We start from the raw sequence: 72,089 nt of genomic DNA on the forward strand, positions 1-72,089 counted from the left end.
GGAGATCCAAGGAAGAATTTTTGATAGATATAGAGCATCTGAAAGAATTAGGGAAGAGTGCATTTATTGTAGTGAAAAGTTAGGTCTATGGTGAATAAAAGGTGACTTTTCCTTTTCATTTCTCACTTTGTGATCAAAGAGAAGAAGTATAGGAGCTCTATGAAGAAGGCGATCAAGAGAAATTTGGTGCTAGCGATTTCCTAAGAGATTTGACGAGTAAACCTAATCCGGCGTCAAAGGTATTTATCAGTGAAAACCCCTCTTTCGGTTGAAGTTTGAAATTTGAATCTTTAAGAATGGTTGCATCTAGTGTCGCAACCCCTCTAGTTGTCAATATCACTAAGCGTTCTCATCCCAACTTCAAAAATTATCCATTCATTTCAATGGAGGACGATCTGAAGAGTGCTTTTTCATCTGTACGCCACAGAGTCTTGCACATTGAAGATATAAGGGTTTACACTCATGGTCCGATTAAAGAATTGGGAAGCTCCCAATTGTTAAATCTTTTCAACAACCGATTATCTAATCAAAGTTCCATGTTGAAACCTGGATTTCAAGAATTGGAAAGCAAGGGTTTTGTTCAATTTGTTAAATTCTCATTTCCCGATGGCATATGAACAAGAGTGGATTCGGTATATTTTGAGTCATGTTCATGATTAATTCATGTGGTTGGATGGGCCGCATAAGATCACTAAAGGTGTGATTCAGGCAGTAATAGGGTTGTGTGCATCCAGTCCATTGCCATCTCGGAAAATAGTGAAGAATGACATCGTAACCAATGCAACTAGATCAAAGTTTGATAAATGCGCAATGACTATTGATGACATCCGGTTTGTGTCCATGGTGATAGGCTACAAGATTTATTACTCTAGTTGAATGAACTCTATATCTGGTACTGCAGTGTACCTTGCATATGAGATGCTAAGAGAGAACAAGAAATATGACCTTTGCAAGTTCCTCCGAAGTGAGCTCATCAAGAATTTGAAGAAAATCGAAGAAAACAAGAAGCACCCCTTTAAATATGGTACCCTACTTCTATGCATATTCTTCTATTTTAAGAATGAGATTTTGGTAGTTGGTCTGGTATAGTGGGCATTTGACAGGCATGTGGGAATGCAGATTTGAGAGTATCTCTACAGCTCTAGTGATTCCAAATCCCAAAACAAGAATCTGTAGGGATATTTTAAGAACTTTTAGGAGGAAATGCATAAAAGGGAGAGAATTCCAAAAGCTATTGTGGAGAAATATGTTGACACCATATGTTTCATGGTTGATACCAATCAGTGTTTGATGGAAGCTCGAATTGCATGGATTTAATAAATGGGATATGAGGTTGATGAACAAATTTTGGAACTGTATGCGCAATATTTGTCGAGCCAACCGGTGGACTCTAATGAAGAAAGGTTTGGAACCTACAAAGAGAAGAGCCTAAAACTTCATTAGCAATTTAAGAGACCAATCATTTAGAAGAAGGTTCAGAAAGAGGTTGAAGCTTTTGCACAAATCCTGGGGATATCAAAAGAGGTCATCCAGAAAGTAAGAGAAGAAAACATTACCTCTGAAGGGTAATCAGTAAAAGTGAAGAAGGAACCGAGAACAATCTCTAAGCCTAAAGCTAGAACCAGAAGTATTGCTCCTATCTCTCAATCTCCCAAGCCAAAATCATCAATTAAGCCATTTGGTGGAGTGCAGAAGAAGCAATCAGTCATATTTGTGGTGGTTGATGAAAAAGAAACTGAATCAAATGAGACTATAAGAGAAGTAAAGGGAAAATCTCTTAAGACCACCAAGGTCTCTAAGGAGAAGCCATCCAACAGAACCATATCCATCAAGAAACCTAAGTCTGAGCTTGATGAGGCATTAAAGTTAGGAAAACTTCAAGGTAATTACACTATTGTGCCCCCTACTACATTAGATAAGATTGTTAATTCAGTTGTCAAAGATGGTAATTTGAAACCACTATCTGAGTGGTATGGAAATTTTGATGAGAGTGGAAAGAGGTCATTAGAAGAAGTCATAGTTGAATATATGAATGTATATAGTAAAGATTTGATAGAGTTATCATCTGTAATTCTGAAGATTTTGTATGACATTTTGGATGCTCGGAGACTGACAATAAATAAAGAAGATGAGAAATTAAAGGAATATGTATTAGTCAATGTGTGTGCAGTTATTACTAAGGAGGAGATAGATAGGTTACTTGGTTTAGCCAAGGATAAGTTTTGAAGTAAGCACAGAGTTAATAAGATCATGTCCGGTAAGATTGATGAAGTTGTTGAGGAAATAGAGAAAATATAGAGAGAAGTTTTGCAAGAAAATCAATATGAAGTCAATCTGGGAAAGGATCAAGTTGACACCCATTCAGAAATTGAGTAGCCCATGGTGGATACACCTTCAATTCCATAAGTACATTCAATTGAGCAGACAGTGGGTAATAATTTTATTTTGGAAGTTCAATCAACAGATCATGTAGAAGCCAATGATTTGGGAGAAAGTAGAATGGAGAATGATGCAGGTGTGGGTAAAGCTGATATAGCAAATAAAGTAGAGATCCCTTTGGCACCTAAAAAGGAATCTATTGTAGAGGAAGATGTGGAGAAGACAAGGTTAAGGTTGAATTCAAAACTGAGACTGTGAAAGGTAAGCAGGTCATTGATGACCCAGAGTTTATACAAGGACCTATCAATCTAGCTTAGCTATCTCCCATTCAGAAACTTCAGTTGGCATCTTTTTCTCAAGACAAAGCTACTGAAGATCTTTTAAAATATCACACTGAAGATAGTTTGTTAATGAACAAGGCAATCATTACTTTGGAGAAGTTAATGCCCTCATTCCAAAAGGATACATCTGATACTTCATTAGGGCAATGGAAAAGTCTAATTGATTCTATTAATTCTAATTTTAAATCTTTTGAGAAATCTACAAAGGTTAAGCTTGGGAATGGATTTTAAGCTAAAAGTATCTACACCTTGAAGAAAATGATATCAAAGGACAAACCCACATTGAGTAATTGTGTGAAAAGCATGCAGGATGCAATAACCATAGGTGGAAACTTGTATAAATCATGCTTATCCCTAAACAAGTTCATTGTGGATATTGAGAAGAAGTCTTAGGAGTACAAGGATCGGTTGGAAAGCATGTCTAAGTCAGTTGATCCATTGTCAAATTCTTTGAGCCAACATAAAAATCAGGTAATTTCTTTGCTTGAGAATATTCAAAGTCTGAGCTATGATCAGGAAAGGATAATTGGCAGAGTTGGAGAACTTAGGAGTCATATTGTCCCTAAGTTGGATTTAATGTTGAATGCTCTTTAAGATGCTCAGAGTGCTCTCAAGATAGGTGATCCAGATGATCTCAAGACTGCAAAAGCACAGTCTTATCTTCTCAGTGGATTTATAACAGTTTTTGAGAATCTACAAAAGGGTTGGGATAGTCACTTGGACTCTTTGAAGAATCTATATGTAGATATTTTCTAGTTTTTGTGAAGACTATACAACATTTCTGGCCTCAATTCTTGATTTCTAGTATCTTACCTTTGTCATTGATGACAAAGGGGGAGTGTATAGGAGTGCAAAATATTGATCTAAGGGGGAGTTCCTTAATTCTTTGATTCTTTGGAATCCGGTGATTACATTTTTAGTTGTAGTGTATATATTTTAGTTTTGATCTGACACTTAATCATTTTTCACTAAGTGTTGCCATCAATGCCCAAGGGGGAGATTGTTGGTAAGAGACACTACAGGTATGTTGTGATGTTGTCATTGATGGCAACTCATATCAGTCTTGGCATCTGCACTTCATGATTTCATCATTCAAGAAGATTGGGTAAAGATTGCTTGAGTCTGGTAAGGTCCGATAAGATGAACAGTGTATCTGACAGAGTACATTATTTTGGTTGGTGGGCTATTGTGGTTGAGTATTTTTCTTTGTGGATCCAGGAGATGTATTATGGATATGCAATTTACCTTATTCCAAGTTTATAGCCTCTGGTGATAAGTTTTGTGTAAGTTAGTAGATTTGGTAATCATTTTTTTGGCTAGAACAGTGGTTATCAATTGTAACGTGTGATAATTTAGTTTCCACATCTTGCAGATTGATTTTTGCAGTTGTTTGCATGTTCTAGGTTGATGAGCCAACCTTTCGAAAGCATGTGGATATTTTGTTTTGGTCTGCTTAATTTTTTTTGGATTAGATTGAGCCAACTTGTGTACACGTTTCATCTTTTGTTACGTGTTCTTGAAGCCGACTTGGTGGTGACCAAAATTGGTGATGCAGATATATAAGACATGTTTATTTGATCGTTTTGGTATTTAATGATTATGTGGGATATGTGTATGAGAGATTGTGCACAGTTTCACATGTGCAAGGTGAAGATTGGTGCTCCGATATGTTATAGAATATCAAAGCAGAGCAGTATTGCAAAGCAGAGTAAGAATATATTTTGTGCTTAACTGAAACTATATCCAAGCATTTGTTGATGCTAATTCATAGTTCAAATCTTCATTATAATCTCTTAAAAATATTTGTAAGGCAATGAGCCTTTTGGGTTGTAGCCCTTTCTTGTAATTTGAGCAGTGAGCTCTAGGCAATGTGACTGAATGCATGTGCATTCCCCTATGTAATATTTTTGTACTTTTAGTAGAGTATATTAATATTATGGATTAGAATCCCACTATGGTTTTTCCCTAAACCGGGTTTCAATGTAAAAATCTTGGTGTTATGGTGTTATTGATCTTTGATTTGTGTTTCTACACTTTAATTTCTTTCGTATGCATTAAGTGGTTTAATGAACAGATTTTTAAAGTTAAAAATTGCAGAACACTAATTCACCACGCCCCCCCCCCCCCCCCCTCTCAGTGTTCCTTGATTCCAACAAATAAAATATGCTTTCTTTGCATTTTTTTATTGTTAATCTGTTGTTGCGGGCTCTTGTACTTGTCTGTATTGTAATGTTATGATCTAAAATAATTGAAAATGGATAAAGGAATGAATTAAATTTGTTTGGGTTTTGATTTCAAGTGTTTTCATAAAGTTTGGAGCATTTATTACAAATTTAGTGAAGGTGGGTTTGTGTGGGAAGATTTAAGGGTTTTGTGAATATAAATTATGAAACTAATCCATTATGCCTATTGTATCTCTTGTAATTGAGTGGAATGGGCCCAAGATAGTAATACATGAGTGTTTAAATGATTTGGTGGGCAGGGAAGGTCATTTGAGGGTCTGGGTTGATGCCATAGTTGACAATTTCATGTATTTTTGAGTTGAAAATAGTGGTGTAGGGTGAGTGTTTGATGAAATAGTGTAACCAAGGCCTAGATAATGGTTTGGGAAGCATGTGCAGGCCTAATAGAATATTTTTGAGCTATTGATAGATTTTGGAAAGGTGTGGATATAGTATTTCCAATAAACCCTCATTGTATGCAAATCTAGAAGGACAAAAAAGTGAGATTGGTGTGTTGGGTGAGTTTGTGAGAGTACCTACTGATAAAAGTTATGGATTTTATTTATTTGAACCCTTCCTAGGCTATTGGAGTAAATAATTTGGTTTGGGAGAGTGTTTATAGGGTAGGTACTTTGTAAAAATTACCTAATTGAGTCTTAGTGCAGCGAAAAAACCTCAATTTTGATAGACCTATTTCAAAAAACTATATGCCCATTTTTAGATATTATTTATAACTCTCAAAAGGGTTCCTGAAATTGCTTTCATTTGGTGGAGAAATGGCCTGAACAAGGAGAGATTTTCACCAATCCTAATTGGGAGGGCTAATTAGGCCTAGGTTATACTGTAACAAGCCAATTTTGGGACACGTGTTCCAAAGCAACTATATCATCATTTTACATATGTTTTGTAACTCCCAAAAGGGCATCTAAAACCCTATTTTTCTTGTGGAGATCTATTTTGGACCAAAAGTTATGATCAAAATATCAGTAATGGAGGGCTACAAGGCCAAGATTGAAGAATTGTGAAAAGACACTAAGTTGGAGCCATAAAGGTGAAAAAATAATTCAAAGGTAATTGAATTGTGATTATTAATGGTTTTCCTCCTTCCTCTACATCACTATTTTGGCAGCATCTTTTGTGGGAAATTGGAGAAGTGTTTCTATTGCTAATATTGATACCCCTTATACCCATTTCTTATTCGCGGATGATACGTTGTTGTTTGGTCAAGGTTCTATTAGGGAATCAAAAGTTATTAAAGTTGTTATTGATTAATATGCTAGTTCTTTTGGCCAATTAGTTAATGTAGACAAACCAAAAATCTTCTTTATGAATGTCTCCCCCCTTGTGTAGAACAAGTCAAATAGATTTTGGGGTTTTTTTTGTTGGGTTTGTCCCATACAAGTACTTAGGCACTCCATTTTTTCAAGAAGTGAGAAACATCAGTTTTGGGAGAGGATTGTTTCTTTGATCTCTAGTAAAAAATTTATTTGGAAACATAGGTGGTTATCTTTTGTGGGTAAGATTTTGATGATTAAATCAGTGCTTAGTGCAATCCCAATCTACCTTATGTCTGTCTTGAGGCTTCCTAAGAAATTATCTCTCTTTGTTGAAAATATTGCGTTCTTTTCTATGGGATGATAATTTGACTTGTAAAGATAGGATTCCCCTTCTAGCTTGCAGTAAGGTCTAATTGCCTACATGTTGTGGGGGTGTGGGTATTCATGATATGGATTGTCAAAACAGGACATTGGGTTCTAAACTCATTTGGAAGTTATGTCAAAATCCCAATTCAAAATGGGGTAAACTTATGTTTTCTAAGTATTTGAATAGGGTAGAGTGGGAAAGGATTTTTACTGCATCATCTTTGCCTTAGGGATCCAAGATTTGGAATTTTTTGGCTTCATGTCGAGATGTGATATTGCCCCATCTGTCTTGGTTAGTTCATAATGGTCGTAAGGCTCATTTTTGGGATGATGTTTGGAATGGGCATTCTCCCTTGTGTCGTGATAGGAAATGGGAGGGCTTGTAGGTAAGGTTGAAAGCTTTATGGGGTCCCTTTGTAGCTAACTATTTTTTGGTGGACTCTTTGAGTCCTATTCCTAAAACTAGATGGAAATCAATTGATTTCCTTCCTTTTTCGTAGGAATTGAAGAATGCTTATTATCAAGAATTGTCTAAAAAGATGATTGTTTTCTCTGGGATGGAGGATGAGTTGATTTGGATTAAAGCCAAGAGTGGGTATTATTTTGTTAAGGAGGGGTATGCTTCACTGTTTTATACTTTTTCCCTTCGTAGGTTTCCTTTAAAGTTATTTTGGGGTCCTTCTTTTCTCCCTAAGGTTTATGCTTTTTCTTGGTTGGCTTATTAGGATAGAGTTTTAACGAGGTCTCAGTTGGATAGATTGGGTATTAGAGATATGAAATTTCCATAGTCCATGCTAAATCCATCCTACAACTCTATCATCTTGATGATGAATCATAGAGTGTGATTTGAAACGTTGATGAAAAACCATTCTACATAGCTGAATCCAGAAGCAGAATATATGAGATTAGGTATTACTACAATTTTTCCTTGTTCTATGTGTGGTTATTTCATGGAATCTTCTAACCACTTTGTTTTGCATTGTCCTTTCATAATGGATTGTTGTTATTGGCTTATCTCTAAGTTGGGTTGGTCTGCTCCTATTTATGCTTCATTGCATTCATAGTTTTTGAGTCGGCCTATACTGTGCTCATGTTCTATGTAGGCTTTCTTATGGGAGGCCAATCCTTCTCTAGTGGTGTGGAATTTATGGTTGGAGAGAAATAATGAAATTTTTAAACAAAAATCTTCCTCTATTGTGGATATTATTTCTAGGATTGAGAAATACATTTCTGAGGTGGTGTTGAGCTATTTGTATAAGAACTATCTCATCTCAAAACCTTTTCTTCTTGGGATGATAGAATGCTTTGAAGTTGGAATTTGTTACATCCCTTGCCTCAACATGGTTCTATTAACACAAGATCAAATAAGTTATTGAGGGCACATGCCAAATGGTCCCCTCCGCCTTCTAGTAAATTTAAATTAAATTTTGATGGTACATCTCGAGGTAAACTCAGGTGAATTAGAGATTAGGGTAGTAATATCTGATTCCTCTAGTAAAGTTTTTTTGGCTACATGTAAAATGGTATCAGTTGGGTCTAATAATAAGGCTGATTTGGAAGCTTTAAGCTTGGGATTGGATTTGGCTATCTTCCTTAAAATTGATAACATTCTCATAGAAGGTGATTCCATGTTGGTTTTTCATGCTTTGGTTAACAAACAATTGTATTGTTGGCAATTGTTGTATCTTCTAAATAACATTTTGTTGCAGCTTAATCATTTTCATTCTTATCAATTCTCTCATTGTTTTTGTGAAGCTAACTTGGTTGCAGATTTTTTGGCCAATAAAGCTATTAATGAGAAGGCGGATTAGCCTCCATTGATTGCATAGATGATATTTGATGTGCTACTTATTTAGTGGCTTTGCCACTTTTATAAAAAAAAAATCTTTTTTCCTAAATTTTTTATTTCATTATTTAAAAAATTACATAATTATTATGATGAGAAGAAATAAATAGAAAAAATAATACCATAATAAATAAATAGAAATATTCAAATAAATAAAAAAGATGAAACTTATAGAAATATTTGTATAAAAATAAGAAACAAATAAAGATATAACTATGTTTTTTTTACATACTTAGATAAAATTATAGGTTTAAAATATTCATAATTTAAAAACACATTATATTTAAATATTGTAATTATTATTTTTCATAATCATTATTAAAAAAAAATTTTTTATCTATGATAAGAAAAAATGCATAGAGAAGATGCACCAATGAAGAGAAATACACGAGAGTATCATAATAAGTGAATAGAAATATAGAGAGAAATATTCAAATAAATGAAAAAGGAAGAAACTTAGAGAAATATTTGTATGAAAATAAGAAACAAATAAAGATATAACTAATATTTTTTTTACATAATTAGATAAAATTAGATAAAATTACAAGTTCAAAATATCCTTAACTTAGAAACACAATAAATTTAAACATGGATTATATAACTTATAAGTTTAGATACAAAATAATTAAACATCAAGAACTTACTCATTATAATCTTAAATGTTACAAAATAAGTCCTCAAAATTAAATCTAAAATACTTAGAAACACAAACTCTACATTCAAATTAAAATGTTTAGCATATTTTTTACTTTAAAATTTGCAACTATTTTATCATTACATTTTTTTCTTAGAATATTTGAATAATAAAATAAATCAATTGATAAGGGAGCACTCAGTCTACTCAAAATGAAATAATCCAAGTCTAATAACATGTTTTTAAGAATAGACTTATTTAGCATATCTATATTAATATATTAATATTTCAATACAATTTGTTAGACTAAATCTTGTGTTCTAACAATTCATAAAAGTTCTAAATTTTCTACTAAAATTCCATATTTCTTCTATTCATTTGATTATTTTGATTTACTATCCATTTGTCTATATTACATTAAATTTTTGTTTTCCCTATTAATTTAAATTAGACATTTTCTACTAAAATTTTACATTTTCTACTAAAATTTTACATTTTCTTTAAGCATCTAATTATTTTGACTTAACTTTTTAAATATTATAACTTTTAGGCTTACAAAGTCATCAACAATAGTAGTATTATTGTATTACCAAAATGCTTAAATTATTATTTTTGTACTTGTAGAACCAACACAAGAAGATTGGTAGCTTTTGATGACACACACAAACAAACAACTTACATTAAGTGAGAAGGAACAATTTGACAACTCTATGCACTTGTTTTATACTAATGATTTAGTAAGATTGCATAATAGAAGAATGTTGAAATTGTTGAATTGTCCAATTGCAATAAGTATTGTGACAAGCACACAAAGAAAAATATATAATACAACTAATGATGAACAAATCGAAAATACAACTACTACTTTGCAAAGGCCAACACATCATGCTCACAACCAACATATGGACACACACAAGACTTGTAAATGGGGCTCTTGGCAAAGTTATTGACATCGTTTACATCCCAAGATGCAAATCACCAAATGTTCCAACGTACATTGTAGCAAGGATCAGTAATTACAATTGGCCACCATGGAAGCAAGATGACCCCAAAAGTATACTGATAATACTTGTATCATTGGGAAACCACAAGCAATACTTGTCACAATGAAATGGGGTATTGCCATTAACAAATCCCAAGATCTCACACTACATAAAGCAACGATTGTTAGTGGGAAAATAGGAAGATAGGGACTAACATTTACAACTATATCCAAAGTCAAATCACTAAATGACCTTCACATTCAACCTACATTCTCCTTTGAGTGATACTCTAAAATCCAAAACAATCCATACACAATTATAAGGAAAAAAGAGGAAGCTCGATTATAGCAACTGTCTCTCTAAAAAATAAGGTGTGCAACTCTCAATCCCATTTCCCTCACACTTCAATATTTAAAGAAGCATCAATTTCTATTTTACAATTTTTTGTTTTGTATAAAACTACTCCAAGCCATGACAAACTCATATACAAAGAGGTGATATTAAGTATGAAGCATAGATACCAGCCGATGACATCAACTACACTCTACTCAATTATTGGTCTATGCAGAATGTTGTCGAATGCAGGAGCCCAAAATGAAGATCTACGAATCTTTTTGAACTCTAATATATCATGACAAGAGTTGATAGTTTGGACAATCACATTCGACGAACATATCTTGATAGACAACATAATTAAAATTGCAATTTATGTATGGACATATTGGTGTAATGTGAGGGCCAAAGACAATTCAAAGAAATTAATTGATTTAATCCTACTTTTTTGGCAACACTATCACACAAAGATTGTCTTATGTTGTTGAAGTATTCACCAGTGAGGAGGGACCTCAAAGAGATCAATCCGGACCAGTCGGCAAGAGTAAACACAATGGAAACACAAAGATATGATGGAGGCAATGAAGAAAAGATTGACTTATTGCATGACATTAGATTACATCCAATCAGTAACAACTAGGTTACAACATACCGACTCACAGGCCTGGTAGAGTAGGTCACAACCAGGACCTCGAATTGAAAGATCTATCTTCTATGCACAGTCTAGCTACCTAATTCTATCCTTGATTACATTCTAATGCAAAATTACAAATATATATCGATCCAATGGATCCAGTCGGCCTAAAAGGGATCAAAACCCATAGAAAAGACCTAACGTGCAAAATAACAAGGTCGGCCTCCGCCAAGAGATTCCTCTGGAAAATCCAAAGGATGAAACATGGATCATGGGAAAAGGTTAGCCACATGCCAAGGAGAATAGAAATCAATGCACAAGGCTCCACAAGCTTCGGAATGGGTTCCAGTAGATCACTAGAATAGGTCCAGGCAACCGGTAATAGGAAACTATCATGGAAACTAGTAGCGATATCTTGCTAGAAAATTATCTAAATGCGATACGATCTAGAAGCAAGAAAGATGATCAAGTCTTCAAGAAGAATCCAACTCCATAGGATCCGGTGAGCCAAAACTGGGACACATAGAAAGGAAAACTAAATCTGCAAACAGGAAACAAAATAGAAAGGAAAATGTTTTTTGGTTGATGCAAGATTGCAATGAATCGGGGATGCTCCTACATTAGACATTCAGGGTTATTGAAAAAGTGAGCCTCTCACTTTGTCAGGGTCAGAGGAAAACTAAGGCGGTCTACCTCTACTTGAGAAAACCAAGATGAATCTTCAACTGGTCTGTCCTTCCACTTCACAAGATATTCCTTATACTCACTGCTCTAGGTACTACATCGGCCCAATCCTATTGTCCAAAATCTCTTAAATCTGATCCAGTTTCTTCTAGGGCAATTGTTTCTCCAAGTCTGCAACACTGTCCTCATTGAATTTTGGTTCACGGTACTCATGAAGATCTACAATGTTGAATATAGGTGAAATGCTTAGACTATTCGGAAATTCCACTTCATATGCATTTCTAGAACTGAACTTCCTCAAAATCCCGCAAGGTCCAAACTTCTTCATCTGCAACTTATTATAAGTTCCAACCGAGAATCTCTCTTTTCTTAGATATACCCTCAATTCGTCGCCAACTTCAAATTCCTTATGTCTCCTCTTCTCATCCACCTTCTCCTTATACTTGATGTTCATGTCTTCAAAATGTTGCTTAACCTGAATATGCAATGCTGCCATGTGATCTACAAAGTCTTATGCTTCTGAACTTCTCTGATGTTTGCTACTAATGTCTCTCAATTATGATATACCTCTAGGATGCACTCTAGTAATAATCTCAAAATGTTCTTTTTTGGTACTTCTATTCACTGAATTGTTGTAGGCAAACTCTACTTGTGCAAGGATTAAATCCCAACTTCCGATTTTATCTCCCACTAAACATCTCAACAAATTTCCCTAACTCTGGTTAACAAATTTTGTTTGTCCATTAGTCCATGGATGAAAAGTAGAATTGAACTTAAAATCTGTCTTCAGCTTCTTCCAAAGTGTCCTCCAAAAATAGCCAACAAACTTAGTATCTCTACCTGAAACTATGCTCTTAGGCAATCCATGCAATCTCACTACTTCCTTGAAAAATAGGCCTACTACATGCAATGCATCTGATGTCTTCTTACAAGGTATGAAATGAGCCATCTTTGAAAATATATCCACTACCAAAAGTATAGAATCATTCCCTCTTGGTGTCTTAGGCAATCCAAGTACAAAATCCATGCTTATATCCTCCCAAGGTCTTATCAATACTTTCAAAGGTTTATACAATCCCACATTCTGACTAGTACCTTTTGCAACTTGACAAACTCTACAACTATGCACATATCTCTTAACATCCTTATGAATTTGGGGCCAAAAGTACTGCTCACCACCAATGCAATTATTTTGTCAATGCCAAAATTTCCAACTAAACCTCCATTGTGTTTCTCCTTTATCAAATTATCCCTCATAGAACTCTTAGGTATGCACAATTGAAATCCTCTGAATAACATCCCATTCTGAATAAAATAATCCAACCATTTTCTTTTGCCTACCATAACCGGTTCTCTACATGCTTTCCAAGGTTATGCAAAATCTGGGTCATCATCATACAAGATCTTCAAAACCTAATATTGTCACTCTCATCTCTGTCAGAAAATTCCTTCTCCTACTCAATGCATCATAAAATTTGTTAGATTTCCCACTTCTATGCTTCAACGCAAAGGTGTAACTCTGCAAGAATTCTACCCATCATATACGTCTCTGATTCAACTTCCTCTGACTATTCAAATACTGCAAAGTTTGATGATCTATATCCAACACAAACTCCTTAGGTAATAAGTAGTGTCTCCATTTCTTCAAGGCTTGAACTATGGCTTAAAACTCTTGATCATACACTGAATATCTCCTCTGGGCATCATTCAATTTCTCACTAAAATAGGCTACTGCTCTTCCTTCTTGACTCAAGACTGCTCCTATTGTATTCCGCTTGCATCACAATCCACTTGAAATACTTTATTGAAATCTGGTAAAGCTAACACAGGCTGCTCAGTCACTTTCTACTTCAACAATTCAAAACTTCTATTTTCTCTGGTGGTCCACTTGAATTCCTTCTGATCTCCTCTCATGGTCTTAGTCATAGGGTTACAAATTGAACTGAAATTTTTGATAAACTTCCAATAAAAACTAGCCAATCCATGAAATGATCTTACTTCTCCAATGTTGTCTGGTGTAGGCCATTATACAATTACTTTCAATTTCTCAGGGTCCATCTTCAAACCATCCTCAGATATCACAAATCCCAAATAGACTAACTCACCCTTCATGAAAGTACACTTCTTGATATTGATCAGCAACTTCTCTTCTCTCAATCTCTACAAAGCTTGTCTTAACTGCAACAAATGCTCCTATTTTGTCTTACTGAAAATCAGAATGTCATCCAAATACACAATAACAAACTTACCCAAAGATTTCTTTAATACCTCGTTCATCAACCTCATGAAAGTACTCAGTGCATTAGTCAATCCAAAAGGCATCACCAACCATTCATACAGTCCTTCATTTGTCTTAAATGTTGTCTTCCACTCATCACCTTCTATGATCTTGATCTGATGATATCCACTCTTCAAATCTATCTTTGTAAATTATTTTGCTCCACTCAAACAGTCCATTATGTCATCCATCCTAGGCAAAGGAAATTGGTATTTCACTGTAACCTTGTTAATTTCTCTTGAATTGGTACACATCCTCCATTCTCAATTCTTTTCAGGTGATAATATTGTTGGTACTGCACAAGGGCTCAGACTCTCCCTAATCAAACCTTTCTTCAACAGCTCCTGCACTTGTCTATTCAGTTATTCATTCTCTATCGGTGTCAACCGATGTGCAGCTTCTTTGGGAACCAAGTCCATGCAATGACTAATACTTCTCACAGGTGGTGATCCATCAGGTACATTATCTAAAATGATGTCCTCATATTATGTCAGCAAATATTTTATCTCTTTTAGGTGTTCTCCTTCTAGCTCCGATCTCTCAGTCTTCTTAGGAATTAAGGAAAAACACACATTCTCATATCTTAATCCATCCATGAATTTCCTTCCATCTACTAAACAGATTCTAGCATTCGTACAAACTTCATTCTTCAAAGGTTCCTCCAAAGGCAATAAGGTTTGCTTCATCCCATTGGCCACAATAGTTTATGTATTCTTCCTCCCATCATGTTCTTCCTGTCTATCAAACTGTCAAGGTCTACCCAACAAAAGATGACAAATATCCATGGGCATAATATCACACAAGACTTCATCATGATAATTCCCAATTTTCAATTTCACCAAACATTGTTCACTTACTAACAACTTATGTTCACCTTGAATCCATGCTATCTGATAAGGCTTAGGGCATTTCCATATCTCCAATTTCAACTTATTCACCATCTCTTCTGAAACAAGATTATTTGAACTACCACTATCAATAAAAACTTTACAACACTTACCAGATACTTTACATCTAGTCTTGAACAAATTCTTCCTCTGCAAGGGTTCTTCATCTCCTCCGGTATGGCACAAAGCTCTCCTCATCATCAATAGTTCTCCATCTTTCGATTTATTGGCTAATCTGGTGGGGTTTTATTCCACCACTATTTCTCTTCCGGTAGTTTATGTCTTCTTACATTCGAATGCATGATGTCCTTCTCCTCCACACTTAAAGAAGGTTCCTCTAAATGTCCTCTTGTCTTGTCTTCCAAAGTTCTCATTTTGGTAACCATTTGGTTCTCTCCTCCGATAGAAATTTGTATCATCCTTCTGGTATGAATTACCTTCTTTTCTCACTTCCTTGTCCTTGTTCTGATCTGTATTGGTTCCTCTTCCTTTGGTATATCCTCTTCCTCCTTGAAATCTTCCTTTAGTAAACCTTCCATCTCTACCTCTTTGTCTTTGCTCATGTCTTTTGTTTAACTTCTCTTTTGCCTTTAGGGCATACTGGTAAGCCTCTTCAACACTCTTCAATTTGATCATAGTCAATTCATCTTATATAGACATCCGCAATCCATTCAAATATCTTGCAACTTGTTCAACTTCATCATCAACATGTTTGGATCTGATATTCAACTTGTAAAATGCTTTGGTGTACTCCTTCACACTAGATTCCTTCTGTCTCAAATTTTGTAACTTAAAGAATAAATCCACTTGATAATTTGCCGGGACAAACTTTGATTTCAACTTAGCAATCATCTGATCCCATGTCTTAATCTTCTCTTTACCCCTTCTTTGTCTATCAACTTGCAAATGCTCCCACCAAAGAGATGCGTGACCTTTCAACCGAGTACATGCATATTTCACCTTCCTCTCTTCTGTAGTGTTTTTAAAATCAAAATACTTCTCCATCTCCAAGATCCAATCCATCAATTCATCTGAATCTAGCTTCCCATCATATTCCAGTGGGGTAAAATGAGGTTTAGTGTTCACCCTACTCAAAACCCTTAAAAACCTTTCTTCATCTAGACCAACCACCGGTAGGTTCGCTTGTTTTGCCGAGGCTTCTTCTCCTTCATCTTCACTTACATCTTCAATGTGTCGGCCTCTTCTTTGGGATGTCTCCATGACTTTCTAACCGGGCTGCTATTCCTTGCAACATCTCCATCACGGCAGGGTCTGCATTCCCATGTAGTCCACCATTCCTAGTTCCTCTTTGCACCATCATTCACACTAGTCCTCTGCCATTGCAAGTCGGATCTGCAATCTGCCACCCTACAACAAAATTTTAGGACACGCAACCTCCAGAATAAAACTTCACTCTAATACCACTTGAAGCAGTCACCGGTGAGGAGGCACCTTAAAGAGATCAATCTGGATCGATCAGCAAGAGTAAACACAATGGAAACACAAAGATATAATGGTGGAAATGCATAACAGATTGATTTATTGCATGAGATTAGATTACATCCAACCAGTAACAATCGGGTTACAACATACTAGCTCACACGCCTGGTAGAGTAGGTCACAACCGAAACCTTGAATTGAAATATCTATCTTGTATGCACAGTCTAGCTACCTGATTCTATCCTTGATTACATTCTAATGCGTAATTACAAGTATATATCGATCCAAAGGATCTAGTCGACCCAAAAGGGATCAAAACCCGAAGAACAAGACCTAACGTGCAAAATAACAAGGTCGGCCTCTACCAAGAGATTCCTCAAGAAAATCCAAAGGATGAAATGTAGATCACGGGAAAAAGTTAGCCACACGCCAAGGAACATCGAAATCAATGCCCAAGGCTTCGCAAGCTTCATAATGGGTTCTAGTAGATCACCAAAATAGGTCCAAGCAACTAGTACCAAAGGAACAACCGGTAATAGGAAACTGACATGGAAACCGGTAGCGATATCTTGTCGAAAAATTATCTAAATGCAATGCGATCTAGAAGCAAGAAAGATGGTCAAGTCTTCAAGTAGAATCCAAATCCACAGGATCCAGTGAGCCAAAACTGAGACACATAGAAAGGAAAACTGAAACTGCAAACAGGAAACAAAATAGAAAGGAAAATGTTTTTTGGCTGATGCAAGATTGAAATGAACCGAGGATGCTCCTACATCAGTTGTACAGATACTACAAAGTTCCTAGGGACACCAGTCACTATCATTATGAATGACCATCTTCTTCAATATGACATAGAAAGGTTTCTCAATAATAGATTAAAGCGAAGCATTTGTTCGACATCTTGGAGCAAAAAAGCCAAACAAATTTTGGAGAACAAGATAAAGGATGAAGATGCCTACCTATCTTTGGAGTGAATAATATAAAATTTTGTATGTTAAATGAATTGCAACAATTGTATAGAAGATGTATCAGCAACTAGCAACAAATATACTCAATGTAATTGATCTCTTAAGTTAATCATCTTCATACATTATAAAAATATTTTGCACAACTCATCGATTTAAATTAAATTGCATTCGTTCATATTCAATTTTTTCTACATTTCAAGATCAATTCACTTATATTGTAAATAATTACTCCTAACAAAGGTAATTTTTATTTCTTGTGATTTTTTCTACCCTTCAATATATTACCCAAATATATCCTTCTATCAACATAACCATTGCACCTTGTTTGGTGCAAGTGCTTGTTAATTAGTACTAAGGATAATGCTTTGTATAATGGGGATTAAATTATTCCCTTAAACCTATAGTGTGTATTGGATTATGATTAGTCATCTTGTGACTACCTTAACTCTTAAATAAGTTGTATATAATCATTATGTATGTAATGTATGTATATATACATATATGTATATGTATATGTAAATGTAAATGTATATATGTATATATGTATATATGTGCATATGTATTGTGTATGTGTACGTGTATGTGTACATGTACGTGTATGTGTACGTGTACGTGTATGTGTACGTGTACGTGTACGTGTACGTGTATGTGTATGGGTATGTGTATGTGTATGTGTATGTGCATGTGCATGTGTATATATATGTATGTGTGCATGTGTGTGTGTGTGTGTGTGTGTTATCATCATGTTGAGTATTGAGTTTTTATTGAATAATATTGAAGGTATCCCTATAAAGTGGATTAGGAGGTTGCACTCTTGAAGTCACATATAATTATCAAGTGTTGTAGAATATTTACTATTATATTCTTCTATTATACAACTGGTTTTATTACAAACTATATTAGAGAATAATTTAGACTATGAAGTGCATTATAAATAGTTAATAAATATCTTCCAATTACCAAATCATTTACTCACTCTAATTAGGAGAGACGTCCCAATTCTAGTATTTATTTTCTTCTATCTACATATTTTCAATTAGTTACATTTCACAAGTGTCACTAGATGTGTTGCTCATTGTGTTAGATGTGCTAGTATTATTTGAAATATTGTACAACCCTCTTATTCAACATGTGGACCTCTTGATTGTCAAGAAATTATTTCTTTTTTTTTAACGTTATCACTATTTCTTCCTTTATATCTATGCTTAAATCATTTTCATAAAATTTACCAACATATTTTTCAATGATGTCAAATTTTAGAGGCAACTTTTTGTCCCTACCATATTTTCAACTACAAATACTACACCTAAATTTTATGGTTGATTCATGTCTATTTTTATCCTCCACCAATTCAATGAATGCATATTGGACACCCAATCAATCTAAGAAAAAATGATATATCCCACTAACATTACATTTTTTGTTTGGCATTTATTTTCCCTGTTTATGTAAGAAGCTTATTTTTTGATAAATTTTTGAGGTAGGTATATTAATATTGTTATTAAACCAATACTCAAGGACTCCTTTGCAACATCATCTCTACTACATGTACCTCATTGTCTGAAATATAATATTATATTTCTACATTTTAATGAGTTCCCTTTACCACTTCCAAGAACCTAGAGATTGCTCAACCTTTGTAATGAATCAAAAAATATAAAAAATACGATTATTTTTAAGGTCATTATGAAAGATTAGACATTAACGATTTTAGTATGTGAAACTACACTAAAAACATCAATAAAAGGAATCATAGATCCCTATGGCTTAGAATATCACTACTCAATATCACATGTAAAAATAGAACCAAATAGATAAATGAATATGTTGAATTTTATTTCATAATAATAAACAAATTATCACCTACCACTCACTATCTCAGTAATGCATGCAATTGTCTATGGCTCAACAATAGATTTCAAAAATCTATATTTGATAAAGGTTTCACATTCATTGTGATTTCAAAAAAAAATTATCTAACAAATCTTTAGATATCTTCATCTTTACTTATGAAATATACTTGATATAAAATAAAGATTGTCCAAATATTCCAACAAAATCCACTCAAACATTTAATCAATAATTCATTTAAAAAATAACTAAAAAAATCTACTTCAAATCAAAAGTTACAATCATTAGAGGAATGATATCAATATACCCATTGTGCCATGACTAATAAGTATGAATGTACATAGCACTTCCTCATTATCTTTTCTTGTAAAATTAATGTCTCCCTAGAGATTCCACTGATGTAACTATGTCATTATCATGTGGGATTGTTTAATTACAAATGCTCATAATAATATATAGATAATAATTACTCAAACAACTAGTTACATTATCATGTGTGATTGTTGTCCAAATGATCATAATAATTACTCAAACATCTCCCCATAATAAGTTTGAATAATAGATCCAGAATAATTACTCAAACATCTCCTCATAATATTCGTTTAGCCCTTATGCTAAGTTTTAGTAAGATAGACAATAATTATGATAATAAATAATTTCAAAGACAATTAGTTTAAGAAGTCTATATTTGTGGTTTGCATGTACTTTTTGGAAAATATTTTTATTTTATTTCTTTTTCTAGTTGGATAAATAAAATTAATAGTTTATAATTAATTTTTTTTAAACAATTATAAAGTTATAATCAGTATTAATTAGGAATAATCTTATAATATGAAATTTATATATTATATGTAAAATATGTATTTATATTGATAATAATGTGATATTATAATTCTTGTCGGTAAGATTCAAATTCTTATTAAGATGTTATTATTGAATCTTCATGTTAAAGATGATATCCTCCATTATAACCTTATTCATAATTTTGATGAAAAAAAGGTTTACCTTCAAATTTTCAAAATAAAAATAAAAATAATATAACTAAAAATCAAAATAAATATTCATTAAATTATAAATAACAATATATAAAAATACTACAATCTATATAGAGACATCTATTTTCCATACAAAACAACATTTGATCAAAAACACAAAATTTGCAAATCACAACGAATTTTTATGCGATTTTTACTAGTTCAGTCCTCTTAATCTGCCTTCTCAATACTGTAAAAATGCAAAAAAAATGCTGAAAAGCAGTTATGTTATGCAAATTTGTGTTTTTGATTAGGTTTCATTTTGTATGAAAAATAGGGATTGCCCAATTTATATCCAACAAATATTAAATAATTATAAATTAATAAAAATTGCAATCCATATTAATAAAAATATACACAATAATATCAAACTTGTGAGAATCAAACAATAATTACAAACAAAAAAACCAACTAAACTTACAATCATACTAACCAAAATCAGTCACAATTGTAAAGTAACTGGTGGTATAAGATAGAATATTATTTTACTATAAGTAAACAAAAATGATTTTGTTCTATTTTAAGGTCGAATAATATTAATTTATGTTCTTTATAGAGATAAATTAGAATTTATTTTGTTATCTTCTAATTTGTACACTTTTAGATTTAATTTTATTTATGATATTTCTATCAAGATTCAACTTTGTAGTAGATTTAAATTTATTTAGTTTTGTTTCCTAATATTTAGGATCTCTTGTGGATGAGATGTCTAGCAAAAAGGTAAGTTATTAAAAACAATAATAAATGAGATTCAAAAGATGAAACAAAGTTCTTATCATGGTTAGTTAATATTTAATGTTTGAATTATATTAAATTTTAAAGTAAAATAATTAAGTAAATATATTTAGATAATTATTTTATAATAATTAGTATTAATAATAATTTAAAGCAATATGTTAAAATAAATGTAGAATTTAAATATAGTAGATATGTAGTAGCATAAGGTGATTTATCAATATGGAGAAAAATTGGTAATTATTAAATAAATAATGAGATTGAAAAACTCATTGTTTCTTTATTTAGGTCACTTCTAAATAAGTGATTTGCAAATTTGTTACAAATTGTGGATCTAAACTATCGTTTGTAGATTTAATCTTTGCTAGATTTAGATGTTTTGTTTTTGGCTCACCTAAATGTCTAACGTCTATTTAGTCTATTTTTTATGAATACATGTGTTATTTTGATTAATTATAAAATAATATATTTTGTTTGTCTAAAAATGTTTATGAACACTTTTGAGGAGTTTGCATGAATCATCTTCGATGAATTGATATGTGTGCCACTAACTTCCCATTGAAATGGCATGGGTCTTGATAATCCATAACCTTAAGGGTCAAATGGATTGATTTCACAATAGTATGTCTCGCTTGTGGGACAACCTATTTTTGCCCTAAAATTGTGTATTTTTAGAAAAATACATAATCTATGTCTAGATCAAAATTGATTGGATAACCTCTAGGCTTAGATCAAACCCTGAATAGATTCTCCTTCACACCTATCAAAATGCTAATAAAATGGTAATTTAGCTTCACATATTCATTAGATTGTATCTCCTTAAATTCTTGACTATTTGTTTTGTAACATAAATAAATAAAAATCTTTTAAAAAATCAATTTTGGATGTCCTACTTGAACTAAAAAGTGGGACATACTATTGTAGGATCACCCATTGATGATAAAAAGATCAACATCGAGAATAAAAGTCATCAAGACCTCACATTCATTATTATATCAAAAATCTATGTCTAGCTAATCTTTACATATCAAGACCTCATGTTTATTTATATATCAAAAATCTATTGTCTAACTAATCTTTACATATCTCAATCTTTACTTACAAACGATATGCATAAAAAGAATAATACGTATATCACACTTAGAAAAAAATAATAAAAAATATTTAAAACCAATTTCAATTAAAAATAATTCAATAATCTTTTGAAACTCACCTAAATAATCCAAATATAAAAATATAAAAATAAGAATTATACAAATATTGTAATAATTCCACTCTAAAAATCACTATATAAAACAAAGAAATCTACATCAAACTTAATGTCTCCCTAGATATTTTAGGGATGTGTAGTATGAATTTTACCAATACAAATGCTCCTTTCAAACATCTCAAAATGACCTCCATTATTCTTATGCTAATTTTTAGTAATATAGCCAATAATTTTGATAATATATAGGTATTAAAAATATTTGACATAATCTACTTCCCTAAGCTTTGTCTTTTTCTTATTTTGAAGTGCATGTACTTTGAGGAAGACGTTTTTTATTGCAATTCTTATACTAAGAAGATTAAGTATATTATAGTTATAGAATGAATTTGCTAAATTTTAGTAATACAATCAATAATTTTGATAATAGATAGTTTTAAAAAATATTTGGGATAATATACTTCCCCAAGCTTTGTCTTTTTCCTGTTTTGGTATGCATGTACTTTGAGAAAGACGTTTTTTTATTGCAATCCTTATACTAAAAAGATTAAGTATATTATAGTTATATAATGAACTTGAAAATAAAAATAACAGTTATTAAATGAGTAGTATAGTTTATAGTTGGGTAGTTATAAAATAGATATAAATAAGAAGAGTAGATGAGAATATAATCAATATTAATTAATAATATTAATAATAATATCAAATTTATATATTATAAAAGATATTTTTAATTTTTTTGAGTATACAATTATATAATATAATAAAAAATAAAAACATATAATTATTAAATTAAAGATAATGTCAAATGATTGTAGTTCAATTAGTTGACCATAATTCATGAGGGTGATGGTATGTTGAACCTTGATTACATCATCCACCAATTTTAAAATTCAAGAGGTATGATATAAGAGATGAGGTAGGCATTGTGTTCCAAATAATTTTGATGGATTAGTATCGGTATAAGCCCATGTTCCCATATCAAATAACAAAACAAACCGATGAATAACATAAAATTCTCTAACCCCCAGTTTAACGGGGCTAGGAAAGATTGAATCTTCCTCTTAATCCCCAGATGGGGGTGACTTGGACTATTCTAAAAGATAGATGGATCAAGGTCAACTTCGATGGAACATCGAGAGGGAACTCGAAACCTAGAGGGCCTAGATGTGTAGCACAATACCATAGCAAAAACATTCTTGTTGAAAGATCAGAGAATTTGGGGAAGTAACTAATAACCTTGCAAAATTTAGAGCAACTTTACTTGGCCTAAAACTAGGAAAGATACTAAACACGGGCTAGTTGCATCTCGAGGGAAACTCCTTGATCACTATCAACACCATCAATCAAAATGCGACTCCAAACTAGAGGATGAATAGGTTGTTAAAGCCAATACGATATCTCATTAAAAGATTTGTAGCCTTCAAGTTGACACATACTTATTGAAAAGGAAATGACCTGACCAATGAATTGGTCAAACAAGTAGTTGAGCGAGATCTGTAGATGAGGTAGAAAAAGAATTCAAACATGATGGTGATGTAAGGAAGGTGGGACCTGATCGAAGGATATAAATCATTAGTCCCCACGCTGGTGAGAAGAGAGGATAGGGAATGCCTCTTTGCATGTGAGCCAAGGAGCAGTGACTGTGATGGCATTACTATTTTTTAGGAGAATGATCTCAAAGGAAGGTTTCCTAAGAGATCACTAATGAGGTGGTTCTATCATAAGCAGTTTGTGTGCTCCAACTATCATCACTAGGAACAGAGAGAAAGCAAATGCATGTGAGGTCGTAATTAATCATTAATCACCTATCTCATTAGCAAATATAAGTGGATTTGAGAAATCAAGACCGAATGAAGGCATTATCATTGTAAGAATTTGTCAAAAATAGCCAAGACCAAGAGCTCAATGAATATCACAATAAGAGAGACAAATATTGATAAGAATAAATTGTATTCTAATCAAGATACAAATACCATGAACTAGATTAACAAAAATTACATACAATGAAGATGAGCCTACTTATAAAGGCAAGGCCATATATATATGTGTGTGTGTGTGTGTGTGTGTGTGTGTGTGTGTGTGAGCACACAATCATGAAATGTGGCTCAATGAGAAACAAGGGTAGGTGAGGGTAGGTAGGAGAAATGATAAAGTATTCCACATGAGGTGGATCACCCATTGAAGGTGGATTGTAACAACAAGATCAAACCACAAAAGGTGTAATTTCTCCTACAAGCAACTTCCCTATGTGCACACTTCCCTAAGTGTCTCATATCCAAACTACTATGAAATGCATTACCTTAAGTCAACTCAAGTAAAGTGTAATTATGAGACATAATTTACACCAACACCCCCCCTTAAGTGCAACTTAGGGGAATGTAGACTCAAGCTAACAATGCAAGATGGGTCTCGACTACTAGGCCATGTTAGGTACCCATGTACAATTGCAATGCAATCTCTCAAAAATTGAGAAAGAGAGAAAACCACGTGGGAAAAAACTCCCCCCCAAAAGAGAGATGAAAATGTACAAAAGAACTCTCAAAGAAAAATGACAAGCACAAAACCCCATGTGACAAAAAAATGCCCCCCGTAAGAGAGAAGAAGAGAGACCAAGTAGCCCCCCCTCAATGTAGAATATGTACCAATGGTAGAAGCTTGAAACTAAATGAAGAAGATTCTCCATGATTGGCAAACAATGTTCCTCCCCATAGGAAGAAACAAAACCAAAAGTGTCCATGAAGTCTCCCCAATCATGAAGGGAAGATGTAGGGAAAAAACTCAAGACCTATGGAGTATCTGAAAACTGCTCAAGTGTCCCCATGTTGATGCTAAAAGTTGCCCCCTCCAAATCAAGTGTACTAGACCACACTACTGAAAAGGCAATCCAAGATCTAGTGGATAAGAATGTAGAACATGATCCAAAGACTCACATGTCTCCTCTAAGGATAAAGAGACCTCCTCCAAGTGTTGTGCATAAGTATCCAATATCATTTCAACCTCAAAAGAATGATCATGTAGAGAATGAACAAGAGGTTCAGAGTGTTCCCTCACAATAATTGAAGAAGGATTATCTCCATCAAAGAGAAGATGAATATCATCAATGATGTCTCCCAAATCTGAAATGTAGGACTCCACAAACAAACCTACAATGTTTGTCAAGTATTCATCCCAAGGAACTATAGCTGGAAGACAAGGTATATCTTGCTGCACTAAATAAGAAGAAGGCAAAATTGTAGCATTATCATGTATAATAGGAGATTTGTTATCAATAGGAGGAGATGAAATTCTAATCTCAAGAATGGGATCACATGTGAGAATACCCAAGTTCAAGTACCCAAAGTTCTCCTTGATATCAAAAACAACACAAGAAGCGTGATCATCATGCGAAGAATCAAACTCATCAATAGGATCAAAATGTGAAAAGGAGTACAACTGAGATGCATGGTCCACCACCCTAGTTGAAATGACAGCTATACTTTCCAAGTCTCTAATGATAACTGAATCAGGTGTGAACTCCACAGTCTTTCTTGTTACCCCATGAGTGATATGATAGATGGAAAGAATATTGTTTGTCAAATGAGGTACACACAACACATCATTGAAGGAGTTATCCCCAATGGAAATATATCCTTTCCCAATCACATTCATATAGGTATGATTGACCATCAAAATCGATGGCATGTTACAAGACTCAAATGAAGAGAACATAGACTACAAAGATGCCATATGATGAGAAGCTCTTGAATCAAGAAGCCATCTCCTTGAATTGTGACTTGTAGTAGCACAAAGAGCTTTTCCTTTACTTGTCCTAAAAGAGTGATCCTTTCCTTTATCAAATTCCCTTTCTTTGGATGAAGAAGCCAAAGTAGACATTCTAGAAGGCAAATTGATTCTATTCTTCTCAAGAAGATATTTCAATTCATCAATATCCTTCTTGTAACAATGGTGTTCATCATGTCTTGACTTCTTGCAATACACACAAAAAAGATTCTCCTTATATGATTTCCCCTTAGGTGAGGATTTAGAATTACCATGTTGTGGAGAGGATGATTGTTCTCTATCTTGTTGTGGCTTTGTCTTAGACTGCGGTTCTTGCCTTTTCCTTGATTGCTTTGATTCCCTTTATTAGCCACCAAAGCTTGGGACTTTGAAGACTTGAGAATCCCCATCTTGTTCAACTTTGATTTCTCATATATTGAAACATCTTCGTGAAGGCATCAAATGATGGTGAAGTGTATGAGACACCTTGAGTGAACCGATGGGTGTGAAAGCTATAAACAAAGGCTACATACTCTGATGGAAGCTTATCCAACAAGTTGTAAACCAATTGAGCATCCTTCTTGTCAATGCCACAATCCTTAAGCTTTGCTCTTAGCTCATTTTCCTTTGTGAAATAATCTTGGATTGTATCAAAAAATTTGGGATCCAATAATGTGATTTCATTGTCAAGCTTGTAGCCCCTAATCTCATCTACTTGACCATACCATTTCTCATAGATATCCCAAGCCTCTTTAACTGTAGTACACTTCTCAATGTAAAAAATGAGGTCATCTAATACATACTTTCTCAAAGTTCCAAGAGCCATAGAATTTTTAGTGAGCCATTCCAATTTATCATTAGGATCAGCTTTAGGATAGGTTGGTGTTGTAATTATTCTATTTATGTAATGAATGAGTCCTTTTTCCATTAGCTTACACCATGCTTTAATTTTCCATAATGCATAATTATGTAGAGTTAAAAGTAGAAATTTAGGAGAACCCATAGAAACAAAATGAAAGAGCACAAGATAGAGAGAGGCACAATCACACAAGACACCCCCCTAAATTCACTCAATCAAAGAACCCCCACCAAAATGATGATTTGGCACTTTATATGTAGTGTGTGTACAATGGGCCACTTGCAAACAAGGGCAAAGTGGACTTCTGATTTCAAAATACAAATACCTCAAATAGGTTATATGACTCAAACCAATACTACAAGAGATCTAAACCAAAATCCAAGCAAATTATAAGTACCAAATAAGCTAGAAAAGGCCAAATACTAAAAGCACAATTACCACTCAAAATTATGAAAATATGATAGCACCATGTAAAACTACATGAAAAAATTATGCACTTTCAAAAAAAAATGGCACCCAAAAAGGAGGTTGTATGAGCCCGAACGAAGCTTGAGAAGTTGCAGAAACAAGGATTAAATAGGTACAGTTTTGAAAAACTAAAAATTCTAAAAAATATATCTACCAAAATTAGATAATAACCATGCCATTGCAAAGAGCATGAAAAATTAGCCCAAATAAAAAAAATGCACTAAAAAAGGCCTCAAAATGGCTAAGTTATGGGCCTCCAAAGTTGGCCTACAAAATCAAAAAGCTCATTGGAGAGGGGTTAAAAAAATTCAAAAAAGAGCTGACATCGTGCTAACATCATCATTTTATGGGATTAAATTTGACACCCGTTTGACCATCATGGCAAAAAACCCTCTTGCCTACATGACTTTTGTATGCTGATGTGGCTCATACAGATGAACCCGAATATGACATGTGTCAGTACAAAAGTCTGATGTATCAAGCTAACTATGTGTACCAATCTGCTAACATGGCAAGATGATGTGGCGCTTTGTATAGTAACTATGCATCCACATGGTAGTACGGTCTAGCAACGTGGTGGGTGACCATACACAAATGTGGTGTTGATGCAAGGGTCTGCATGGACGAATGTTAATACACCATGTTTCTTCGACAATCAAAAGGAATAGCCATGTTGGTGCAAGGGCACCATAAGGACACAATGAGGGATCATGAAGGCTCATGATGTATCATGAGTCATTTAGTCATTTTTTCATTTAATAAGGTCCTCAAGACCAATTTGAATGGTTTTGCATTGGTTTGGACCCATTTGTAGGGCCATTGATCCTGTTAGGCATATATAAGCCAACTTGGTCAACTTTGATCAATGGTTCAGTAGGATTCTAGGGATGGGATGGGTAGGATAGGTCTTTTATGTTGTTTTTCATTGTAAGGAACCATTTTGAGGCATTCATGTCATGTTTGGAGGCCTAATGCCCAAAATACTCAATTTTGTAAAAGTTGTCAAATGTTGACAACTAGTCTAGGAGGAGAAAATTGTCTTCAACAGTCCTTTTGGTTTGAAATATGGTTGTAGGTAGTTGTGTTGGTTAACGTAAGGTTATATATACCTCTGGTGGTCGAATATTTGGAGCTATTGAAGTTTTGGAGTTGAATACAATTGAAATACACAAATTTTCCTGTCAATTTCATTGTTTCTGATCTATGTACTTGCTTGTACGAATTCATCTACAAAACAAAAGGCACATGGTTGTGTAGGGAAATGAATTATATTTAATTTTCCTTTTTTCTTGTTAATTTTTATTAATTTTGCAGGGAGATCCAATAGTTTTTCTGAAACTAGTCACCAAACCCTCACCTACCTAGGGTTTTGGATTCAAATGCCAATATCTTGACTTTCCATCTTTGGAGGCTTCCTGCCTTTGGTGTAAAGTTAGGACCATGTATTTACTCTAGTAATATGGTGGTTTTGGATAGGAAGATAATTGCATATGAGAGATATGGCCAATAAAAGACCAGGCATCTCTATGTGACTAGTCCCAGTTGAAAGAAAATTGGATTGTTGTAGGTTGTATGGGTGGACTAGATGCAATAAAAGGGTGGATTCAGTGTTTTTGAAGGTGGATATACCTGTTCCAAGTGTTGTTTTGATGAAACCAAGTCTTTATTAAGGGGTTTCTTTGTAAAAGTGACCTAATTGGCACATTAGGTCCATGAGAACAGTCAAAATCATTGACCATACCTTGAGAGATAAGGAGCCCATTCTGACATATGTTATATAGTGGCCAATAGGGTATTCCAAACTGCAATTTTTTTGGAGGGTTATTTGGAAGAATCTCAAATTATAGGCTGAAAACCTCAAAAATAGGGCTACTAGCTAACTAGGTCATTTCAAGGTAAGCCACCCTTGGAAGTGTATTGACCACATAAAGGTGATTTAATTGTGTTTTCTTAGGCCAATAGGGTCATAATAGGGTTGTTTAAAGGTTCTAGTCCATCCCATGCAAGTATGTGGGATTGTGTCCTCATAGACCAAGGAAGTGGTCAATGAGAAGAAGTCCAAAAGGACATTTGATGTGAGAAGTTCTAAGAGGAAAGTTTGTGATACATTGAATGATTAATCTGGAGGGGTAGTTGTTTGAAGACAAGAGTAATTTTATAGGTTTTTGGGTAGTGGGGTGAATAACCACTAGTTCCCTATGGAGTCTACATCACATGTGGGCAAATCATGTGTTCCTAGGCTGGCACGGTCGGGGAATGAAATTATGCCACTCATCCTCATTGGTGTTGATTGCACATTGCGATGGTAGAGTGGAGAGAATAGAATGTTTCCATGTAGCTCAAAGATGTTTCTTCAATGAGCAATGAAGCACCAAGTGTCACTAGGGCATTGGTGGCAGTGTAACAGAGGGCTCGCAGTGGCAGAAGAAAGAGTCATTGGTAGGTGCTGTCATCGGGTGGAGCGGTGGCTGGTGAGCAGGGGGCCGCCAGAAGAGGTGGCCGGTGGTGCAGGAGATGGAGATGCACAAGAGGCGATCACAGAAAATAAATTGGCTAGCATTGATGGAGTGGTGGGGCAGCTAGAGACAGGAGTTGTTGGCTGAGCAAAGTGGTCAGCGAGGAGGTAATTGTTACTACTTATCAAGTTGCCATTAGTTTTATGTTCAAAGTTATTTTATATACTCTAGTCTGTTATCTCTACCAAAATATTCAATCGGTATGCACAGTCCAGTCGGTTATAGAAGAAAGTAGTCAAGAGCCCAGTATGCATCGAGCTGTCTATCAAGTATCATTCCATGTCTATCGAGCAGCAAAGATGACACACCGAGTTGATATACACTGAGTGAAATGTGTTACCGGATTCATTGAACCTGGACATACATATGGAAATGTATTACAAGATCAAGGAACATAGAACTGTTATCACATTGGAAATTGCACTTAAAGATTGTGTATGATTTCGAGGTCATCTAACCAATGAAATATTTTGCACGGTTATTCATTCGATAAAACATGTTTGTAAGATTGAAGCAATGAATTAGATCACCGATATAAGAGATCTATTTATACAGCATGGATTGAGATTAGATATATACATGTAGCACGATAGAAAGGAAGATATAAAAATATATGAAGCAAGACATGTGAAAGCACTAAGTGTTATGACTGTTACAGAGACACAAAGGTCACCAAGAAGGATTTCAGAGAACAGTCAAAGAACAGAGTAAACATAAGGGTTTATTGAGTTACTATATGGGTTACCGAGGTATGATATAAGCAAGGTAATCTTATTCTGAGCACATAGAATCTGCTATAACATTCCAGATGTAAAGTTGCAGATATTTGTAAAGATTTTATTGAAAATTTTGAAGTTGTAAGAGAAACCTTTAACAAGGTAAAAGACTCTAATCAAGTCTATAAATTGTAAAGCCTCTAACCAAGTGCAGCATTTAGATTAAGTGTTGTAAAATCCTTTAGCAAGGTAGATCTAACAGATCTTGATACTCCTAACAAGGTAAGCTATCAGAAATAGCTAAACATGTAGCTCTAACTAAGCAACCTTTATTATTGCAGTAGTGAAGTTGTGGGTGCCATCCCCACTGCAGTTTTTCTCTCTAACCAAGAGTTTCTGCATAACCAAAATATATGTGTTATGGAGTGAATCATGTATGATTGTTACTTATTTGTTTTAGCATTATATTATGTTACTGCACTATTTAGTTTATGCATAACAGTAAAGATATTGTTAAGAAAAGGATTTGAAGTACTAATTCACCCCTCCCCTCTCAATACATTAGCTTTCCATATTGGGCCTAACAATTGGTATCAGAGATTCAAGCTTGGAAAAGGGTTTAACTGCCTAAAGAGAAAGATCTTATCAATGGAAGGCTATAAACAATCTTGGAGGATTGTGTATCTGCAAGAAGAGCTAGATCATGCTAATCAAGTGATTGCAGACATGCAAAGGAAAATGCAAAAATCTCTGAAAGTGAGAAGAAGATTATCTGATGATTTGTAGGACTCTCAAGAGTTAGTGGAACAAATTGAGACATCATCTGAAAATAGTATATCTAAAGAGACTGAAGAAATGATTGGAGTATTGAAAGAAAAGAACAAAGCACTGATTGATCAACTAAAAGAAATGAAAAGAGAACATGAACATTTCAGCACACAGATGACTGAAAATCTTGATGCATTGAGGACAGCCAAGGATAAAGTAAGAGATCTAGAAAGAGAGAAACAACAACTTGAAGTCTTAGTATCTGATAAGAATGATGAAATCACAAGGTTGACTGGAATTCAACAAAACCTATCAGATCAACTAGGTTATGCACATCATGAAGCAAATCTAAAAGATGGTGAGAATCAAGCATTGAAACTTGAAGTATCAAGGTTGACCAATGAACTTGAACACAGAGAATAAATCCAAAGAAACACTGAAGAAGAGTTATGAAGCATCAAAGATGTTGGATGAGCAACTGAATACAAGAAGACCCAACAAAGATGTAGGACTCGGTTACAAAGGAAAAGACTCTACCGACAAGGGAATCCATACTACCGAGAGAGGAGAATCATCAAAGCAAGCTGGAATCAAGAAGAACATCAAAAGAAAGAAGCCTATTTGCAACTACTGTGGAAATCAAGGTCACACTGCCAACATGTGCCAAATTAGAAAAGGTAAGCAACCGAATGTCACTAAATCCAATGGTTATTGTTACAATTGCAATAAATATGGTCACACATCTAATCAATGTAGGACAAAGTCTGTTAACAATTATCAGAAGGAAAAATTCAAAGGGTTTTGTAAAAACTGCAATAGATATGGACATAGTACCGAGAAGTGTTGGTATAAGCAAAAGAACTATATGTGGTGTGCTCACTGAGCAAATACTGGAAGCTACCGAACTCACAGAGATCTTAACCGACAATATGCTGCAGTACCATGGGATTACAATACAAGGATAGGGTGTGAATGTTGTGGAAGATATGGACATATAAGTGCCAACTGCTTTATAAGGTTTGGGATGATCAATCGAAGATCATGGATAAATCTTGGTATGGCATGTTTTCATTGTCACAAAGTGGGACACTTGGCTAGAGATTGCAGAGATCAACCTAGAAAAGACACTGAAGAAATAAAAGAAAAATTAAAGATCATTTGGAAAAAGAAGGAAATAGTGTCAAATGAAGAAAGCACCTTACCTACCGAGTTAGGTGCTCCTATTCCAAATTAATCGGTAAAGGTATGAAGGGACTGCATTCTCTCAAGGTTAAATCTTAACTATTCCTATTTTATTATGTACTTAATTCAAAATCTACATGGTTAAGATGTAGTAGTAAGTTTGAAATTCTATCAAAGTCTTTTGGAGCACTATACAGGAAACCTGTCAAGTTGGTGAATACAAGAAGCTTGTCAAGTCGGTAAATGAAGGAAGTTTGGTTACTCGGTTAAAGCACAAAAAAAGAGGAAAGAAAGTTTAGTGGAACTGAGTGCATTTAATGTTTTTTACCTAACTTGCACAGAGCCCGATAAGGTATATTGTGTACTTAAAACATTTACGCGGTCATTTTTACTTACCAAGTTTTCAAGAGAGAAAAGCAAAGTGAATCTAAGGCGATCAAACCTCCTACAAAGCAAAATTCAAGGTATTTACATTAATCTCAATGCATTGTTAAGTTGGTTTACCGATCTTATCAAGTTATTATTATCTGCTAAGTGTGAAGCGTTAGTCGTTTGAAAATCCTCAAACCCTAAGGATCTTTTGTTAGTTTTTATCTAAAATCTACAAATGGCACCTAAGATCCAAGATCCCGTTGTTGTTAAGAATATTGAGAAGCCCTCACTAAAATACTCATTAACTCCCAAAGTTGCATCTGAACTAGATGACAAAACCGCATTTTCACTCATCCTGGATAGAGTGTTATTAGTCGAGGATGTGAGATTCTTCACCAAATGTCATGTTGAAGAACTCGGTCATGTTGAAATCAAAGACACATATGATGAATTGTGCACCGATGGTAAATTGGATAGCAAGTATGAGCACATTAAGATCAATGGATTAACTGAAGCCCTAACCTATCCCCGTGTGTTCAAACCCCAGTGGGTCAAGTTTGTTCTGAGCAGAGTTCATGATGACTTCATGTGGCTAGAAGAGAAACCATTTAAGATTACCAAGGAAATCATTCATTTGATCACCAGTTACCCTATTTATGATCATGCCCGAGCTCAAAAGATGATATCACAGAAGGAATTGATCAGTTTAACCAGAGTGGAATCAAATTGCAGAGGACTGAAATTGAACAATGTCACTGATGCAGAACTAAAATTTGCCATTAGAGTAATAGGTTACTATTTCTTCCAATCAGCAAGGGAAAACAGTGTACCCTGTGCAGCAGTAGACCTAGCATACAAAATTGTGAAAAAGGGAATGAAAATTGATCTATGTGAGGTGTTGCTGAAAAATCTGTTTGAGAATCTGAACACCATCAGGAAGCCGAAGAAGAACAACTCGGCTAATACACTAAAGTTTGGATCACTACTTGTATGCATGTTTTTCTATTTTGAAAAATTCTTTCCATCAGTCGTTAAAGTTGTTTGGGAACTACACCGACCAATCACCCATTAGATCAATGAATTCATCAAGAAGCTAGGTGATAATTTTAATGATATGATGGATGATTACTTCAGTAAGTTTCAAGAGAAAATGCATAACAGGTACCAGATTCCATCCAAGCTAGTGGAGAAATACAAAGATGACATATGTTTTGAAGTAGACATTGATTACTGTTATGTGAATGTTGTGGAACCAAGAACTCAATCTTTGTCACCTATGGGTTACAAGATTGATTTTGACATCACACAACAGCAAATTGATGCATTTCTCACACTACCAAGGCATGCTACCAAGCTGAGGTATGGAACCTATGAAGAAGTGAAGGAAAAAGTAAAAATGAGCATTGTAGTACCCAAAGCTACAAGAAAGGCAACAAAGATGATAAAGGCATTATCAGAAAAATTCACAGAAGATTCTTCCTCCACACCTGTCAAAGGCACTATAGCCATTACCGAAGAGGAATCTGAAGCCCAAGAGGTAGCTATAACACTGAGCACCGAATTGCCTAAGGGAAAAGTGTTGAAAAGAAAGAAACAGGATTCATCAAAGGCCTCACCAACTCCTCCAGCAAAGTGACCTAACACAAGAGCAGCTGCAGCTTCACCGAGTAAGAAAACAAAGAGTGTTACTGTTCCCAAGGTAACAAAAACTTACAAGAAATCTACTCAGAGACTCATTTTGGCAAAAGAGTCTAGTGACACCGAATCTGAGGATGCAAGCAAATTTCAGATTGTCAAGAGCAAGAGGGTAAATGTACATAGTGTTGAAATTTTTGTACTAATCTGAAGGAATATGGTGGATTTGGAGGATTCATATATGTTAAGTATGAATCCAGAAATGAAGATGAAAAGAGACAAATAGAAGAAGTTGTCATCTGCACACTTCTGAAATTTTGATTGGTCCCATTAGAAGTCTCTAATTCTCTTCCAAAAGAATTATATGCACATATTGATAATAGGTGGCAATATGCCCTAGACTCGGAGAAATAGATCAGAGAAAGAAGTCTGGTACATCTCTTTCCTGACATGTCAGTAGCTGAAATAAAAGAACATCTGACAACTTACCACACAAAGTTCCTCATCAAACAAAAAGCCTTGAAACTAATGAATGGGTTGTATATTGAAGTGGAAAATGAGACAAAAGAAAAGTGACAGGAAATCTTTAGAAACAAGGATGCCGGTGAGCAAGCTGAAGTTGAAATAGTTGATGTCACCGAGCAAGATCCTGATGTCACCGAGAAAGATCCTGATGTTATCGAGCAAGACCCTGCTGACACCATTCAAATAGATGAAGATATCATGGATACAGAGGCACCTGAATAGGAAATGATAGAAGGCAATGCATATGCAAAACTTGTATCTAGTGAATCAGTCTTGGAACAAGTTCAGCCTTATCCACCGGTCAATCAACCTGTCTCAACCGAAGCCCTTCAGGATACGGATAAAGGCATCGAAGGTCACAAGTCTACAGGAGGAGAAGGTACTACTCAAGAACAAACTTCTCAAGCACCTTCTAGCATTGAAAATGTTGCAACTGAGACACCAAGTACCGAGATACCAAAGGACACTACAAAGGCTAAATAAACTGACCAAAGTGTTGCCTCTACCGAGCAACCTACCAAGGGTCATCAAGCCTCACAAGCCATTGTCTTAGTTCAATCGATGAAAGGTAAAGAAAAGAAGATGAAAAAGCATAGTTTCAAAGTAGATTTGTCAAAACCAATAGTGTTGCCCAATGTTAATATATCCAAATTAAAGGGGCAAGCACTCATTGATTTCGGTGAACTATGCAAAGCAAAGGCCGAACAAGAGAAGCAAATGGCTATTCAAAAGAAAAATAAAGTACTTCAGAAGGTGAAAGCACTCTTAATAGATATGCTACCTGAAGCTACAATAACCAAAGATGTAGCCATCCACATTCAACTGGATGAACTCCTAACCAAGATAGAGACATCTAGAGTAGATGCATCCAAATATTTGAGCAAGCTAAAAGACAAGGAGCTCACTGCAAAAATGATAGAAGAGGTACAAAAAGCTATAGCTATTGGCAAAGTCAAACTTGTCAAATTTATTACTGAGTTGACCCCTCAACTCAAGCACATTCTTTATTTATTTCAGAAACTCTATACATTTTCTTTATTCATTAAAGACATCAAAAATAAAACAGAAGCAATCGAGAAAGAGATCACCGATCTCTCAAATAAGTTGACCACAGAGCCTAATTCAGTTGAGAATTTCTATACAAAGTTACAACAACTCATAGCTCAACAATTGGACCTAAGAAATGAAGAACACAAGATCAGGATGGACATAATGACACTTCAGACATTATTCCTTCCTCATCTTTCATCTGTCCAAGAACAGATCAACCGAGCCACATACTTATCTACTACACAAGAGGGAAGCACTCTAGATGGCTTAATATCATTATTGGCTAATATTCAAGCACATAATTCTTTAATGGAAAGTGTAAAGGATGCCCTCTTTGTCGCTCTCACCGAAGCACAGACAAAGTACAAATCCATTTTTGACCAGTTGCCACCACCGAATGGTAACTAAATTTTGATGTTTGTCAAAAAGGGGGAGTGATATAGTATAATATCAAAGTATAGTATCAATCAAAAGGAGTGTAGTATACAGGGGGAGTATACCGAGCAGAGTAAGCAGAGTATCCAAGAGCAGTGAACCGAGCAGTGAACAGAACAACAAGCAAATAACAAGAGCAGATCACCGAGCATACAAATCAGAGTTTTGTACAGTATATTGATAAGGGGAGTATATCTGGATATATTATTTCATTGACTATTGTATATATTGTCAGTATAGTCAAATTTTCCAAGTATATAGATTATTGAGTTATAACTTTGAAAGTAGTTTTTGTCAAACATCTCAACTAATGTCAAAAGGGGAGATTGTTACTACTTATCAAGTTGCCATTAGTTTTATATTCAAAGTTATTTTATATACTCTAGTCGGTTATCTCTACGGAAATATTCAGTCGTTATGCACAGTCCAGTCAGTTATAGAAAAAAGTAGTCAAGAGCCCAGTATGCACCAAGCTGTCTACCGAGTATCATTCCGTGTCTACCGAGCAGCAAAGATGACACACCGAGTTGATATACACCGAGTGAAACGTGTTACTAGATTCATTGAACCTGGACATACATATGGAAACGTGTTACAAGATCAAGGAACATAGAACCATTATCACATTGGAAATTGCACTTAAAGATTGTGTATGATTTCAAGGTCATCTAACCAATGAAATATTTTGCATGGTTATTCATTTGATAAAACATGTTTTTAAGATCGAAGTAATGAATTAGATCACCGACATAAGAGATCTATTTATACAGCATGGGTTGAGATTAGAAATATACATGTAGCATGACAGAAAGGAAGATATAGAAATATATGAAGCAAGACATGTGAAAGCACTAAGTGTTATGATTGTTACAGAGACACAGAGGTCACCGAGAAGGATTTCAGAGAACAGTCAAAGAACAAAGTAAACAAAAGGGTTTACCGAGTTACTATATGGGTTACCGAGGTATGCTATAAGCAAGGTAATCTTATTTTGAGCACATAGAATCTGCTATAACATTCCAGATGTAAAGTTGCAGATATTTGTAAAGATTTTATTGAAAATTTTGAAGTTGTAAGAGAAACCTTTAACAGGGTAAAAGACTCTAATCAAGTCTATAAATTGTAAAGCCTCTAACTAGGTGCAGCATTTAGATTAAGTGTTGTAAAATCCTTTAGCGAGGTAGATCTAACATATCTTGATACTCCTAACAGGGTAAGCTATTAGAAATACCTAAACATGTAGCTCTAACCGAGCAACCTTTATTATTGCAGTAGTGAAGTTGTGGGTGCAATCCCCACCACAGTTTTTCTCTCTAACCAAGAGTTTCTGCGTAACCAAAATATATGTGTTATGGAGTGAATAATGTATGATTGTTACTTATTTCTTTTAGCATTATATTATGTTACTGCACTATTCAGTTTATGCATAACAGTAAAGATATTGTTAAGAAATGGATTTGAAGTACTAATTCACCCCTCCCCTCTCAGTACATTAGCTTTCCATATTGGGCCTAACAGTAACATTGGTGAGAGGGAAAAGAAGGTGTCGGGAAATCTTTACGGTGCCTACAAAAAAACCTGCAGATTACGATGTACGACCGAGATGGGGTGAAATACCCCCTCCCCCAAAATAAATAATTTTTTTTTTTTGAATAATAAACTTTTCAATACACAAAAAAAAACTGTGAATATTAAAATATAAGAATTTTTTTTAAAATCACATAAAATATTAAAATATATTTTTTAATTTTTAATTTTTATAAAAAATTTCGTACCATACATCCAAATGGGCAAAAATTTTCCTCCAAAGCCCCAAAATGCACTTTCACCAAAAATAGGCAAGCTTATACTCAAAACTCATGGAAACGGCCTCCTAGACTCAACGGTGAGGTTGAAATTGTTGTTGTAGGATGCCCTCAAAATGTGTAGCTCCTCAAATCCAAAAATCAAATTCTCCAAAACGTCTCCAAATAGACTACTCAATGAAGCCCCCATGGCTCTGATACCATGTAAGAATTTATCAAAAATAGCCAATATCAAGATCTCAATGAATAACACAATAAGAGAGACAAATATTGATAAGAATAAACTGTATTCTAATCAAGATGCAAAATACAATGAATTGGATTAACAAAAATTACATACAATGAAGATGAGCTTTCTTATAAAGGAAAGGCCATATGGATATGTGAGCACACAATCATGACATGTGGCTCAATGAGAAACAAGGGTAGGTGAAGGTAGGTATGATAAATGAGAAAGTATTTCACATGAGGTGGATCACCCACCAAAGGTGGAATGTAATAACAAGATCAGACCACAAAAGGTGCAATTTCTCCTACAAGCAACTTCCATAACTGTCTCATATCCAAACTACTATCAAATGCATTATCCTATGTCAACTTAAGTAAAGTGTAATATGAGACATAATTTACACCAATAATCATGAAAGGAACAGGTGAATACATGACCATCAAAAATTGATTCCGAATTGCTCAATTCTATTTATACCCCTTAGCAGCTACTAGTGACTCATGCCTAGTGAATTGAGAATTATTGAGCATGTCTTTAGTATAATTACATCCATTAGGTTGGTATGCAATAAATGCCAAATGATATTTCTAGGGGAAGTCTCTGAGAAGAGACTAAAAACTATCCTTAATTCCTTGCATTGCTTGGTTATACATGTAGTGGAGATAATCCTAGGGGATGAGTTTTTGAGGGTGTGCCATAGGCATAGGTTTAACATGGACATATCGGCCATGTTCCTGCCAATTGTCCTTGACATTGGGGAAACTAATGTGAGGGCAAGAGTTCTCTAGTAGAAGTTCTTCAAAAGTCATTATCTTGGGGAATTGGAGGACCTTATGAAAAAAGTGGACCAGAAAAAGAGGATCCCACTTTCCCAAGGCTACCATATATCATTCACTAAATAGGGAAGGAGGTGAGAAAATTACCTCTGGTTACCACCATGGAACCAAAAAAGATGGAGGAGAGAAAACTGACCATTCTTAGAAACATGGTTTTCCTTAAGAAATTATTGGGAATGGTGATGAATAAGGGTGGTGACTAGATAAAGAACTATCTAAGAAGCAAGATCTTGGAGAGTGATGAAGAGGAGGAAGGGTCATTTGGCACAAAGATAAAAAAAAGGATAAGGAGATGGGTGATGTCAAGGGTGACCCCCCTCACAACACTGAATGGTCAACCCATAAAGACTACGACCCAAAATTCCCAATCAAAGCCAATGTCGAGGAGAGGAGGATGAAAGAACCATAAAGGTCTGAGCTTGCTTTCTTTTTTTATCTCTCTTTGCATGTTATAACTAGGTTATAATGGTAGTGTTTCATCTCATGATAGCGATAATGAAAAGAATGAAAGTAATGTTAATATTCACATGGGTCACTGTTTTGAGGGTTCGTGACCTCATTTTGAAAAATGTGGGTAGATAGATGTTTAGATGCATCATGGGCGCCATCTCTAGTTAGCATAGTACTACAACGCTTGGCCTCTAGTGGTCGGATATATAGGTGATGACTATTTTATTGAAAATGTTACTTTATGATATCAATATAAAGGTTGTTGCCCCATAAGCAACTATTATCTTTCTTTCTATTGCTTCTGATTAGATTGTGTGTGTTTAAGCTATTTAAAAAAAATTAAAAAATTAAAATTAAAAATTTTAATCCAATTAAAATAATTTGAAACTAAAAAACAGTCAAAATTAGAACCAATACTATTCAAAAATGCCCACAATAATATCAAACTAAACCATAAAAATCAAAACAACTACAAACAATAATTACAAATTGCATGATACTAACTAAAAAAACTCACAACAATATCAATATCAATATCAAACTAAAAAATATAAAATTGAACATTAATTTATTGGAAATTTTTAGTACCTTACGAGTCTAAATTGTACTTAGTAAGAGATCTTTGATTCCTTGATAGGGATATAAGTTTAGAATTTATTTTATCATTAATAAATTTCTTATTATTATTTTAATTATGTGAAAGACTTTTGGATTTAATTGTATATAGTTTTGTTTCCATATGTTTAGGAGTGAATAAGGTAAAAAGCTAAGTATATGATATCCAAGGATATAAAATAAAAATAAATGAGATACAAGATGAGACAAAGGTCATATAGTGGTTAATATTTAATAATTAATGTTTAAATTATATTAAATTTTAGGTTAAAGTAATTAAATAATTATTTTATAATGTGTAAGTGTAAATATGAAATTTAAATCAATAAAATAAAAGCAATTAATTATAAATTTAAGAAGATATGTGTTTTAGATCTTTCAAGATGATTTGTCAAAATGTAATAAAATCGATAATGATCAAACAAATATTTTAGGATTAAAAAAAACATTGTTTGTTTATATAGGTCATTTTTAAGAAAGTGATCTATAAAAATTGTAAATATGTTTCAAGTTGTGGATTTAAACTATGGTGTACAATATTAATCTCTAATAAATGCAAATGCATGTTTTTGGGCTCACCTAAATGTCTTGAATCTATTTTGTTTGGCTAGTAATATTTAGGAACACCTTTGAGGAGTTTGCTAGATATAGTCCATTCTCCCATAGTTAACTACTAGGATGCTAGTTCAACAACTTTTAGGAAAGATCAAAGATAGCATGTAGTCATGCAAAAAATGCTCTAGCTATTGATAAAAATGGGTAATGCAATAATTAAGTGTTGTAATACTAACGAATCAAAAAAAGGTTTTATGATAATGTAAATGAATTTATATTGAATATCTATTTTAGATTATTAAAATGAATTATGTTTACAAGTTGTGGAATTGTCTTGGGTCAAAATTATAAACTATGGATCTCGAATAAACTAGGGATCAAGACCAATCCTTGGAGATGAATGTAGATAGAATTATATAATATTAGGGCTATCTACTGACTTTCAATAGATGTCATAGTCAAAATGAGCCCAAAACAAAGATGAAAGGTTAAATACATGCAATTTCACCATTAAATTTTGCCCCCACTTTGATTTGCAAGTAAACTAATATAAGGATACATTTCAAAGTAGAATCAAGAAATTAACATGAAAGTAAAATTATTTCAAACAAATAAAATGAACATGGATAAGAATGTGCATATTGATTCTTGGCACTTACTTGAAATGGGCACTACATCTTCGAAACCTAGAAAAATAAATGAAATAATGAGTATTGCCTTATAAGAATTTTAAAAAGTGTATTGTCCACAATCAAAAGGAAATAAAAAGACAAAAAGGATGAAAGATGATCCACTTGTGGTGGAATAAGGATACCATATAGGGGGGGAAATATCAATAATTTTTGTTTTTTATACTTAGCAAGAATTAATTTTGTACCCTTTGATTTATGGTATTTACTATAATCATGCTAAAGAAAATAATATTAGCAATCTTATATTCCCCTTCCTTTTTTTTTTTGTTTATGCAAAGTGTCAGGTAAACTTTTTAACATTATTAGTGATGCTAGCACGACACTCCCTTTATCTCTATGTGAAATATTTTTGACCCGAAGCTTTGGACTGGTGAGGTTGCAGGTGGTGGACCTCATCCCCATATAACAATGTTATGGCTCAAACAAGAAAGCACATTGGATTACCAAAGGCATAATCCCACAATCACAATGGACCAATGGGGGTTTGAACCTTGGTCATCACAACACCACCACTCAACCAACACACTATGGGAAGAACCCATATCCCCCTTCCAATTAACTGCATGCAAAATAAGTCACTAATTTGGAGGGGAGTAGAAAATAATTTTAGCATTATAATGTTATCTTGGAAAGAGCAATAATAAAATAAAAATATAAGGATGACATCATGTGTGTTAAGAAAACGGTGTCTCAATCTTATGACTATAAAAAGGTACTATTGATAAATGAGTATGAGGGGTTGCAAGGGGGTTAACCCCCCCTTGTAGGTCCAGCAGGGATGACCCCCTCGTGAGGGATTCAAGGCAACACCTATAAAAGCCACATTTTAGGTATAAATTATCATTGCAAATATTGACCATTTATTAGGTCACAGATCTAAAGATAGAGGTTATGTTGGCTACGTTTTCCTCAAAAGGGAACCCTATTTATGTGGGCATTGTACAACGTCTAGGTTTTGTGATGTATTCTAAAATTCTAATAGCTATTGAGTTTCTTCTAGATATTTGTTGGTGATACTCTATGAGAAGCTTGCTCTGCAAGTATATTGTAATTTATTGTTGATTTTTGGATAATACATTGGGAAAATTTTGGAATGTGGGGTTTTTCTACTTGAAATGTTGTCTCCATGTAAATTATTATGTTGTGGTATGGATGAAATTTATATTATTTTGTGTTTAATTTATGTAACTATTGTCAATATCTAAAACAAATTATACATTCCTTGTTAGCAAGAGACACTAGAGAGGTTATTAGGTGTTGTAATTTATGGCAACCCAAGTCAATGTACCCATCCGCAATGAATAATTTTCTCATACCGAAAATCAGATTGAAGATTGGTTTAAGTCGAGCAAGCTTAGAATGGAGCATCTGACAATGTTCAGTATTTTGGTCTGGATTTCTTCTCAGGTTAACATTTTATGTTGCAGATCTAAGGAAAGGTAGATGGACATATGGAGTACCTTATTTCAGAGTTTTGGTCTCCAATGATGATTCGTGTGCAAGTTACAAGCCTTTGAGTATCGGGTTTCGGTCTGCCAGTTAAGAACAAGTCGACTTGTGTAGTTGATCCTTGTGCAAATTTGATGGAGCAGTTTTGGTGATTAGCTTTGTGATCCAAGAGGTTTGGCCGACATGTGTGGTAACATGTGAACACTTATTTTTTATCTGCATTAGCATTAAAGCTTGAATTCTGCCAATTGTTCATATGCATTTGAATACAGTGTTAAGTGTTCTTGAGCCGACTAGCGATGGATCTAATTTCTTGTTGCGGATATATATTATCAATGTATTTAATCATTTTGTGGCATGATGTGTGGTGTGTGATCAATTATATGCAATTTCACATGCGCGTGATAGAGATTTGTGCTCCGGATCATAGCAGAACAGTGTAATAGAGCAGTGAGAGATGAAGTGTATGAAATCAATATAATGTACTTAACCAAAACTATAATCAGGCATTTGTAGATGCTATTCTTTAGTTCAATCACTCCAATGATATTTTATAATTGATTTGAAGGCATTTATCCTCTCTCTTGAGTAGTGATCTCTGGGCAGCCTGAATGCATGTGCATTCCCCATTGTAATACTTCTACAGAGTATACTTATTTTGTGGGTTCATTCCCACTGTGGTTTTTCACTTAACCGGGTTTCCACATACAAAATATTGGTGTTATGTTGTTGTGGTTATTTACTTTATGTTCTTGCATCTTTCTTATGTTCATATGCATTAAGTTTTTGAAAGAATAGTTTAATAAAGTTAAAGATTGTGGAACACTGATTCACCCCCCCCCCCTCTCAGTGTTCCTTGATTCCAACAATTGGTATTAGAGCTTGGTTCCTCAAAAGAAAGTTTAACAGTCTGAGGAAGATCCGAGAAGGTAATTCAATGGATTCTCATGGTCTGCATCAACAACTCCTAGTTGCATTAGATGATCTTGATCAGTCCAAAGCTGAAGTCTGGGAATTACAAGAAAATCTTAAGGATGTTGAAAGTTTTATTCATTCTTTGAAAGAGAAACTAAACAATTCCAGGGAGAAGAGAAAGGAACTCTGTGAATAGATAAAGCAGAAAGAAAGCAAAAGCATGGATGATGGTCACCTGAGTCAAGCCTTGAAGAAGAAGATAGAAGAATGTGAGAAGTTTACAAAAGATAATGCAGTTCTAAAACATGAGATGAAATCTATAGTGATGAAATTGATCAAGGAAATTGAAGGAAGAAAGAAGATTGAAAAGGATATTAATCAATCCTTGAAAGAAAAAACTGATGAATGTTGCAGACTTGATTATGAGATTGGCCAACTGAAATTTGGCCTACAAAAATCAAATCACAATGATGATGAAATTGAAAAGCAGATTGTCACTCTTAGGAATGAACTTGTGACTACAAATGAATATAAGGAGAAGTTAAAGATTAGATCAACTAAACTTGATGTGCTACTTGAAAGCCAAAAGAAGGTAGATGACAAGCAAGGTCTTGGATTTGAGAAAGGTGAAATCTTTAGATCTGGTCAAAGCAATCACAAGTAAAGAAATCAGAAGAACAAACCTAAAAGGTCTCCGGTAAGACAACCTAATGCTCAAAAATATCCATCTTTCAATGGAAATTTCTTTATTTACAATAAATTTGGTCATAAAGCTATTCAATGCAGAAGTAGAATGAATCTAAATGGTCCATCCTTCTCCAGACAGTGTTTCAATTGCAATAAGTATGGACATAAATCAAGTGAATGCAGATTTATGATGAATAACTCTTTCAATAGAAGGAATGTTAGATGTTTTGCATGCAATAGTTTTGGACACATTTCTTATCTGTGCAGATCAAGAGGGAATCAAGTAAATTGCAGGTTTGGATAGAGAAATGTTATGTGCTACAATTGCAACAAATCTGGTCACATTGCAAGAACATGGACAAGAAGCATCTAAGAGACAAGAACAAGAGTGTGTAGATAGATGATAAAGGAAAAGAGAAAGTAGATGTGGATGAGATCAGAAAGAAAATGAAGAAGACATGGGTGAAGAAGAGCGAGACTAATACAGGGAATGGGTCCGCACCTGAATCTGTTGCTATAAATTCCTCCAGGAATTAATTTAAGGCCTTTGGCCTAGGGGGATTTTTCAAGAAAATCTTATTTCCCCCTGCTATCCGTTGGTACCTGAATATGACAGGTTGATAAAAGTTGTATTAGGGTATTGCAGATGATTTGGATTGATTTCCAAAAGAAATCAGGTAATATTGAAGATCCGCAGATGATTTTTTATGGAATAGTTTGTGAAGACGGGGTATTTAGTAGGTTTAGGGCAAGAGCATTTATTGCACTAAAAAGTTAAGTGTGTGGATGATAAAAGGTAACCTTACCTTCTCATTTGTCACCTTGCATTCTAAGAGAAAGAGGTTAAGAGTGCTCTGCAAGCATATTTTTGAGAGATCAAGGTGTGAAGATGATTTCATGTGAAACCCTAATCTAACAAGAAAGGTATTTATCTGCAAAGCTTTTCAAGTTGAAACTTCTGAAATGGAAACTCCACTAGTTGTGGAAATCACTGAAAGGCCTCACCCTAGGTTTAAGAAACATCCATTCAAATCTGTTGAGGTAGAACCCTTAGGTACACTTTCATCTATTCTGTATGGCATTCTTCATGTTGAGGATGTTAGGGCATACATTCATGCCAGTTTGGATGAACTCGAGAGCTCTCAATTGTTGAACCTATTCATGAATCATCTCAGAGATGAAGGATATAACCTCAAAGCCAAATATAAAGCATTAGAATCGAATAATTTCATTCAGTTCATCAAGTTTCCAATTTTTGAAGAGAATGAATGGGTTTGGTATGTTTTGAGCCGAATGCATGATGAATTTGTGTGGTTGAGAAAGTCATTTAAGCTTACCAAGTATGCCATCAAGGTCGTAATTGGTTTGAGCTCATCTGGTGGTTTGCATGTGCTAAGATCTATGAAGAATCAACTTGTCAATGATGCAACTGGTTCAAAATTTGATAAGAGGGCTATGACAATAAATGATATAATTGAGCTAGATGTGAATTTTTCCTCTATGGTTATCAGTTACAAGATCTATCACTCTAGCTAGGAGAATTTTGTATCTAGTACTGTAATCTATGCAGTCTACCAGATGACTAAGGAGAACAAAGAGTATGGTCTATGTGAGCTACTATAGAGCTAGCTAATGGAGAATCTGACTTCGATAAAGAAGGATAAGAAGAACACTTTCAAGTATGGCATTTTGGTCGTATGTCTATTCTTCTACTTCATGAATGAGGTTCTAGGAGTAGGAAATATTCAATGGTCAAATGACAAGCCGGTAGCTACTCAGATAAGAGATTATCTATATAGCATTGACACCAAGGCTCAGAAAGCTACTCTTTGGGGATATTTCAAGAATTTATAGGGTATGATGCAGGCTAGGGAAAGGATACCTAAATCCATTGTTGAGAATTATAAGGACTCTATTTGTTTTATGGTGGGCATTGATCAATGCTTGATGGAAGCAGTGGTAGATGAACAAATTCTTGAGATGTATGCTCAACATCTAGGAAAACCAATAGATACCTCAAAGGAGAGATTTGGCACATTTGTGGAGAAAGACCTACAATTGCATTCTCAATTTAAAAGACCAAAGATAGTCTGAAAGGCTAGAAAATAAGTTGAGGAGTATGCAGAGAGTATCAAAATTTCCAAAGAAGTTGTCAAGGAGGCCAGGAAGAGATCACAACAAGCTGAAGAGGAGAAATCCACCAAGGAAAAATATATTGTTTAGGAGCCTCTCCTAGCAAGCCAAGATAAACCAAAAGCTCTGCACCCTCCTCCAGTTTTGCTAAGCCAGCTAGCACTGAGAAATCACAAGTCAAATCATCTAGCAAGGAAGGAAAGAGAAGGAAGGAAAAAAGATCAAGAGAATATGTAACAGTTGAAGATGATGAGGAAACAAAACCTGATGAAACTATAAAGGAAATCAAGACAAAGGGAACCAAAGCAACAAGAGTCTCTACAACCAAACCATCTCATGAAGAGAAGGAGAGTATGAAAATGAAGATAAATAAATTTGATATGTCTATTGATGATGCTGAGAAGAGAGTATTGGAAGAAGCCACAATAAAATACTTGAATACATTCAATAGGGCACTTATAGAATTCATGTCTAAGATTCCAAAAAGCCTATATAATCTCTTAGAGAAGAGGAGAGTTAATGTCAGTGCTAAGGAGGAAATACTTAGAGAGGAAGTGTTGATAAGTATATGCCTTGTTATATCAGTTGAAGAGATGAATAAGATATTTAAGGAAGCAAAAAGGGAGTTCAGAAGTAAAACAAGGGTGATTAAGCTTATGATTGGGAAGACAAACAAAGTGGTGAAAGAGATAGAGAAGATATTCAAGGAAAGTCTTCAAAAGCATAGATTTGAAGTTGACTTGGGAGAAGAGAAAGGTGGTAGTGATGATACATCCATTCTGGATGTTGAACAAGTCAAAGTCAAGGTTTCCTCTATTCTAAAAACAAGAGTTGGAGAAGAGGTGAATAAAAGTAATGAAGAAATAGTACAGGATGCACCCGAGGATACTAATCCTTCGAACCAAACAAATGTGGAGATAGAGAAGGTGACTAAGGAGAAGAAGTTTGAAATCAAAGTTGAAGCAAGAGACACTACAGGGGCAGTGAAGGAATTCTTAGAGAAAGATAAGCTGGACTTGGATGATCTAGAATTGACTCAAGGACCTATCAATTTTGTCACACTCTCTCCAATCAAGAAACTGAAGTTTGCATCTTTTGCACATGCCAAAGAAAGAGAGGAAATTATGAAATCTCACATGGAGGACAGTGAGCTGCTAGGTCTTCTATCTAGTGTCTTAGAGGAGATAATGCCTACATTCCAAAAGGACACACCGGATTCTCCCTCTAGACAGCTGAAGAGCTTAATCAACTTTGTAAGTACTCACTTTGAGTCTTTTGAAAAGTCAATTGAGATTAAGGTCCAGAATGAATTTGATGATAAAAGATTATGTGAGTTGAAGAAGATGATTGTAAATTATAGGATTCTGCTAGGCACCTATGTAAAGAGTATTTAGAATACCCTATCTGAAGCTGGTGTAGTATACAAATCTTGTTTATCATTTTCTAAATTGTTGAAGATATTGAGAAACATATAAAGGAAAATGAGAAGCAATTGGCAAATATTTCTCAGTCCTTTGATCCCTTAACTATTTTTGTGGCTAGTCAAGAAGGTCAAGTTATGTCATTACTTGACAAGATTAAGATCTTGATGCATGATAAAGACAAGATTATTGGTAGATCTAGTGAGCTTCAGATTTTAATTACTCCAAAGTTGGACACAATGCTTAGTGTTTTAAAGGAATCTCAAGATGCCATGACCACCAATGACCCCACAGATCTTCAGTCGACAGAGATGCAAGCATTTCTCTTCAGTGGTCTCACCTTAGTTTTGGAGTGTCTCAAGAAAGGTTAGGACAGTCATTTGAAGTCATTGAAGAACACTTTTGCAGATATATTTAAGTTTATGTAAGATAGGAATGTCTATGTGTACATATGCTTCTATATATAGAGTTTTGGTATGAATTTTGGAAAGTGGATCCTTACCTTTTCCATTGATGTCAAAGTGGGAGTGTAGGGCAGTGAAAAATGTATTTTTCATTTCAGGGGGAGTTTTGAGTTTTGAAGTGTGTACATATATGGTATTGATTCTGACACTTAGTCAATTTTCACGAAGTGTTGCCATCAATGCCAAAGGGGGAGATTGTTGGCAAGAGAGACTGCACAGGTTATCAGGTGTTGTCATTGATGGCAACCCAAGTCAATGTACCCATCTGCAGTGAATGATTTTCTCATACCAGAAGTCAGATTGAAGATTGGTTTAAGTCTGGCAAGCTTAGAACAGAGCATCTGACATTGTTTAGTATTTTGGTCAGGATTTCTTCTTAGGTTAACATTTTGTGTTGCGAATTTAAGGAATGGTAGATGGATGTCTAGAGTACCTTATTCTAGAGTTTTGGTCTCCAGTGATGATTCGTGTGCAAGATACAAGCCTCTGAGTATTGGGTTTCAGTCTACCAGTTAAGAATAAGTCGACTTGTGTAGTTGATCCTTGTGCGGATTTGATGGAGCGGTTTTTGTGATTAGATTTGTGATCCAAGAGGTTTGGCTGCCATGTGTGGTAACGTGTGAACAATATTTTTTGGCTGAATTTTGCCAATTGTTCATACATGTTTGAATAAAGTGTTAAGTATTCTTGAGCCGACTAGCAATGGATCTAATTTCTTATTTTGGATATATATTATCAATGTATTTAGTCATTTTGTGGTATGGTGTGTGGTGTGTGATTGATTATGTGCAATTTCACGTGTGCAGGATAGACATTTATGCTCTAGATCATAGCAGAATAATGTAATAGAGCAACGAGCGATGAAGTGTATGAAATCAGTATAATGTACTTAACCAGAACTATAATAAAGCATTTGTAGATGTTATTCTTTAGTTCAATCATTCCAGTGATCTTTTGTAATTGATTTGAAGACAGTGTGCCTGAATGCATGTGCATTTCCCATTGTAATACTTCTGTAGATTATACTTATTTTATGGGTTCATTCCCACCATGGTTTTTCCCTTAACCGGGTTTCCATGTACAAAATCTTAGTGTTATGGTGTTGTGGTTATTTGCTTTATGTTCTTGCATCTTTCTTTTGTTCATATGCATTAAGTGGTTAAAAGAATAGTTTAATAAAGTTAAAGATTGCAGAACATTGATTCAACCCCCTCTCGATGTTCCTTGATTCCAACAATCCTCCTCTCAAGGTTAGTGTAGGAAGTTGTTTCACTACCCTTTCAATGTGATACCATAAAAAAGATACTAATATTTGCTCATGAAAGTGCATGTAATGATAGGTAACAAGTTGGCAGTAATTGTGTCCTCAAATAGGCCTATTAGTGAAAGTACATTAATGCTAGATGTAAGAAAAGACAACTGTGGGACATCATCATAATGAAAATTTTAAAAATCATAGTCATAATAGAAATGTTCTCATAATATGTAATCATGTTGATACAAAAACCCTATTGATGCAACTATATTATATAAACTTTAAACTTCTACTATCTAGACCTATAATGAATGGAATATTAACTATTTTAACTTATAAGAAAATGGACTATTTATGAATCTTATCTTTAAAACTATCATAAATAATCAAGCTTAACAATTTAATACCTCTGAAATTCTCTAGATTTGTCAACTTATTTAAGAAATTTGTTCCCCAAATTTCTTTTTGTGAGCTTGTCTATCTCCTTCTAAGGTATGTCTATTATGACAAGAGTCTCTAAGGACTATAGACAAGATCACTATTAATTAGTAATTTCCCATCCACGGGAAGAATCCCAACTCCATGAACCACTATTAGGATCTGACATATAGCAATCCCCAAGCAATTGATTCTTGATCAACTTTTGAACCTTTATTTTTACCACTTCCTTGTTGATGAGCTTTCATAATGGAATTTTAATTTCATGAATGTAAAGAAATTTTCAAAGGTTTTATGATTATGTGGAACCAAAACTTATGATATAGCTTCTCCTTATGCATTATACTTAATATAATGGTGAATGGATATAGGTAGTATTGCTTATATAAATAAAAAAAAATTATGATGGAATGTTCATGAAATGATTGTGCATGTGTCCTATTTCACCACTCTCAATCTCACTAAGGCAAAATCTAAATATTAATTGTTCTCTAGTTCAATTTCTTTAAGAAGGCCAACATATTCCATCCAATTAGTCTTTCTTAAGTCAGCATTAGCATTAGAGGATTCTAAATTTAAGCTGTATTTTTACTATGCCCCTACGAGGGGTCCATTTTAATTCAAATAAAAAAGAAGTTTCCTAATCAGAGTATTTTTAGATCCCTCCTGAAGCAGAGTAAGGCCCACTCTACGAAAGGAGGTGATCTCTATTATGTTCATTTATGTTTAGTCTATTTACTTAGTTAATTTAGTTTTTGTTTCATTTTAAATCATTTTAGATTCTATTTTGATTATAAATTTGTTAAGATTAAATCTTAGTAATTAGTTCTTCATTGCAACAATTTCAATTTAATCTCAAGTTCTTTTGCAATTAAATTGGTAATTAGTTTGATTAATTTTAGAATTAGATTTGCAATGTTTTTTTTTACTTAATAGTTTGCAGTAGCAAAATGAAAATTGCAAGTTTAGTTCATCTTAGTTCAGTATGATGAGCAAATGGAGTTATTTTCCTTTTTGCAAGTGTGATTAGTTTATTTTTTTTCTACAACAGTAGAATATATTTATTTCTCACAAATAGTTAGGTTTTAGTTCTACAAGTGTGCTTAGATTAGATTCAATTTATGCAAAGTGTTCTTGTAGTTTAGTTAACTATATTAACCATCATTTGGAATTGAACAAACAGTGTAAGTTGATCTTTGTAAATCTGGGTTAGTCTAGACAGAAGCTTTCAAAGTTATAGCCTAGAGTAGTAGAAAAAATTATAATAGACCTTAGGAATAGATTAGAACATACCTTGGGTAGTCATTACAAGCAAATTAAAATTCAAAAAATATTCAAAAAGACTAACTTTTGAAGACAAGCCCCCAACAACTTGTTCTTACTACAGATAGCTTTAGACACCCCCAAATCAATATTCAAGAATTAAATGAGAAAGGATTGTGACTCTACAACAACCCCTCCATAATTTTTGGTGTTGTTTCTAGGGAAGATATGGCTTTAAAAGGAAAAATGAAGCCTTAGTATTGGTAAGAGAATATCTTAGACGTTGATGAACAAAGAAAGGGACTCATTTGGAAGATTTGTTAGAAGAATACCTGAACACACATCTAAAGAATCTTAATATCAGAATTTGGATTCATTGTCTTCTAAAACTACCTCTATACAATTAGAAAATATGGAAGACCAAGAAGAAAAAGTAGAAGAAGAAGTCCCACCAAACAAAACTTTTTCATATCTTATTACTCTTATGTTGAAGGGAATGATCTGCTAATGAAAAATATCTCTCCTATTTACTCACTTTTTAGAAGAAAACATATAAAGACCCTAATCAGTTCTTGTTTGAATTTAAGGTCTTATGTTAAACCTATGACTACATTGAACAAACAACCAAATCCTAAAACTGTTTACATCTACTTTGAAATAATCAACTTTACCTTGGTTCATGGTGCTAAATGCTAAATCCATATCTACTTGGAACCAAATGGAGACTTTTTTTCTAGATAAGTATCAAAACTATTGTAGATTCAAGGCTAGGATGGAAGAACTTTTTAGGATGAAGCAGTTGGAAGATAAACCCGTTTATAAGATTATGTAGATCGTATCTTTTTGTCAATAGAAGGTGTGGAAATGGATTGGATCAAGAAATTAGTAAGACTATCTTTTTGAGGGGCATTGACGATGATTCTAAAGAAGCCTTGATTTTGATTAAACAAGGTGACATCAACAATATATCTTTTAAGAAGATTGTATAAGTCTGTAGAAACTAGAGCTAGCACTAGGAACTCAAGAAAAGGGAAAACTATTTCACCTAATGTCTCTAGAAGAGATTGTCAATTTAAAAACTGACATCCTCATCCTTTTTAACACATAGATTGATAGAAGGTGATGGGAAATAAATGTGTTATGTTTTAGGGCTCATAAGTTATTTTTCATATCCATTCTTACTATCTTTCCCTAAGCCTTTATTCACTAATTATCTTAGGAAATTAGAAAATGTTTAATATGTTAAAGGGATAAAATATTCCTTAAGTTATCAAATTGTGAGGAAATTAATTCATTTTGAATGGCCTATGATAAGATTTAATTAAAGGATGGAATCCTTGAAGATCTCGCATAAGGATGCGTTTAGAAGTTGTGCAATGGAGATAGTTGTAGATTTCTAAATTATGTCTCTTATTTTGTAACCACTAAAAACTATTGCACTTATTATTTTGAATTTGTGGATAGCAATCATGTTTAAACTATCAATATTTTGGTTTGTTGGTCGTAAGTCAAAATAAACAAATCATTTATCTTTTTATAGTCTTATTGGTTATATCTATATATATATATATATATATATATATATATATATATATATATATTGGTTTACTTTTGGGCATGCTACATTTGCTCTTCTTTTCTTTTTTGGACATATTTGGCATGGTGCTAGAACTCTATTCAGAGATGTTTTTGCCAGTATTGATCCAGATTTGGATGCTCAAGTAGAATTTGGGGCATTCCAAAAACTGGGAGATCCAACTACTAAAAGACAAGTGGTATAATATGGTATTGCTCCATTCGTTAATGCAATAGTGAGAAATGGCATCTCAGGAATCAAAATCTTTTGATTCCACTTTTTTTATGGAAAATGTTGTAATTAGTACAAAAGCTATCTCTATTAATTATAAACTACGATCTAATCTATGGAAACATTGGTTTATACATTCCTTTTGGTTTCGACCTTAGGGATAATTTTTTTTGCTATTTTCTTTCGAGAACCCCCCAAAGTTCTGGATAGAGGGGGGAAATAATTTTCTATTTTTCTAATCCTCCTTCTTACTTATAATAAAAAAAGAGAAAATGACCTTCCCGATCGGGAAGGTCATTTTTTTTCAACTAGTCCTCGTGCTCTTCAAAAGGATCTCAAAGTTGTTCACAAGGTTGCCCAAAGGCGATGTATAGGTCATAACCAGTAAAGCTAACAAGTAAACAAGATATGGAGATAGCGACTAAGGTTGCAGTTTCCATTGGTAGGTAATCCTATGTATGTATATATACATAATAGTATACAAAGTTAATTAGATCTCAACCAATACTATTGTTTTTATGGCTACATAGACCATTGATGATACTTCCAAAACCGGACCAATACGAACTACTATAGGAGATTACTTAAAACCACTTAATACAAAATCTGGTAAAGTTGCTCCCGAATGGGGAACTACTCCTTTTATGGGCATTGCAATGGCCCTATTTGCAGTATTCTTATGTATTATCTTGGAGATTTATAATTCTTCCATTTTATTAGATGGAATTCCAGTTAGTTGGGTCTAGAAAAACTAGAGGATCCACCCGGATCCCAAGTTCATCCAAAAGAAAAAGAACTAAGGAAGGCATAATTTTGAATAGCTTTCATTTTTAGGTTATAAGTTGACTCTATATATAAATTTTTTAATAAAAATTAAATAGTGTGAAGTGATTAAACCAATGTAGAAAGGATCTACTTATTTCATCACTTGGTGGACTAAGGAGGTAGGGCCCACTTCTTGGAATGTCGATATTTTGCAGTTTTATAGTTTCGGTATTGTGTGTTTCTATAGCATTTTATTTTTATTTTTGGGATTGAAATTATTTCTACATTAATTATGAATATGATTTAATGCTTATCGATTATAATTTGATTAAGGAATTGTGATATTACTCATTAAATCATTTATTAGTACTTAATCTTATCGTGATTATTAGATTGAAATATTTTAAACATATATGCTTACATTCTAAAATTATCATAAACTACTACTAGTGTTCCTATCGCATTTTAGCAGTTCCTATCACAAAGACATAACAAAGGGGTTAAAAATAATTTTTCAATTAGGTATTTTCCTAGGTAATTTAGGTGCATTTCATTTTTACTTGATTTACTACTTTAAGCCCCTAGACATATAGCCCCAGCGCCTTTCATAAGCTCTATGTCCTAGGATTGACATAGGTACATAATTGAAACTACAAGTCAAAATAATATGTTTAACCTCAAAATTTTACCCTCACAGCTTTGTCCCAACATTTTCAAGCCATTTCTAGAGAAGAGTTAGGATCAGTGCACCAAGGTAAAAGTTTGTGCAATTGTCGACCTTCCCTAGGCAGTTAACTTCGGTTTGTGCTTTTATAGGTAATACAGATGCATGAATCACATTACAAATAGTAAAGGAAAATTTATTAAGCAAGATATAGCAAGTAGCTCAAAACAAGAAAACCCAAAAATACAAATAGGGTCATTTTTGAAAAAGAAACTAGTTGAACCTAACTTGGAGAAGTGTGCCATATAATCCACTATTATTGAATCTAATTTTTATTCTCCACCTAGCATACAATATATGATACCTGAGTTTCCAAATGAACCTCTTACAACCATTGCTCTAGAACTTGCTAAAGAATTTTCATATCCCTACAAACTACAAAGTGGTAGGCTTTTTGAAAAACCATTTTCATTTGTTTGGACCTCTTGGACATTCGAAGAAGTCGTGGGTGATAACAACAACAATGATGATGATTATGATGAGATGCGCACCCACAATAATCCTATCACTTTTGAGTTCCCTATTGTCCATCCCATGTAAAATGTCACTATGAAGAATATACCGCATTCAACCTTGCCAATGTTTAGGGGACTCACAATGGAAGATCCTGATATGTTTATCTATGATTTTGATGTTTTATGTCATAGTTATGATTACTAGAATGATGAAAAAAATCTTAAATTATTTCTAACTACTTTGAAAGATGTAACATTATGATGATTTAGCTTAGGACAACAAACTATCCATACCTAGGACAACATGAAAGAAAAATTCTTGGAGAAGTATCAAGAGTACTGCAAGACTAAGGAGGCCAAATATGATAGATTTTTACATAATCCAATGTGAGGAGGAGACCTTAGAAGATTGCCTTGATTTATTCTCATTCAATCTTCAAAGAACCAAACAAAATGGATTCTCTAATAAGGCTATCAAGATGCTTTTCCTTGGAGTGATTCATGATGATTGTATGGATGTTTTAAATCTTATAGGTGGTAGGGATGTTTCCAAATTGAGATTTGATGAGATTTGTAAAATTTGTAATAACTATTCAAGGTCGGCTTGGTCCATAAGAGGTTACCCTAGGAAACAATATCATCCAGTGGCACAACAAGTATTACCAAGCACAAACTAGTTACATTACTTGATGATTTAAAAACTAATCTTTTGAATCACATGGGTAAGAAAATTGACACTTTGTATACATGTGAGAAACAAGAGGTTAAAAAAGCCCTTGCTATTTTATGTCCTATATATTTGTAGTGATGGAAAATTAGGGTTTCCACCATTAGGTGTATGAAAACCGCTAATTTTACTTGGGTACTATTACATTACCTGAAAAAATAGGAACTAGATAGATCTAAGCCTACGAGGTCTGAATACTGATCTAATTCTAGGGGTGTTGAATATGCTCTCTTATTTCCCTTGAGTTGAATTGAATTATTGAATTTGCTGAAATTAGGGTAAATGTGCTAGAATTGATGTAAAAATGCATAAATAGTAAGCTATAGTCAATGAATTGAGCCACAAACTTGGTTTTGAGGATTTTAAGAGGATTCAAATCTATTCCTAGAAGGAGCTCTTGATTTTTTGAGCTTTTTGCACTCCAATGAGGGATTGATATGTCTCTGCAAATAAAAATTATCTTGATGATTGTAGCTTCGTACCTATTCCTACACACACTAGGGAAGGGAAATAGGTTGGGAATAGGAGTTTTCCTTAGGTCAAACCCCGGTTTTAGAATTAACCATGAAATAGAAATGAAATCTGATTGAATTGCAGTAATGGAAATTTTCTCCTTTTTAGGGAGACACAGATGATATACCTTCTTGTGAAGTTTTGTTTGTCTCCACATAAAATTGGGGTTTCATGAAGTCTTCAATAACATAAAACATGAATGTCAACTCCAATGCTTGAATCTTGGCTCTCTCTACTCCAATGCTTGAATGAAGGTTGATTGCTTGCTAAATATTGAACTTGAATGCTTGATTTCTTGAATTGATTGATCAATATGATGGTCATCTTGAATGTGTTATCAAAATGAGAGGGGTAGACCTCTTTTTATACTTGCCCATCGAAAAACAAACTAATTTTTCAACATGAGCCGACACAAAGTTGGGATTCCTTCTCAAATTGTATAACGATTAAGAGGCCCTAATTTGGGCCCTAATTGAGAGGACTAAGGCGTGGTACCCTAGTCCTCAGGGGTATCCAGGGCCTAGTGCCCTCCTCCTACCCAATCAGGCACCAAAATAAAGGGGCAAGATTATGTGCAAAATAAAATTGATGATAAATATGCAAAGCAAGAGCATAATCAGGGCCTATTCAAGCCTCAGAGTTCAAACGCCAAGGTGAGGGCCAAAATATGATCAAAATTATAAGGGAGTGCAATTTAAAATGCTACAATATTGAAAAATGCATAATAGTGAAGAGTGTCCATATAGTAAAACTAAGATTTCTTCTTTGGAAGATGCTAGTGAACATAGTACTTTAAGACCTCTTCCAATGTAACATATGCTAGGTATATAGAAAAACCAATTTATTATATTTCTCAACGAACACCTTGGTCACCATGATCCATGCCCCCAAAAATGCCAAATAATTTTTCTGCACCATACCCTATAGGATCTAGTAGTCATTCCAATCCTTTTTTGACCCAACCTAGATGGTATGGCAGTTGGTAACAACCTCTACCTTACCAATAATGGCCAAATCAATTCAAACATACCTCCCAAACATGGCAATAGGCATGAAGGACACCAATACCACAATATCCAGAATACCCATCCTATCCACCACCCATGATCAATCCATGCTAGCAACCACACCAATTTCTTCCACTAATACCACCACCATCAAATAAGCAGTCATCCAACCCATCATAGCCATCAAAGGCAACACCAATGCCTACACAAATGACACCAAAAACCATTGCAAAAGATCATCCTATATCAAATGATGAATCCTCATCACTACCAAAAATATTCCACTAAATAGTGATATCGAGATACACATGGGATCATAATAAACATATCCTAAATAAATATCATATATGGACCAACACAATCAAAGAACTCAACAACAAGAGCTCCAAAAGGGTAAACTATAACCACAATCACCAAACCAAGAAGAAATAATACCACCAAACTATCATAGTAAAAATCTCCCACTAAACTATATAATAAATTTATCCATGACACCAAGATAACAATCTCCTCAATGAAGATCACCAATATCCCTCACACAATCAAATAACTGAAATGTAACACCAAGATCTCCTAAAGGGAAAAGTAAAACCATGATCCTCAAAACTCAATACAACACCACTAATTATGCATCTATATAAAAACCATGGCATGAAAAAGTCCCAAAGGTACAAGGAACATCCTTGATACCATGATCACCACCAAGTATGTACACATCAAAATCTCACCAACTTACACATGTTTGCATCACATAGTCAACAAGTATAATCCCACAAAAGAATTGTATTAGGTAGCACCATCCCTCCACTTCATAATGATAATCAAACCAATGAAACATGTGACCAAACTAGGCCACAAGTTAGAATCTACTTTAACATTGAAACATAATTAGGTACAAAAAACCCATAGTTGAGCCATGTTGCACATATAAGTTTATATTATCATTGATGCCAAACTTGTTGGTGGTTTGGATATTTGGTCCAGAAGTGATCTGGTTAAGTCTTGATATTGGTGTCAAACTTGTTGGTGGTTTGAATGTTGGTCCGGAAGTAATATCATGTAGAGGTGTATGAATATATTGCAAATTATATGTAGTATGCTAGTAAATATCTATGATGATGAAATAAGGTGCTTTCAGGACTATGTGGATATGTTGTCTTTGTCTCGAATGAGGAAGGTTTGTGTCAGATCTATGTATGGACATATTGGCTTGTGGAGAAATAGTGAGATGACACTATGGTGTAAATGTGTATAGATGTTGTGTGAATGCGTGCAAATCATCTGAAGGTGTTCTAGATGGAAAATATTGATGTTATGTTGTGTTTTGGGAAGATTGATGTATTTGTGCTTGGTCATGAATTGGTATAACTATTTTAGGTGACTGCTCTAGTGATAGTATCTTTGTCTAGTGGTTTTTGATTGTACCAGATATGTATCAGATGGATGTGTGGATTGGACAGGAATGGTTATGGAATAGTGATCTCCTTATATTTCAATTTTTCAGATGGACAAATGTTTTGTTGTGGGAGCTATTTATGTCTATGTTAAGGGATAATGCAGTTGTAGGATGTTGTAGAGGAATGCTCAACTTGCTAGTACTCTAAAGGTGTTGTGTATAATCGATTTATGCTCTTTGGCATATTATGCTTCTTATGTGGTGGTCCACAAGTTTTATCATTTTTTTTCTAGATTAAAATTTTGAGTAAGATAGATTGGTATGAGCTGACTTATGTGTTTTTGTTCAAGTAGTTGCATGTGGTGAGTGTAGAACATTTTTGGAGATATTTGGAAGATGTGCTCACATGGTGTGAATATTCACACATCTCTTTTACCTTCCACGTGAGCTTTATAGATCATTTTGGGGTTAATGGTACATATTCATGTAAGGAAATTAAATAGTGGAACACCTTCCTACACTAACCTTGAGAGGAGGGTAATGCAAAAACTTTTACATATCATCACAACAGTTATAGAAAATTAACAAAAAAACTCATAAATAACATTCATACCACAACACATTGATTTACATGGGGAAAACCCTTTCGGGAGAAAAATCCCACACTCCAAAAGCCGCCCAATATATTATTCAGCAATCAAAAATAGATTACAATATACTTGCAGAGAAAGCTCTTCGAAGGAGAACCACTAATCAAAGATTCAAAGGTAACTCAATATCCATAAAACTCTTACACACAACCTCTATCTCACGCACCTCATAAATAGGAGATACGATATAGGAAATTGTCAAACGGTATTACAAAACCATGGGCTAAAACCACCCAATAAGGTGTAGCCGACCTTATCTCCCTTCTAGATGCCCTATGACGTGTTAAAACACACATCAACATGTGTCCCTCCCTTTTACAACTTGTAGTCAAGTAAATCTCTGCATTTTAATTAAATGAATATTTTGTATTTATTTAATTCAAAATCCACTAGCCCTCAGTTAATTAAATTAATATTTAATTAATTCATCTTCAAACATTCTCCTATTAATTAAATAAATTATTCAATTTATTTTAATTAATTCATTCAACCAAATTCACAATCAATTAAATGAATAAATTCTAATTATTCAATTTAATCCTCTTTCCTCTTTTAAATAAATTAAATAAAATATTTATTTAAATCATTTATTCCCCCCCACTTGCATTTTCCTACATCTCCCACTTGCCTCCTAAATCCCCTTTTAAAATTCTTCTAGAACCTATCTAATCCTAATCAATTAGCCTAATCAATCCCCTAATTATTGTCACATTCCTAAGCAACTTGGAGTCACTTCTCAAAGACTTCAAAGTCTTCGAAAAGCATTTAATGCTTGGTGTGTTCAACAATTTAGCCTCTAAAGTCTTCTAGACCACTTATGGCTCTTACTTGATCATTTATGGTTAACCCCTAACTCAACCCTCATGTGACTCATGTGTCTCCTCAAACATTTATTGCTTTGACCATGGTTATCCCTTTTACCTTTGCACAAGAGTTTATCCATTGGATAAAAGCTTTATTCTTTGAATAAAGAATTTATTCACTCAACCCAACCTTGACCTTAACTCCCAAGTTAACTATTAGGTCATGTCAAGCATTTAATGCTTCTTCCCTCTCCTCTCAACCCATCTCATGTTGACACTTGTCATCCTAGGATTGGGTTGAAAGTCCTCACATGGATTGAATATCATTCAATCCTGACCCTTGTTGAGATTACTCAATCTCAACCATCCATTGCTCCATTTTTCCTATAAATAGAGCCCATTTCTTCATAATCCAGATCCTGAAAACTCGTATGCATTTAATCTATAGGCATTTTTAGAGAGCATTTAGCATCATATTCACTCTTTTGGTTTAAAATCAATTAGTTAATTAGATAAATCTCTTATTTCAGCTTTTATTCACACTTGCATAATATAAGTCATAATCATCTACAAATCTTGAATCTTCATAAGCATCCATAGTGCAAAAAGTTGTTGAGAGCTACACTAATTTGGAACTTGGAGAGGAGAGGAACAAGGGAGAAGGAGCTAAGAGCATGGTAGAAGGCATTTGGAGATGCCTTGTCGTATTTGTTTCCATAGTTAAATATCTTATCATGTTTTTAGTGTCTCTTTTGATATGCCTACTTAGAATAGCTTTTGATTGATTAACACTAACGGTTTCTTGTGTTTTCTTGTATTATATGACCACAGGCTTTAGTGTAAATTTGCCCCATTTCACAGAGCATCACAACTGATTTATGTGTCTGATACAAATTATATTTCCTATTTCAGGAGTACAATCTTCTAGAGGCCATAACTTGTGAACCATGTGTCCGATTGATGAACTGTTTGAAAAGATGGAAAGCTCACGAAGTACTCTATTGCCTCATAAATGGATATGTCATTTATGCCCACTTTTCAGAGCATTTTGGGGCCTCTAAAGTCCTCAAAATCAAATTCAAACCTTTCATTGGACCCCTCCAAAACAAAAAATTTAATATCTTCAAAAGTATTTGTGATCTTGTGACGTAACTTTATCAAAATGCTTATCTAGCCAACCAAAAGCTTCGGGGAGAATTTTACACCATTTCGTGCCCAAATGAAAACTTACTATAAGTAGTAACCTTATGTAAATGCAAGGTTGAGACACCATTTTCCCAGCAAATCTCCCACTTGTCGAACACCTTGCAAGAGCAAAGGGAATATCAACACAATGAATCAATTGCTAGCAGCCATGAGGCCCATAGACTCTGAACACCATCTGAACTTCTTTGTGCTCACAACCTTTGTTAAAGAATCTGCAATATTAATCAAAGTTTCTACCTTAACTAACTTCACCCTACTATCTTTGACCATATCTCTGACAAAATGATACTGAACGTCAATGTACTTGGTTCGGGCATGAAATGACGAGTTCTTAGCTAGGCAGATTGTACTCTTATTGTCTCAATAATTGTCACTACTCCTTGTTTTATTCCAATATCTTAATACAGTCAACTTGAGAGTAGCCTTTTGCAACCAACCTCGCTTTATACTTCTCAATGCTCCCATCTGAGCCAATCTTTTTAATGAGCACCCATTTACAACCAATAGGTTTATGTCCTTTAGGAAATGGTACAAGATCCCATGTGTCATTCTTTTTCAAAGCTGCCATTTCTTCATCCATAGCAATCTTCTAGGATTCTACATCATTCATACCTAATGCCTCTTCTACAGATTTTGGTTCATCCACACTAGTATTCAAAGCAAAAATAAATCTTCAATCATCAGGTGAATACCTTTCAGATGGTTCTCTATGTCTTTGTAGACCTTTGAACAAGCTGAGCTGGAGATTCTTCCTCCTCTTTTGAAGATTCAGAGCAAGACAAGCTCTCCTCAACTTCTTGCCTATCTAGGGGTCTTGATTCAACTCTTTCAGGTGTAGAAAGAAATTTAATCACATCTTACTTTTTAGTCTGTGTTGGCTGCAATGTAACATAAGGAGACTTATTTTCTCTAAAAAATAACACTTCTACTATGAATTATCTTTTGTGCAACAAGGTCCCAAAGCTTGTATCCTTTCACACCATAATTGTACCTGATGAAGATACATTTCACAACCTTGTTCTCCAACTTTGTTCTTTTCTCCTTTGGCGCATGTGCATATGCCTCGCAACCAAAAAATATAAGATGTCTCAATGAAGGCTTGTGAACTGACCATGCTTCCATAGGCATTTTATCAACAAGGGTTGATGTAGGACACCTGTTAATCAGGTAGCAAGAAGTGGCAATAGCTTCAACCCAAAACTTTTTTTGTAGACCAACACCAGTCAACATACTCCTAGCTTCTCCATCAGTATCTAGTTTGTTCTTTCTGCAACTCCATTATATTGTGGAGAATACAGAGTTGTCATTTGTTTTTTAATGCCACAATCTTTACAAAATCTATCAAAATCATTAGAGCAAAATTCACCACCATTATCAGTCCTCAAACATTTAATTTTATTTCCAGTCTACAACTCAACCATTGCTTTAAATTCTTTAAATCGACTGAAAACTTCATATTTACTCTTTAGAAAATATACCCATGTCCTTCTACTAAAATCATCAATAAATGAAACATAATATGTGATTTTCTAATTGAAGGAGCATCTACAAGACCAAACAAATCAAAATGAATAAGATCCAAAACAACACAAGTTTTATGAGAACTCTAGTAAAATTGAAAGCGGTTTTATTTTCCATAAATGCAATGCTCACATAAATCAAAGTAAATATTACAATCATTCAAACCTTCAACAAGGTGTTTATTTTTCAAGGTCCTTAGACCCTTTTCTCCAATGTGGCCAAGCCTGTAATGCTATAACATAGTCTTCTTTGTAGGTAAATTTTCTTTAGAAGAAACAACACCCTTAGGTACCCAAAATCCATTTCCATCTGTTGAAGGTGAAACCCTGAAATCTTCCATAGATTTACTTTTTACAAAAGTGCTATTACACTCAATAGTGTATGTGTCTAGCTTACACAAAGTGTCAAACCTGACACCTCTAGTAATTACAATAGTACCCTTAATCATCTTACATCTTGCTTCAGAAAAGACTACCTGCACACCTGCACCTATCAGTTTGCTCACAGATAACAAATTTCGTTTTAATCCAGGGATATGTAGGACACAATTGATCCTTTTTATTCTACCATCAGAAAACTTGATTCCAACTTTACCCTGACCAACAATGTCTAAATGTGAATCATCACCCAAGTACACCTTACCTCTATTAAATTATTCATATTCAAAAAACCAATCTCTATTGGCAAACATATGAAAATATGCACCTGAGTCAATTAACCAGGCATCATTACCTACATGAGTTACCAAAGCTGCAATGAATGCATCACCATCTTCCTTCTTGGACTCAAAATCAGAATCAAACTTTGTCTTTTTCTTCTTCTTTTCTTCTTTGCAGTCCTTACAGATGTGACCTGGTTTACCGCAATTCCAGCAAATGACTTTGGACTTTCCAAGAGATTTTGACCTCCCTCTTGATTTGGACTTGTCACGCTTCTCATTCTTCTTTCCTTTCTCCTTAGGTCTTCCATGAACAGTTAGGGCTTCCTTCAAACTAAGGGATACCTTCCTCCGCATCTCTTCACCAAGTAGGGCACCCACCACATCTTCAAACTTCAAAACAATAGAAGTACTATTGATAGCCATGACAAGAGAATCCCACGAATCAGGCAAAGAACAAAGAAAGATCTGGCATTTCTCCTCTTTGTTCATTTTAAGACTGACAGATACTAATTGAGCCACCAACATATTGAATGCTTCTAGGTGGTCTGAAATTCATCCACCCTCTTCCATCTTTAAGGAATATAATTTCCTCCTCAAGAAAATTTGATTTAATAAAGATTTCGCTTGATACATTTCACCAAGATTACTCCATAGCTTCTTTGCAGAGTTTTCTTCATGGACATTGATCATAATAGAGTCTGTCAAGAACAACCTAATTAGACCCTTGGCTTTTCAGTCCATAACATCATACTGAGTCGTCGCAGTAGGATCTGAGGGTCTTTGGACATTCGCATCAACAACATCCCATAGATCTCAATCTATTAGCAGATCTTCCATCTCCAACTTCCACATCTCAAAATTTGTTCCATTATATTTCTCCACCTCTATTTTCCCTCACGAAATTGCCATTTGAAAATTCAAAAAATCCAACAACCCACAACTAAAACCAAAGGTGATCAAGGTCTGATACCACTTGTAAGGAAGTTAAGTAGCATAACAACTTCCTACATTAACCTTGAGAGTAGGGTAATACAAAAAAATTTACAGATCGCCACAACAGTTACAGAAAATTAACAGAAATACTCATAAATAACATTCATACCACAACACAGTGATTTACGTGGGGAAAACCCTTTAAAGAGAAAAAACCACACACTCCAAAAGCCACCCAATATATTATTCAACAATCAAAAATAGATTACAATATACTTGCAGAGCAATCTCTTCTCAGGAGTACAACTAATCATAGATTCAGAGGTAACACAATAGCCATAAGACTCTAACATACAACCTCTATCTCATGCACCTCATATATAAGAGATATGATACAAGAAACCATCAAATGGTATTACAAAACCATGGGCTAAAACCACCTAATAAGGTGTAGCCGATGTTATCTCCCTTCTAGATGCCCTATGATATGTTGAAACACACATCAACACATTTCCCTCCCTTTTACAACTCATTTGTGTGTCTAATACAAATTATATTTCCTATTTCAGGAGTACAAACTTTCGGAGGCCATAGCTTGTGAACCATGTGTTTGATTGACAAACTTTTTGAAATGTCAGAAAGCTCACGAAGTGCTCTATTGCCTCATAAACCGCTACACCATTTATGCCCACTTTTCAAGGCATTTTGGGGCCTCTAAATTCCTCAAAATCAAATTTAAACCTTTAAGTAGTAGCCCAGCTGTTCTATTGATTGAGGATATTTGTGACAAATTCAGTACAAGAGCATAGATGGTTTTGCTCCCAAGATACTCACCATACATATTTCCTTGAGTAGAAACATAACTTTTTTAAAGGTTACTTGTAGCCCAATAAAAGTGGTGACTCCCCCATCATAGGGATCATCTATTTGTTATGCTCATGCAAGACTTAGTATATCACATCCTTACCTACCACGACGGGATTGATAAGGCATGTAGTACCAAAGTCAAAGAAATATCAAGATGTGGGCTGAAATTATCGCAACTGGCCATTTGACCTTAGGGATAAAAAAGTGTTTGAAGTGTTTTCATTTTTGAGTCAAGACCAATGCTAATTGAGCTGACTTCAGGCATTGGAAACACCTAAAATACATTTGAAGGAAAGGGTCATAAAATGTTCAAAAGATTAGGTTAATCTAGACCCATACTTACTTGTGCCTTTTAAGGCAACATTCTTGTGCTTGTGTGCTTTCTTTGTTTTCTTGTCAAAGAAACATCATAAACCCAAAATCAAAACAAGTATTCATCCAACACAAACATTTTCAAAACACAAAAGATCAAAAACAAAAGTATCAAACTATATGACCATTCTTCACATCTTGAGAAAGAAGAATCTTCATCAAAACATCAACTTGAAGAAAAGACCATTGAGCTCAAAGGCTCTTGTCAAAAAGAGGAAATTCTTCTATCTTAATAGACAAATCTTTGTCTCTCATAGAACCTTCCTATGTCGCATGTGTCTTTACCTTCAAGGGAAATCAAATGAATTTGATCCAGAGTCATTAAACCGCAGAGCTTTTACTCAATATAGAGCTTTAAGTTATCGTCAAAATAAGGGAGGCAAGATCAATCCTGCCTTCTTTCCAGATATTTGTATCACATATAACTCGGCCAGGGAAGAACCAACAACCCCTGAACAAGAAGAGGAAGAGCTTGTTCCTTTTGTAACACAAAGTTTCTATTGAAGTTCACATCTCATCCATCTCCACATTCACACATCATCAAATCCACATTCCAACTCTCGAAACATCAAAAGGTTTTTGTCCTAAGTTCTATTTTCAATATTGCTTGAATCAAACACAAATACATCACTTTTTAGAGTGTCTCTACATCTAGGATAAACTCATCCTAAGAGACATTTCTACGCAGGTTAAAACTAGTCTATGAGTGCATCCTCTCATTACTAGGTAGTTGAGTCTGTAACACATCTCAGATCTCTCTAAACCTTATCACATCAAACTTTGTCAATCAAACACAACAAGCAATTCAAGAAAGAACTTTGGTAACATCTACCTTTAGTGCTAGGGATTCATATGCAAAGCACTTCACCAAGCATCAATCTTTCATTTCACCACCAACTCATCATCATTTTCATCAAACTTCAACAAAAACTTATAAACAAAATGGCTCATACCAGGTCCAGGTCTAGACAACAAGAAATTGAAGAGGAAGAGGAGGAAAATATCAATGAATTCCAAGAAGCCCTTGGAGGAAATGTAAATGATGACAATCCAAGTACTCCTACTCCTGCAGCAATAGAAAGGGTCCAACACAACCCTCTCTTTAATAGACTTTTTGATGAAATACTCAGGAGCAATGTTGATGCTCACTTTTTAAGACTTGCTCAAGAAGGGGCTAAACTACCCTCTGACTTTGACGTTGCACAACTAAGACAAGCATCAGAATGACAAAGTCGTAATGAGGATGAAAGAGGTCGAGATCACATCAGATATAACCTTCATCAAGGTAATCCCCTACCTCCTCCTCCTCCAAATGAAATAGACATGTTGCGGCAACAAGTCGAAAATCTCGCCCAACAACTTCATAGTGGTGTAAAAACTAATTAATTTTCACTAAATGACATTTGTCGCTATCCCTTTGATAGGAATCTTCATATGCCACCTTTTCCACGAGGGTTTGAAACACCCAAGTTTGAAAAGTATTGAGGAAAAGGAGATCCTCGTAATCATGTTAGAGAATTCCATTCAGCTTGCCTCAAAGTGGTATACGAGGATACGTACCTAATGTGACTTTTTCCCCAAAGCTTTGGAGGAACAACCACATCATGGTTTTCCCGATTACCAGGTGGCATTAGGACCTTCAAAGAGCTAGTCCAGAAATTCCTGGCACATTACTCACACAACATTGAATGTGATATCACAATGGCTGATCTATGTAACACTAAACAAAAACTAGGTGAGCTATTTTCAGTCTTTCTACAATGATGATGTCAAATGTCTAGCAGACGTTCTCTTCAGCTACCTAAACAAGAACTAGTGGAAATATTTATTTCCAACTTAAATGATGAAATGGAATTTCACCTAGACATAAAAGACACAGAATATTTCAATAACATGATCACAAAAGGCTTAAAATGTGAGCAGGCTCTCATCAAAAAAGGGCTTATCAAAATATTTAATGAACCAAAGGATGGCCCTCGCCCACGCTTCAATAGTGACAAGCCTAACTTCTAGAACAAAAACAAAAATGTCATCAACGACAGGGTTGTGGATGCAAGAACTACCAAAAGTGCATAATCTATGGTTCGATTTGCAAGACAGAACCCCCCACCCAAGACTAACACAGTTGCTCCTCCAAATCAAGGACGCAATACATCTCAAGAGGAACCCAGACAACGTCAGCAAAATTTTAAACCAAAACGAACATACACTCCCTTAGGGGAACCCATCGAAACAGTGTTACGTTAGTTGGTTTCTCAAAATCTGGTTACCTTACCCAAAACATCAAATTATGAACCTCAAGTCAAACCTTCATGGTAGAGGGATACTGAGCATTACGACTTCCATCAAGGGAAAGGACATAAGACAAGAAATTGTCAGAGATTGAAAGATCTTATTCAGGATCGTATTGATCGGGGTGAAATCAAAATCGAAGGACATGACCCAAAGACAACAAACAATGATCATCTCATGTTTAAAAATTCACTTCCATCACATGATCAAAGGGGTCCTTCCACTTCAGGGAGAAACATAGATACCATTGATTATATGCAAGCCACGTATAATTACACTGTGAATTACCTATATGATGCCAATGAACATATTACAACTATTACCATCAAAAATCCCAGTTCCAACTGCAATGTTGTTACACGTCACAGAAAGATTACCATAAAAGCAACTCCACAAGGCACCCCATCTATCCCAAAGCAGTATAACCTTGTGGAACACTTAGACAAAATGCCCGCACCGATATCTATCTTAGAGATATTGCACCTATCCCCATCCCATAAAACAATTTTGGATCAAGCTCTCCAAGAGGCGTCAGTCCCTACAAACCTAAATACAAATCAGTTCCAAGCCTTGGTTGGAAATCTAAGATCATCACCTTGTCTCACTTTCTTTGAAAGTGACAACTCATCCTTCCAACAACCTCATAATGCCTCACTCCACATTGAAGGGTTTATCAACCAACATAGGATCAAGCGAGTCTTGATCAATAATGGAGCAGGCCTGAATATTTGTACACTACAATTAGTCACAACTTTGGGATATGCAATTGAATCAATGGATCCCCGCAAGAAGATCACAACCAAAGCCTATGTTGATGCAGAGCATTCATCCAAAGGAGCTGTTGTGCTACCGATCCGAGTGGGCCCTATGGTGAAACACATCATCTATCAAGTTCTAGACCTTCCTCTACCATACAATTTACTATTAGGAAGACCTTGGATACACGCCATGCAAGTCATTTCATCCACTTACCATCAGTGTATCAAGTTCCCGCATAATGGTGTAGAAATAACAATCCTGGGTGATGCAAACCCCTTTGCATATTGTCATAATATCATTCAGCAACCAAAGATTACCATTCCCAACAATAGAGAAGCCATCTCCTCCACATCATATGTAAGTCTAGCCTCTCTTTCCAATTCAAAAACCACTATACCCAAGCAAGAAAATCTCAAGATTAAAATAGCAGAGGAAGGTCCTGGGGAATACAATCTCAGCCAACTCTTTTGTGTTGGACAAATGCCCACTTCTCCTAGAACACATGGCAAACCTCAACAGTTACTTCAACAACCACTGATCAATCCAACATGTACTTTGATGAGGACATAGCAGAATGGATCTATAAAGATCCTATCACCACATAAATCCCACAAGCTAAGCTTCCCACATATCAGTATGGCAAAGGCCTTCTCATTATGCAAAGAATGGGTTATGATGGTCAGAGTTCTTTGGGACCTTGCAAGCAAGGACGACATGAACTACTGCAACCAAAATTAAAGCCCAAAGATAGCACTGGCCTAGGATTTCAAAAGGAGATCCTTCCTAAGCTCATATTCAAAGGAAAAACTAGCAAACCACTATATCAACCTATTACAAAGAGGTCGCTTTTGATTATAAAAGAAGCATCAAACACCATAGCAACTGCCCCATTGAGGCTAAAAATCCTAGCAAAACCATCTACAATACCCATCATCCCACCAATCAAACTAGCGACCCCATCAATAGTAGTAATAACATCAATAGCACCATTAGCAGCAGCAACTGTATCAGAACCCACAACAGTATCTATGACACCAACAATTCCAGCAGAAGCAACAGAGTCAACACTACTGATACTCCCCGTATTGGATCCGTTGATCCCCATAATCCTTCCTGCAGCATCGATCATTTCATCTACAAAGGTACATCAACCGATCACACCTATACTGTTGAACTCAAAGGATATCCCAGTATGGTACAGTAACCGGTTACTAGAAAGTGACTCAAAAACTGACTCACATGAGTGGGAATTTGATTCCATACAGCTTAATACTTCAGATGAGGAAGACACATCACTACCTCCACGCCGCAAAGACATCCTTGTTTACGAAGAAGCACAGATAAAAACCTCTTGAGTTTTTGAGCTGGAAACTTCTTCCACAGACCCTATGTCACATCCTATGCCTGATTCTGGCAGGGAGAGTGTCATCAACGACCTTCACCACAATGTCTTAACCCTCACTGACACATCTAACAAACTTAACCTAATCGATGAGGTAATGCCCATTATCCATCCTGAACTCATCGAATGGAACCAATCTAATCCCCCATGTCTTGACCTTTTCCAAAATGATGAGGCGATCATTGACTTTTTGGAACTACAGGATAACATACCAAGCGGGGATCACAAAGCAGGATTCGCCATTGAACTTAATAGCACAACATACTTTGGGGTGGATGCCAAACCTTTCAGTTGCAAAAATATAACAATAAAACATGGATCTTCCAGTGAAAACCACATTGTGGCACTGTTTGATCCCGCAAAAGCAAAAAGAAAGAGCGTATCCAACAGTGAAAACCTCTTTGAGGTGCCTTAGGATTAGAGGTTTGACATTCTTCCCTCTAGTACAAAGCAGGAATGATCAACAATTCTCATTGAAGAGACAAAAGAATACAATGTGGGGACTCCTAAAATGCCTCACCACATACATCTGGCATCTCTTTTAACTCCAGAGAAACGGCCTAAGTTTGTAGAGTTCTTCCAAAAACGTCAGATCAACTTCGCATGGTCCTACGCAGACATGCCTAGTCTTGATCCTAATTTAGGCATGCATCACCTCACCGTAGCAAAAGGAGCCAAACTTGTCAAGCAGAAACTTCACAAGATGCATCCCCAAATTGCAGTTCTAGTCAAAGCAGAACTTAAGAAACTCCTAGATGTTGGTTTTATTAGACCAATTGATTATGCAGATTGGATATCCAATATTGTGCATGTCAGCAAACCAAATGGGGGCATCTGTATCTATACCGACTTTAGAGATCTAAACAAGGCATGTCCTAAAGATGACCTACCCCTACCAAACATCGACATACTAGTGGACCTAACAACAGGACATGCCATGCTTTCACTCATGGATGGCTTTTTAGGGTACAATCAGATAAAGATCGCACCAAAAGATCAGCATAAGATGGCCTTCACATGTCCATGGGGAACATACTGCTGGAATATAATGCCTTTTGGTCTAAAGAATGCAGGAGTGACCTATCAAAGAGAAATGACCACCATTTTTAATGACATGATGCATACCATAATGGAAGATTATGTTGATGACTTACTGACAAAATCACTAACAAGAGAAGGTCATCTAGGCATATTAGAGAAAATCTTTGATAGACTAGAACAATATCATGTTCGACTCAACCCAAAGAAATGTGTCTTTGGAGTAACCTCAAGGAAACTTCTAGGATACATCGTCTCAAGCAAAGGTATTGAGGTTGATCCTACAAAGGTCAAAGCAATCACGGACATGCCATCACCAAAGAACATCAGTCAGCTAAGGACACTACAAGGGCGGCTACAATCCATCTGAAGATTCATTGCACAACTGGCAGATAAGTGTCACCCATTTACACACCTATTACACAAGAACATCCGCTTTCAGTGGGATACCAGATGTCAGCAAGCATTCCAGATGCTTAAAGACTATCTCATGAATACACCATTATTGATCCCACCAAATCCGAGTAAGCCTATACTACTCTATATATCAACAACAAGTACAACATTGGGTGTACTATTGGCACAACAAAATACAGA

Source organism: Cryptomeria japonica, chromosome 11 (genome assembly GCF_030272615.1).
Source record: "Cryptomeria japonica chromosome 11, Sugi_1.0, whole genome shotgun sequence".
NCBI classification, from domain to species: domain Eukaryota; kingdom Viridiplantae; phylum Streptophyta; class Pinopsida; order Cupressales; family Cupressaceae; genus Cryptomeria; species Cryptomeria japonica.